Source organism: Neoarius graeffei, chromosome 11, assembly GCF_027579695.1.
Source record: "Neoarius graeffei isolate fNeoGra1 chromosome 11, fNeoGra1.pri, whole genome shotgun sequence".
NCBI classification, from domain to species: domain Eukaryota; kingdom Metazoa; phylum Chordata; class Actinopteri; order Siluriformes; family Ariidae; genus Neoarius; species Neoarius graeffei.
Genome location: NC_083579.1, coordinates 69,960,653 through 70,032,370, shown reverse-complemented (window position 1 = coordinate 70,032,370; position 71,718 = coordinate 69,960,653). Strand labels below are relative to the sequence as shown.

The 71,718-nt window shown below is 44.1% G+C and overlaps 1 pseudogene; it reads left to right on the top strand.

Annotated features, from left to right (window-relative positions):
• The first annotated feature begins 28,261 nt into the window (after nucleotides 1–28,261).
• Nucleotides 28,262–53,976, top strand: LOC132893677 (ornithine decarboxylase-like; annotated as a pseudogene).
• The last annotated feature ends 17,742 nt before the right edge of the window (nucleotides 53,977–71,718 follow it).

Sequence of the window (71,718 nt, the reverse complement as noted above, 5' to 3'; positions counted from 1 at the left end):
ATTGCCCCTGAATATGAATATTACAGCTGTTCTGAGAAAGTATTGTAGTAAAGGGTGTTAAATTTATATGTGCACAGGTGAACACAATACTTTACTACATTTGAAACAAAACTTTATTATATTGATGTTGACACGATCATATAACCCCATAACAATGAGAAATATGTCTAACTAGCCCTGATTGTGACTGAGCTCTTATTTTCTAGTGAAAGTCTGTCATATTATTCTATCCACATTCACCAAATATGAGCAATCACACGCTCTGATTGGCTACAGACTATCGGCTCATTTTGATGACTTGCAACCACGTGATCAAAATGTGCTACGTCATGAGCGTCCGCCATGATGGTGGATCTACAAAGCAACTAGGACGGCAGCCGCTGAAAGCGTGTCTGTAAACAATGCTGAATTTTCTCAGTATTACTACGATTTGAACGTTCGAGCGAAGATTCGATACAAAGAGAAGATCGATATGTGTGGTTCTGACCCATATTATTTAAAAAAAGTCAGACTTTTCTGAAGATAAGACGCTTTTACTGACCATCGAGTACCCAGATATCACGTTCTATTTGGTTTGGCTGCCGAAGAATCAAGTCCGACCTTGGACGAAACATGGCCCATTTTCTGAGTGGGTGCCCAGTCTGGATTGTTTCTATCGTATAATTTTGCTGGCGCTCCTAGAAACGAAATTGTAATGCACGTGTTATAATTTTAACAACGACCGAGTGAACCACGACAAGAGAGAACGCTCATAAAATTCTAGCAACACGAAATAAAATTCTTCCATTTTATTATCGAGAAAGCTTTTGAATCTCACCTAAGATATAATGATTGCTGCAAACACGAGCTGTTTTGGTTTGAGCCTCTGTTAGATCAGCCCTGCTGATGTTCAGCCGTGCTCGTCTCCTCTCCGTACTAAGCCTCAGAGTTTCCTCGCCCTCTTTCCGAATCACGGACGGAATTCTAAAAATTCATAACGTGCCACGGTCACGAGTACCGTTGTGACCACGACCATATACAGCACAAAGATATGGCAGAGCTAAAAGGACACTTAAAGCAGTGGAAAAACAAAGAGAGTTGCGCATGCGTTACTGTGATTTGTATGGAATGTTGCTTGACCCCGCATTTGTATATCCACCAACATGGCCGACATCCGGGTTTCTATTTTGCTTTGACGTCACTTGCAAGTCAAAGGTACCGTGAGTAGAGAAAAACAAAATGGCAGAGCATTTTGCTGAACCAACCGAGGACAAAATTAAAAACCTCTACTCGAAAACAGAACCCCCCAAAATAAAAAAAATAAAAAGCAACAAAATATGGAATGAAAGTACAGTATTTGATGGTAAGAACATGTATCTTTTTTTTAACTTTTCAAGAATTATTATTATAGCATTTTTCACAAATTGCTAGTCATTTTGCCAGTTTGTTTATATTCTAAGCGGAAATGATTTTGTTGAACGATTTATATAACGTTTTTTATCAAATTTGCAAAAAATAAAAATGCTCCTTTTCTCAAAATCCGGTGAATGTGGATAGAATAGAACAGTTATTCCACTCAGTCTCGTTGTACATGGCTTATAGCCAACTCTGTGCTGCACGTCTCGTGAGCTATCAGCTCATGTATGACTCAATTTCGTGGAATAACTCTTAAATATTAAGAAATCTAGTGTGGAAATGGTGGAGATGACAAACATTTGAGTCCAAAGTTCCATTACGCAGTGCAGCTATACAGCACATTTGTGCCGAGTTGTGGCACAGACTTGGTTTGGCAAGTTCAAGATCTATGAGAATGATGAGCACAGTGGTGTTGATGGTGGTATTAACATGAAAGTTGAAGCTTTGGAAGCTGATCTGTTTGAGAAGGTTGTACAAATGAAGTTAAAGCTGGACAAACTTTAGGACTAAAGCACTTCTACGTCACTCTTTTTAGGTAGAGATCAATTACGACTGGCAGCACTATCAGCAAGTCGCCAAATGGCATTGGGTCTAACCAGAGTGAAAATCGACTAACTTGTTCATGATTTAAGTCAGCTCATAAAATCTTTTCCACAATTCAAGCTCATGTATTGATCAGTATTCATGTGCAAGTCGTTCAAGAAGTCCATTCCTAATGGATAATAATAATAATAATAATAATAAGGGTTGCCAGGCAAAACAAACCTCGCCCGGTAGCACTTATGATGAATATGAAGGAAGATATCATGAAAAAAATAGGTACCCTATGGGCACATGTGGCTACTGCTTATAAATAAAATTGTTTTCGATCCCATGTCCATACAGTAAATAATCGCATATATATATTTACTCTATGAGGCAGTAGCCACAAAAATGAAGCGTAATCCAAAAATGAACAATTTAAAAATCACAGAAGTAAAATATGCCAAGTGTCTGTACTTTTATATTATTCTACTCTTACCTCTTACAGTTTTCGAAACTGAAACCTCCGAACCGAGGCTGACAGGCACACACTGTCACCATGACCCAAACTCTTATTTCCCGGAAATGGCCCGGTGCTAGAGCTCAGTGGAACACACTTTCCCGCTCTAATAAGCATAAACATGTCTGAAAGCGATCTCTTTAGTCGAGTCCATTTATTTCGAATAGTGAACCGAATTGTATTCACTCACCGGCCATTTTAATCGGAACAAGTGTATGCGCATGTGCAGTGCGTGATTGTTACACTCTTAGATTCTTACAGCACGATGACGTAGTGGCTAGCGCCTCAATATGAGGCAGTAGACACAAAAACGATTTTGACCTTTTTGGTGACCTTGACCGGATGACCCTCAAAATGTTGGAGGTCCTATTTGAGACCAATGCCCATCTATCCTGAAAGTTTCATGAAGATAGATCCAGCCGTTTTCCCGTAACATCGTTAACGAAGAAATCCGACTGAAAACAATACCTCACCCCCTGGTGGACTCCCGGGTGAGGTAATAATAAAAGTTTAAAAACTCAAGCCTACTTCTGTCTGCATATGCATGTGAACTCCTCAAAAGCAAATTTGTTTGGGAGGGTGACCATTATGTTCCCAGGCATGTTTGGTCACCCTCCCAAACAAATTTGCTTTTGAGAGTTCACATGCATGTACAGACGGAAGTAGGCTTGAGTTTTTTAAATTTTATTATTACCTCGCCCGTAACATAGTCCACCAGTGGGCGAGGTATTGTTTTCGATTGGGTTTCTTTGTTTTTTTGTGAACGATATTACGGGAAAACGGCTGGATCAGAATTACTTTATTAATCCCCGGAGGGAAATTCAAATTTGCTACCAAGCTCCTGAATCAGAGAAGTAAACATGTCTAAAAATAGAAGGTAAAATCATCTGAAAAAAGAATAAAATAAATTTAAATAAGTTCAATAACTTAAGTAAAATCAAAATTAAGTGATTTTTATATACAATGATTCCTATATACATATATTGCACCTGAGGATACAGTATACATGGTAAGACAGTGTACCACAGTTATACAGTAGCATTGTACAGCTTGACTGCAACAGGAAGGAATGATTTCCTGTGTCTCTCAGTTGTGCAGTGTGGAAGAATCAGACATTTACTGAACGTGCTCCTGTGGCTGATCAGCTCCTCATGTAGAGGGTGGGAAGGAGTGTTTGTTTGTTTGTATTTTGGACAGTGTCCTATTCTCCAACACCACTGTCAGAGAGTCCAGTTCCACGCCTACAACATGACCGGCCTTCCTGATGATCTTATTGAGTCTGTTAGTGTCCTTCACCTGCAAGCTGCTGCCCCAGCAGATGACAGCGTACAGGATGGCACTGGCTACCACAGACTCCTAGAACATCTGCAGGATCAATCTTCATGAACAAAGAAACCCAACCGAAAACCGTACCTCGCTCCCTGATGGACTCTGTCCTGGGCGAAATAATAATAAAAGCTTAAAACCCCTAGCCTACTTCCATCTGCATATGCATATGATCTCTCAAAAGCAAATTTGGTTGGGAGGGTGACCACTGTGATCCCAGACATGCTTTGGAATAAGTCACAAGCTGGATACAATGGTAGGGAGACGACAGAAAACAGGTGCCTGTTTCGTTGGCCAACGTACTCTATGCATTTTGTAAGACAGCATTCAAGATGGGTGGCACGGTGGCGTAGTGGTTAGCACTGTTGCCTCACAGCAAGAAGGTTCTGGGTTTGAGCTCAGTGGCCGACGAGGCCCTGGAGTTTGCACGTTCTCCCCATGTCTGCATGGGTTTCCTCCGGGTGCTCCGGTTTCCCCCACAGTCCAAAGACATGCAGGTTAGGTTAATGTGGGGATGGCCTTGGGCTGAAGTGCCCAAGAGTGGCGGTGTGCACTTATGCAGCGGCTTTGCTCTCCTATGATCAACTAAATTTCATTGTACACTTGTGCAGTGACAATAAAGGCATTCTATTCTATTCTATTCCAAGATCCTTAAAGATTCTATCAAAGCTCCAAGTTCATATTTCTAGTGATTATAATGAATAGTGAAATTACATATGGCTGGGATATTTTATGCACGTGTAATATCTCTAAAGTTCGACAGAATTCATAGGAATCAGTTAGATTAGAGGGTCAAGGATGCAGTCTATAGATGAACTGGCTTTGGTTGCTAATGACTAGTTCAACTGTTGCAAGAGCCTAATCACATTTTTGTGGTTTTCCACTCTAAAGCACCCAACTTAGCTCAAGAAGGGTCTGGTTACCTGATTTATTGTGAGATGCCAAATTCTTTATTTCCTTGGTGTGTAACTTCATTGTCTGGTCTTGTTGGTATTTGGCTCAATGGCCTGGCTATAGAGAGGTAAGGCATCTAGCCCCCCCCCCCCCCCCCCCCCTTTTTTTTTTTAATTAGCCTAACTTAGATTTCTGCATGTCCAGGGCACAAGACAAAAGGGCTCTGCTTTCACAGAGTAATACATCCTGACACTCACTTCAACACAACCATAAAACACACCCTTCCCACTCACTGCCTTGTCTGGGAGTGTGTGAGGTCCACTCGGGGATTTCAGAGCTGTGCTCAGTTTCTTTGAATACTCCAAAGCCATGTGGAATGGGGAGAGGGTGAGTGAGTTCTGGGAAAAGAGCAGCAGGCCTCTTTTATCATCACGTGACGGGAATGAGAGTGCAAGGTTAACGGTGTCACACTACATGGGAAAAGTGGGTCTCCCAGTCCCCATCACCTCTGATTTTAAAATGTTTCATTTCCATCCAACATACAAATTAGAGACTGAGTCAATCCACATTTACTGGGAACTCCTTCATAAATGTGATATTTTGAGCTTAAAAGTAGAGATGCTGTGTAGTATTATTTTAACTTTAACCGAAGCACAAGTTTTCTTGGGTAGTGCAGTTTTGTTCTGGAAAACACTGGTTTCAAAACTAACAGCTTTTTGGAGCCCCTGTTGGCGCTCAGAGCCTTTTTAAATAACGTGTAACAAAATCAGAGAACACATGGAAGGATTTCGGACCACTCCGTCATGTGCTTAATACTGCAAAGTACTTGACATTTTTCTGTCTGTACAGTACATGTCCTCTACTCAGTTCTGTTTAGAACACAGTCTTCCAACCCAAAGACTGACACTTTGGCATTGGGATAACATTTACATTTATTCTCAATATATAGTATGGATGTCAGTAATTTTGCCATATACAGTCTCTTGCAAAAGGGTTTTTCCTGTTTTGTCACATTACAAGCTGAAATTAAAACAGATTTTGGAGGGTTAGCACTATTTGATTTACACAACATGCATACCACTTTAAAGGTGCAAATTGTTTTTTCTTTAATTGTGACACAATAATTAAGATGAAAAAATCAGAAATCTGGAGCGTGCATAGGTTTTCACCCCCTTTCATATGAAACCCCTAAATAAGAGCTGGTCCAAACAATTCACTTCATAACTCACATAATTAGTTGATTTAAGATCCACCTGTGTGCAATCAAAGTGTCACATGATGTCTGTATTAATCAACCTGTTGTTTGGGGAGTCTGTCATATACTGTTGGGCAAACTCTAACACATTTGGAGTTTGCCAGACAGCATGTGGTAGACTCCCCAAACACATGAAAGAAGATTCTCTGGTCAAATGAGACTAAAATCGAACTTTTTAGCCGTCATATGTGGTGCAAACCCAACATCCTAAGAACACCATTCCTATAGTGAAGCATAGTGGTGGCAGCATCATGCTCTGGGGATGTTTTTTATCTGCAGGGATAGGAAAGCTGGTTGGGACTGAAGGAAAGATAGATGGCACTAAATCCAGGGCAGTTCTGGAGGAAAACCTGTTTGAGTCGGCCAGAGGTTTGAGACTGGGACAAAGGTTCACGTTCCAGCAGGACAATGACCCTAAACATACTGCTAAAGCTACACTGGAGTGGTTTAAAGGGAAACATTTAAATGTCTTGGAATGGCCTAGTCAAAGCCCAGACCTCAATCCAATTGAGAATCTGTGGCATAACTTGAAGATTTTTGTCCATCAACGCAACCCATCTCACTTGAAGGAGTTGGAGCAGTTTTGCCTTGAGGAATGGGCAAAAATCCCAGTGGCTAGATGTGCTAAGCTAATAGAGACATACCCCAAGAGACTCGCAGCTGTAATTGCAGCAAAAGGTGTCTCTACAAAGTATTGACCTTTTGGGGGGAGGAGATGAATACCTATTCACACTCCAGATTTCTGTTTTTTTCATCTTAATTACTGTTTGTGTCACAATAAAAAAAAAAAATAATAATAATAATCTCATCTCATCTCATTATCTCTAGCCGCTTTATCCTTCTACAGGGTCGCAGGCAAGCTGGAGCCTATCCCAGCTGACTACGGGCGAAAGGCGGGGTACACCCTGGACAAGTCGCCAGGTCATCACAGGGCTGACACATAGACACAGACAACCATTCACACTCACACCTACGGTCAATTTAGAGTCACCAGTTAACCTAACTTGCATGTCTTTGGACTGTGGGGGAAACCGGAGCACCCGGAGGAAACCCACGCGGACACGGGGAGAACATGCAAACTCCACACAGAAAGGCCCTCGCCGGCCACGGGGCTCGAACCCAGGACCTTCTTGCTGTGAGGCGACAGCGCTAACCACTACACCACCGTGCCGCCCAATAATAATAATAATAATAATAATAATTTCACCTTTAAAGTAGTAGGCATGTTGTGTAAATCAAATGGTGTTAACCCTCCAAAAATCCATTTTAATTCCAGTTTGTAATGTGACAAAATGGAACAAACACCAAGGGGGGTGAATACTTTTGCTGTATTGTCTCTGGGATGCGTCCTAAGTGTAGTTACAGTTACCAACCCAAAGTTGATTATTTTCCACTAGCTGCACATCATACAGCTTGCCAAAGAATACAATGTTAAATCTATTAATGAATGTCATGCTTTTGAATTATAAGCTGGTTTTCACTTGCATTATAAAAGCTATAAACCACCATTCCCTCACCAACCTCTCTTTTAGTCTTTCTAGAAGTTAATATTACTACCCCAAATCAGAAAAAGTTGGGATGGTATGTTGAAATTAAAACTGAAAACAATGATTTGTAAACAATCTTTGACCTACAGTTAGGTCCATAAATATTTGGACAGAGGCAACATTTTTCTAATTTTGGTTCTGTACATTACCACAATGAATTTTGAACAAAACAATTCAGATGCAGTTGAAGTTCAGACTTTCAGCTTTAATTCAGTGGGTTGAACAAAATGATTGCATAAAAATGTGAGGAACTAAAGCATTTTTTAAACACAATCCCTTCATTTCAGGGGCTCAAAAGTAATTGGACGAATTAAATAATTGTAAATAAAATGTTCATTTCTAATACTTGGTTGAAAACCCTTTGTTGGCAATGACTGCCTGAAGTCTTGAACTCATGGACATCACCAGACGCTGTGTTTCCTCTTTTTTAATACTCTGCCAGGCCTTTACTGCAGCGGTTTTCAGTTGCTGTTTGTTTGTGGGCCTTTCTGTCTGAAGTTTAGTCTTTAACAAGTGAAATGCATGCTCAATTGGGTTGAGATCAGGTGACTGACTTGGCCATTCAAGAATATTCCACTTCTTTGCTTTAATAAACTCCTGGGTTGCTTTGGCTTTATGTTTTGGGTCATTGTCCATCTGTATTATGAAACACCGACCAATCAGTTTGGCTGGACTTGAGCACACAGTACGTCTCTGAATACCTCAGAATTCATCCAGCTGCTTCTGTCCTGTGTCACTTCATCAATAAACACTAGTGACCCAGTGCCACTGGCAGCCATGCATGCCCAAGCCATCACACTGCCTCCACCGTGTTTTACAGATGATGTGGTATGCTTTGGATCATGAGCTGTACCATGCCTTCACCATACTTTTTTCTTTCCATCATTCTGGTAGAGGTTGATCTTGGTTTCATCTGTCCAAAGAATGTTCTTCCAGAACTGTGCTGGTTTTTTTAGATGTTTTTTTAGCAAAGTCCAATCTAGCCTTTTTATTCTTGAGGCTTATGAGTGGCTTGCATCGTGCAGTGAACCCTCTGTATTTACTTTCATGCAGTCTTCTCTTTATGGTAGATTTGGATATGGATACGCCTACCTCCTGGAGAGTGTTGTTCACTTGGTTGGCTGTTGTGAAGGGGTTTCTCTTCACCATGGAAATTATTCTGCGATCGTCCACCACTGTTGACTTCTGTTGGTGTCCAGGTCTTTTTGCATTGATGAGTTCACCAGTGCTTTCTTTCTTTCTCAGGATGTACCAAACTGTAGATTTTTGCCACTCCTAATATTGTAGCAATTTCTCGGATGTTTTTTTTTTCTGTTTTCGCAGCTTAAGGATGGCTTGTTTCACCTGCATGGAGAGCTCCTTTGACCGCATGTTTTCTTCACAGCAAAATCTTCCAAATGCAAGCACCACACCACAAATCAACTCCAGGCCTTTTATCTGCTTAATTGAGAATGACATAACGAAGGAATTGCCCACACCTGCCCATGAAATAGCCTTTGAGTCAATTGTCCAATTACTTTTGGTCCCTTTAAAAACAGGGTGGCACATGTTGAGGAGCTGAAACTCCTAAACCCTTCATCCAATTTTAATGTGGATACCCTCAAATGAAAGCTGAAAGTCTGGACTGTATGTCCATGTCCATTATATAACTATAACTTGAATATGTTTCAGTAAACAGGTAAAAAAAAAAAATTTGTATCAGTGTCCAAATATATATGGACCTAACTGTATATTGCACTCAAAGCAATACACTGGAACTCTGCTCTAACGAACTCCTTGGGGGACGTCCAAATAGTTCATTATGCCGAAAAGTTCATAATACTGAAATGGACCCACTTTTCACACCAAACACTCACTCTTTTACATAAAACAAGACCAACTTTGTTTAATTTACATTTATGCTTAATTCACTTATTTACGAAGTAAAGGAAGTAAAGCACACTCGCCATCATTTGCTTGCCACATCATCTTTCTTTTCAGTACATCATGTTGATTGCAGTTATGAACGAAGTCTCGCAGATCTTTTTCTTTAAAAGATGAAATAAAAATTTTCAGGGTCCAATATTCTTTAGAAATATTCATTGCTTTCTCACCACGCTTTAGACAGTCCAAGATATGAAGTTTGTCTTTGACAGTGTCACGTCCGCGTGCACATGCAGTGGCATGCCTCGAGCTGCTACTCATGTACACGCGCGCAGTGCCATTAGGACTAATTACAGTGCACCTGTTACGGATTAGAGCACAATCTCGCTACACACAGACTTTGCGTAGTATCCGCACTCTACCTTGTGTCTCATGTTACTAAGCATTTTGTAGCACTATTGATATTCTGGTCCCCAACTCTGTTTTGGATTTGGCTCTTTGTCTCTGCTTTTGATATCCTGTCTGTGCCTTACTTGATTTTTTATTTTTTAATTCACTAATTTGGATCTTTTTCTTAAATAAAACCGTTCCAGCAATTTCATCGATCTGCCGCCTGCGTTTTCTGACAGACAAAGAATATCTTACATTTATGAGTAGCCATGACAACAATGCTTATGGAGTAAAAACTTGAGTAAAACTGCTTTTAGCTTGTAAAATAAAGTCATTTTAAGGGATTTTTTAAAAGTCACTGATTACTGTTCTCAATAATTTATAGTGATTCACACTGAAGCGAAGCTAGTTAAAGCCTTTGTTTTATGGCGTTAACACGTATTGTTAACTTGATTGCAGGCTCGATTACTTATTGTTTGTGTCTGGAGGAAGAGGAGCACAAGGCTCAATGATGTTTTTCGAAGACTCCGACTCATCACTAAATGTGGAGGACATGAACTTTTGTGATGTGTGAAAGTTCATACTAAGAGTCTGTTATAGCGGGATTGAAGTGTACAACAGCACATTTGATATTTTATCTAAATTTTGTTTTGTTTTCAAAATAAACATTTCAATTTTGATTCTTGCAACACATTTCAAAAATGGTTGCGATGGTCAAGCATTTACCACTTTCTACAGTGGTGCTTGAAAGTTTGTGAACCCTTTAGAATTTTCTATATTTCTGCATAAATATGACCTAAAACATCATCAGATTTTCACACAAGTCCTAAAAGTAGATAAAGAGAACCCAGTTAAACAAATGAGACAAAAATATTACACTTGGTCATTTATTTATTGAGGAAAATGATCCAATATTACATATCTGTGAGTGGCAAAAGTATGTGAACCTCTAGGATTAGCAGTTCATTTGAAGGTGAAATTAGAGTCAGGTGTTTTCAATCAATGGGATGACAATCAGGTGTGAGTGGGCACCCTGTTTTATTTAAAGAACAGGGATCGATCAAAGTCTGATCTTCACAACATGTATTTGACAACGACCCGAAGCACACAAGTCATTCTACCAAAGAATGGTTAAAGAAGAATAAAGTTAATGTTTTGGAATGGCCAAGTCAAAGTCCTGACCTTAATTCAATGGAAATGTTGTGGAAGGACCTGAAGCGAGCAGTTAATGTGAGGAAACCCACCAACATCCCAGAGTTGAAGCTGTTCTGTATGGAGGAATGGGCTAAAATTCCTCCAGGCCGGTGTGCAGGACTGATCAACAGTTACCGGAAATGTTTAGTTGCAGTTATTGCTGCACAAGGGGATCACACTAGATACTGAAAGCAAAGGTTCACATACTTTTGCCACTCACAGATATGTAATACTGGATCATTTTCCTCAATAAATAAATGACCAAGTATAATATTTTTGTCTCATTTGTTTGACTGGGTTCTCTTTATCTACTTTTAGGACTTGTGTGAAAATCTGACGATGTTTTAGGTCATATTTATGCAGAAATATAGAAAATTCTAAAGGGTTCACAAACTTTCAAGCACCACTATAAATGTTGCCATTCCTTCTCACAACACTTAAAAGATGTTTACATTACATTGTGTGGCATTTAGCAGATGCTCTTATCCAGAGCAACATACAATGAGTGCAAAAGTCAGGTACAAGAAGTGCTGAACTTCTTGACAAGAAAGTTATAGTGCCAACTGAACAAGTGACAGCAATACCTACACTCAAAAAAATAACTTGCAAATAACTTGCTCAGTGAACATAATAAAATTATGGAAAGTATTTCCACCCAAGTAAAATGCGTTAACTTAGCCAGAAACAATTTTGTTGAGTGACCTAAATGTCAACCGTTACGTGTTAGACTTAGGTTCATGTAACAGACACCCATGTTGGTTTTTTTGAGTGTAGTGTAATATGCTGTTGAAATACCAGTACTCAAACAGCCAAGGAAACAAACCAACCATTTAAAGTACAGCGAGAGAACCCAAACAGTTTAACCCCAGGCTTGACAGGCATGGTGCGGAAAAACTAGTTCATGCTTTCATTACCTCCAGGTTGAATTATTGTAATGCCTTACTGTCTGGATGTTCCAATAAGTGCATAAACAAGCTTCAGTGAGTTCAAAATGCAGCAGCAAGAGTCCTTACTAGAACTAGAAAATATGACTACATCACCCCTGTCTTATCCACACTGCATTAGCTCCCAATCAAATTTCGTATTGATTTATAAAATACTACTATTGACCTTTTAAAGCACTAAATGGCCTCACACCACAGTACCTGAGTGAACTTCTGGTCCTCTATGACTCGCCACGCCTACTTAGATCAAAAGGTGCAGGCTATCTGCTGGCACCTTGTATAGTGAAGGCTACATCAGGGGGCTGAGCCTTTTCTTATAAAGCCCCACAGTTATGGAACAGCCTTCCAAGTAATGTTTGGGAATCAGACACAGTCTCAGCATTTAAGTCTAGGCTGAAAACATATTTGTTTAGTCAAGCCTTTTGTTAATGGTGTTTATGAGGTCAAGGTGTAGATCTGGAGGGTCCTCAGACAGAGTGTTTTGGTAAACTGAGATGTATGGATGCTGTCAGTCCCCCACTCACTTGCTCACTTGAGTTTGTTGATGGTGTAGTGGCTGGCTGCTTTATGTCCTGGGGCTCCCTCATGCCTGTGTTACCTTCTGGCTCTCCCCTTTTAGTTATGCTGTCATAGTTAGTTGCCGGAGTCCCTGCTTGTACTCAGTGCAATATGTATACTGTTCCTACTTATTCAGGTGACATTGGGCATACCTAACAACCTGTGCCCCCCCCCCAAATCTGTCCCTCTGAGTTACATGTTGGTCCTGGGATCGAGATGCTGACCTCTTCTGCTCCTCAGGCCTGCCTGATCCATCCTGGTGCCCTGTGTCTGGTTGGAGTCATGAACAGTTTAGCACTCAATTTTCCATCAATGAAGAGTTATAACATCAACGAAACTGACTTCATGTTAAAACTGTTAATGTTATAGTCATGTTGTCTGTTGTTGCCCAAATGAGGATGGGTTCCTTTTTGAGTCTGGTTCCTCTCGAGGTTTCTTCCTCATGTCATCTGAGGGAGTTTTTCCTTGCCACTGTCACCACAGGCTTGCTCATTGGGTATAGATTAGGGATAAAATTAGCTCGTGTTTTAAGTCATTCAAATTCTGTAAAGCTGCTTTGCGACAATGCTTATCGTTAAAAGCGCTATACAAATAAACTTGACTTGACAGTACACAGCCTGGGTTGGTCAGGACCAATACGCAGTTACACAATGGGCAGGGAGGCAGGGGAGAGGTGCAGCCTGAAGAGTTGAGTCTTCAGTCTGCATTTGAAGGTGGTCAGGGAGTCGGCAGTTCTGACCTCAATGGGAAGGTCATTCCACCAATGGGGAACTAGGACAGACAGCAGTTTTGAGCGGGCTGGGCAGGAGTGGAGAGGAGGAGGAGGCACCAGGTGACCAGTAGTAGTGGAGTGTAGGGATCTGGCTGGCATGTAGGGGCAGATCAGACCCTGGAGGAATGAAGGACCTAACCCCTTGACAGCCTGGTAAGCTAGCACCAATGTCTTAAATTTGATACAAGCTGCAACAGGTAGCCAGTGCAGTTTGGCAAGCAGAGGGAGCGACATGGGAAGAAAGAGGGAGGTTGTAGACCAGGCGAGCTGCAGAATTCTGGATGAACTGCAGGGGTCTGATGGCAGAAGCTGGAAGGCCAGTAAGGAGTGTTGAGGAAAATCTAATTTTTAGATTTATTCTTATGCTTTCAGTGATCTTTAGAAAACTAAGCCTTATAAGACACTGTGTAGGGGAAGAATATAATTTGTATTGTGTCTCTTAGACATGTAGAAGGTCAGACACCATGTCTCATGTCTATGTAAGATGAAGCATGCTCTTTATGTTCTATTTTCTAGGTTAGTAAAATGTGCGTACATGCAGAGACAGTGTTTTGTGATAGAAAGTTTGCCGAGGTGGGACATCCTGACACTCAGAAGATATCTTGTGTTATTGTTATTTTGACAAGTATATAAAAATGGGTGTGGGGAAGCAAGGGTACTCTCTGTGGGTGAAATTCTTTCATTCAAGAAAGCCGTGGGTGGTAGAAATGGGCAACTGGACTTGCTTGAAGATTCTTGAAAACGTTTCACCTCTCGTCCAAAAGGCTTCCTCAGTTCTGTCTGACTAATAGGGAGTATCAGACAGAACTGAGGAAGCCTTTTGGACGCGAGGTGAAACGTTTTCAAGAATCTTCAAGCAAGTCCAGTTGCCCATTTCTACCACCCACAGTTTACTATGACCTGGATGATTGAGAATCTTCACAGACATATTCAAGAAAGCCCCCTTGCAAGGTGTATACTTTTAATTCATCTCAATAAATTCATTTCTGTTTTTTCCTTCCTAACAGCCTGGAGGCTTTTATTAAACATTTCCATCACAGGAAAGAGTTGCAGTAGTCCAAGCAGGAGAGGATCAGATCTTGGACCAGGAGCTGAGGAGAGTAGGTGCTGAGAAAAGGGTGGATCCTTGGGATGTCGTAGAGGAGGAATCTACACATCCGGATCACTGCAGCAATGTTTGCTGAGGAGGAGAGTGTTAGGGTTTTGCTGGGATTCAAACCCAGGTTGCTGGTGTGATAATCCAGCAAACCCCCACTAGGCCACCAGGGGGATGACTCAAGTGCAGAGGCGTGAGGCGAAAGTAGATTATCAAAAACAGTTTATTTACAATATATACAATCCAAGGGAAAAACAAAAAGAATAATTCAAAAGCTCGGAAGATATTCAAAAATAAAAATATCCCAAGGTTAAATGTCCAAAATCCAACTCAGAAAAGAAGAGGCAAAAACTCAAATGCTCAGAAGATCCAAAGGTCAAAACAAAAATCCACAAAGTCCAAAAGAAAGCAACAAAAACCAAGAATATTAAGACACAGGCAAGGTACATGGGACAGAGGGAACTAGCACTAACAGCATAGCATAAAGACTCCATGACTAGGGACCAAACAGAGGGAGTATAAATACACAAAATAAATTGAACACAGGTGACACTAATGAAGACAAACAAGCAATCAACACAAACACAAAACACAGGAACAGTGGCGGACTCTAGAGGCCAAAACAAACATGACAAGATAAGGAAATAACAGTGGCCTCTAGAGGCCAAAACAGTCCCAGTCCTAACAGGACCCCCCCCCCCCCAGGAGCGTCTCCTGACGTTCCCAGGGCGATCCGGATGGGCCGAATGGAAGTCCCGACAAAGTTCCTTATCTAATATGTCCTGAGCTGGGACCCAGCAGCGCTCCTTAAGGCCATAGCCCTCCCAGTCCACCAAATATTGGAGCCCACCACGGACCCGGCGGGAGTCAAGCAGGCGATGCACAGTGAACACAGTCTGACCCTGGAAGATGCGGGGGGGGGGATTCCTAGGGGAAAGGGCATATGTGGACGACAATATGGGCCGCAACAGGGAAACATGGAATGTGGGGTTGATTCTTAGCGTTCGTGGTAACTGGAGCCGGTAGGAGACAGGGTTCACCCTGCCCACAACTTTGAAGGGGCCAATGTAGCGAGGAGCAAGCTTGCGGTTCTCCACCTGTAGCAGAACGTCCTTGGCGGACAGCCAAACCCGCTGCCCAGGGTGGAAAATGTGGGCAGGCCTTCTATGGCGGTTGGCCTGAGTCTGGTTTGTTCTGGAGGTCTGGATGAGGGTCCTCCTGACCTTGCTCCAGGTCTTGCGACACCGTCTCACATATTGGTTGACCGAGGGCTGAACTGAACTGCTGAACTGGACATGAAGGACCTTACATTTACATGGGTGAAGGACCATGTGGTTTTCCTGAGACCATGTATTCAAATCTGTCAAATCTTGTTGGATACTCGAAGGTTGTGATAAGGAGTTTCTGATTTCCAACAAGTTCAAATCATCAACAAACTTCCACCTCTCGGAAGAAGCTTGGCATGCCACACCATTTATATAAGCTATAAAGATGAGTGGACCAAGGAGTGTTCCCTGCGGAAGGCCACACATTACTGAAGCACTGTCAGAAAGGACTCCATGATAACGGATCACCTGTCGTTTGTTCTTGAAGAAATCAGAGATCCATCTGACTAAAGATGGCCGTAATCCAAATGTGATCAGTTGGCAAATAGCTATGCTGTGGCTCACACGGTCGAAGCCTTTACTGTAGTCTGTTGACACCAGAGAGCTCAGGGTACCAGGTTTATCAGAGGCCTTAAATAAATTGTTTGTTAGATCCAAAAGGCAGTGATTTGTGGATCGGCCCTTTAAAGAGCCAAATTGCTGGGGGTCAATTTCAGATTTAATGTCCGACACAACCCACTGAGTGATGAAACTTTTGGTGACTTTGCCTAACAAAGAAGTCAATGATATGGGGCGCAGCTCTTTGACCGAAGGTGGTTTCATTTTTGGCACAGATACCACAACAGCGCATTTCCACACTTTGGGTACAATACCCTGTTGAAGGGAAGCATTCAAGATATCAGCAAGGGGCATACTCAATTCACATGCAAATTCTTTTATCAATTGTGGCAGTTCGTAGGAGTGGGAGGAGCACAGAGAGACAGCAGGCCAGAATTAAGTTCAAAACTCTTTATTTTCAGCTTAAACACTCTCCCAGCCATACACGCACGCACGTGCACACACTAGTCTTCTGGTTGGGGAGAGAGCTCCCCTCTGCTCTCGCTCTCTCCTTAAATAGGGCGCGGTCACTGGGGAAGACACACAAACACACGTTAATAGACCTCAGGTGCAGTGATTCTGCCACTTACCTTCCCTGACTCCGCCCTCTGGTCACAGACCGACGCTTGACCACGCCCCCGCTGCCACATACCCCGTCCAGCCTGCAGCCGACTCCCCCCCGCCCCCCCCGGATGAGAGAGGAAGTCCGCCATGACCATCTGCGCCCCTGGCCTGTGGATCACCTTGAAGTTAAAGGGTTGGAGTGCCAGATACCAACGGGTGATCCGCGCATTGGCATCCTTCATGCGGTGGAGCCACTGGAGGGGTGAGTGGTCCGAACAGAGGGTGAAAGGGCATCCCAGCAGGTAGTAGCAGAGGGCGAGGGCCGCCCACTTGATCGCGAGGCACTCTTTTTCGATGGTGCTGTAGCGCCCCTCATGTACCGACAGCTTCCTGTTGATGTACAGCACTGGACGGTCCTCCACCTCCTGGGACAAAACAGTCCGATGCATCTGTCTCTAACATAAAGGGAAGAAAAAAGTCAGGGGAGTGTAACAGTGGCCCCCCACACAGTGCAGCCTTCACTTCAGAGAAAGCCCTCTGGCATTGCTCCGTCCACTGGACCGGATCTGGTGCCCCCTTTTTAGTGAGGTCAGCGGGCTGGTGACATCCGAATAATTAGGTATAAACCTATGATAGTAGCCAGCCAGCTCCAGGAACTGTCTCACCCCCTTTTTGGTCTTGGGCCTTGGGCAGGCCGCAATTGTCGCTGTCTTGTTAATTTGAGGACACACCTGCCCATTGCCCAAGTGGAAGCCCAGATACCGTACTTCCACCCACCCAATCGCACACTTCTTCGGGTTGGCTGTTAGACCAGCTCGCCTCAGCGACCTAAGGACGGCCCTCAGGTGTTGCAGGTGCCGCGGCCAGCAGAGGTGGAAAGAGTACTAAAATATTATACTCAAGTACAAGTACTGTTACTCTGATGAAATTTTACTTAAGTACAAGTAAAGTTACCAGACAAAAAATCTACTCAAGTAAAAGTAAAAAGTAGATCATTTAAAATGTACTTTGAGTAAAAGTAAAACGTTACTTTTAACAATGGGTGTTTTCTGCCTCCATTGTGTTGTGCAAAAATGAAAAAGAAGAGGAAACAAGGATGTATGTACATCTCAACCCAGATGTTTTATTTAAAGGAAGTGTATCAAATTGAATGCTTAGGATAATGCTGCATTAAAACTGAGACAAACAAAAAAGGTCAATACACACAGTCATGTCGTTTACATCGCCCTGACCACACACAAAGCATTGTACACGAAATATGAAAGTGAAATGTTGCACCGAAATCTCGTAGCTTGCCTGTGTGCACTGTGTGTTATTGAACAATTCAATTCAAACATTATTTGTTTTGCTTAGTATTCCTTTCTGGCCTGTTGGATGTAGAATGGTAGGAGGACTGATCACGTCAGGTTGGCGAGCTAACTTGCTTGCATGATTAGCCAACCGAATAACAGACTAGTTACCGTTATGTTACAGTACCAACAGGTTGCTACTTCAACATTAGCAATGCCATCCACTATTTTTGGAATATAACCAGCCTATTGTGGGTTTTACTATGGAAAGGAAACATTATGATCAGGGGCACAGATACGTTTTTTGAACTGGGGGGGACAAAAAACTGGGGGGGACAAAAAACTGGGGGGGACAAAGCTGCCAGCAAACCAACCCCAACCCCGATATGCCTGTCAAACTTGTTGTGGGTAACCATAGCAACCAAGCTCGAGCTTGCAACCTGTGCAGTCTGCGCAGCTCAACCAACCGAATATCAGTCTTTGTTTTGTTTTATGTGAGTTGTTGCAACTATGTATACACTGCTGTGCACCTTAATAAACCGAATGGTAATTAGTCTTTTGATTTTTCTGTGAGGTTTGCCTTATGCAAAGAAAGACAGCACAGACGTTTTTTCCTCCCTATAAGTGGGGGGGACCGAACGAGGTGAATTTAAATCTGGGTGGGATGAATCCTACCCGTCCCACCCTCTATCTGCACCCGTGATTATGATGCCAATGACAATACTTACCTCAACATGCTTGCGCAGATTAGACGTCGAATTTTTGTATGCCGCAATGGTTGTCTTCTTGGGCACACATAATCTGCATTGCATAATGAAACTGTCACCCCTTTTCTCTACGAAGCTGAAGTGATCACGTATGTAGGGCCAGGGGTGCACTTCATTACTGGAAGAAATTGCGTTTTCTGCAGGGTCGTCCACCACAGGTTCCTCGGTCTCCTCCATGTCCGCAGGGGTGCTTTATCAACACCCGTGGCCCAGGGGCTAGGCCCCTCATAGGCTACCTGTCAACCCTACCCTTACCATTGGCCAGGAAAACACTCTTATTTTATTTGCAATACGTGTCAAGCATTTACAGTGTAAGCGCGCAATTAGCCTAGAAGCCTATGATAGGTTACGTTTGGCTCAGCGTAGCTGCGCAAGGCCTACGTTCACATCGCTCAACACATCCGACCACAGAGGGAGAGAAGAATGCGCGCATTATCATCACAGAGCCGGTTCTGATTATTACCACAGACAGGACAGTGATACTGCGCAACTTTCACGCAGGGGCATGGCCAGAGATAACCACACAAGCGCGCGTGTGCTATAATGTAGACTTATGTGTTGTAAACATAAAACACACACACCTACAGACAAGTCCTTTTAAAAAATAAAATACATAAAAATAGCTCGGCGGCATGAAAACAAACATTCACTGCAAGTCAAGGTACTTGGCTCGGCGGCCGCATGAAACGTAAACACCATGGACAGCGGCCAAACTCATAACTCTACAGACCGAAATACACGAAACCGAGTCCTACTAGGGTCTATTTTACCGATCTATGTTCAAGCATCATGCAAGTCTTCCTTCTCCTTGAATAAGACCATGCATTCAACTGCCTTTTTGACATGACTGCATCGAAATACCACTTGCAACAATATTTCACGCACTCCATCAAGAAAAAAGTTAAACATGATGAACATGGGCATACTGTTTTGAGCATATGATTTTTTAAAAAGAAACTAGCTACATCAAAGTCCTTCAATAAACCCATCCTTTAGCGCAAATGAGCTTAACCTAGTTCAAAGCATGACGCTAGCAGTAGCTGCATAAGGCAAAATCATGTGGGCCTTTCGTCAACAACAAGCCACGGCGGGCAAACATTAATAATCAAGCGTCCTTACCTTAAAACATTGTCTTGACCACAGAACTTCTCAAGTATTTCACTTAAATCCACATGGGTTAACAACACACCCAACACAGCTAGCAAGAAATGTGGATCTGCGCTAGCTTTGTATTGCTATTCCCCTCAGTATGCTTACTCTGTCTGCTGCCCGAACTGTGAAAATTATAGGCTACAATCTTTTCATCAATTTCTTCAGTAGATGCCATTTTAGACATTTTATTATCCCCATCGAAATATGCTATTATACTAACAGGATTATAACTCAAATCACACAACACGTATTCAAATCACAACTGATTTATTTTACTGTTGGACAGATCATAGCATATCTAGCCTAGCTGCACATAGCCTAGCTGCTGGTAGGCTGATAACTGATAAGTAGCTGATATTCTGAACAGATTGGTGATCCTTACCTTAAAAAAGTCTGTGACTTTAGGCAATGATTCTATCATTACCTGCATCTCTCTCTTTTTTTTCCCTTTTATGCGCCCCGCTAACATGTGAACGCTTCATCTTTCAAAGCCTCTAAATTTGTGTCTCTGTAGTCTGCAGTCTTTGGCGCGCTTTCGTGCGTGACGTTACATTTTGTTACATTTTATTCTGGTACAGTTGTGGGTGTTCGTTTCGCAAACCACATCCACCATGTCTCTTACAGCAGGCTACTGTGCGCTCATTTATTTCTAACCTTATTTCTATCCGTACATTAATGTAGGCCCACGATTCCGACAGTTTATTATTTTATTAATATTACAAGGCCCCTGATTGGCTGTGGCCCAGGGGCTTGAGCCCCCCGAAGCCCCCCCCTTTAAAGCGCCGGTGCGTCCGCCATTGTCTGTGTGAGACTCGCGCGCGCGACAACTGTCCTTCCCGTGATTCATTTCCAGAACGCATTTCCCCTTCTCTGTTTTAGCCTTTTTTTATTTTTTATTTATTTATTTTTTTACTCAGTAACAGTTGTCATGTAAAATGTACCGAAGTACACTACTGAAAAGAAAACATACTTAAGTAAAAGTACACTCTTTAAAAATTACTTGAAAAAGTATAAGTACACAAAAAAGCTACTCAAGTACAGTAACGCGAGTAATGTAATTCATTACTTTCCACCTCTGGCGGCCACTCATTACTGTAAATAATGATATCGTCGAGGTACGCTGCTGCATAGGTGGCGTGGGGGTGGAGGACCCTATCCATCAGCCTCTGAAACGTAGCGGGTGCCCCAAACAGCCCAAAAGGAAGTGTGACAAACTGGTGTAAGCCAAACAGTGTGGAAAAGGCCGTTTTTTCTTGGGATAATGGAGTCAAGGGGATCTGCCAATAACCCTTTGTCAAATCCAGTGTCGAGTAAAAGTGAGCCATGCCTTGTCGATCGAGCAACTCATCAATACGAGGCATTGAGTACGCGTCAAATTTAGACACCGCGTTGACTTTTCTATAGTCTACACAGAACCGGACTGACCCGTCGGCCTTGGGTACCAAGACCACCGGGCTGCTCCAGTCACTGTGGGACTCCTCAACGATGCCCATTTCGAGCATGGCCTCAAGTTCTTCCCGAACCACTTTTTTCTTGTGTTCGGGTAGCCTGTAAGGGTGGCTGCACACTACCACCCCCGGGGGTGTCTCAATGTGGTGCTCTATGAGGTCGGTGCGGCCGGGCAGGGGCGAGAACACATCCGAAAACTTGGTCTGCAACTGGGCAACCTTCGCGAGTTGGGTCGGGGAGAGGTGGTCTCCACAGGGGACTGGAGAGGTACGTGATGCCAATGCTCCCTTCTGAACCTCCGGCCCCAGCTCCGCCTTCTCCGGAACCACTGACACCAATGCCACAGAGACCTCCTCATTCCAGATTTTGAGCAGATTGAGGTGGTAAATCTGTAGCGCCCCACCCCTGTCCGTTCGCCTCACCTCGTAGTTGACGTCCCCGACTCGCTGTGTGACCTCAAAGGGTCCTTGCCACTTGGCGATCAATTTGGAGCTCGATGTGGGCAACAGTATGAGTACTTTATCTCCCGGTGCAAACTCCCTAAGGCGCGTACCCCTGTCGTACAGGTGGGTTTGCTGTTCTTGGGCCTGCCGCAAATTCTCCTGGGTTAGGTGTGTGAGTGTGTGGAGTTTTGTGCACAGGTCAATAATGTATTGAATTTCATTTTTACTTGGTGAAGGTCCCTCCTCCCAATTTTCTCGCAGCACATCTAGAATGCCGCGCGGCTTACACCCATATAACAATTCGAACTGGGAGAACCCCGTGGAGGCTTGGGGGACCTCTCGCACTGCAAATAACAAGGGTTTGAGCCATTTATCCCAATTACGTGCGTCCTCGCTTACGAATTTTTTAATTATATTTTTGGGGGTGTGATTGAACCGTTCAACTAAACCGTCCATCTGTGGGTGATAAACGCTGGTGCAGATCAGCTTAATTCCTAATAACCTATACAGTTTGTTCAGTGTACGTGATATAAACGAGGTGCCTTGATCAGTCAGAATCTCTTTCGGGATTCCAACTCGGGAGATGACGCGGAAGAGCGCTTCCGCAATACTGTGCGCTGAGATATTGCGAAGAGGCACTGGTTCCGGGTATCGCGTTGCATAGTCCACCAGAACTAAAATAAAGCGGTACCCTCGTGTTGACCGATCTAATGGCCCGACGAGATCCATCCCAATTCTTTCGAACGGGGTCTCGATTAATGGGAGAGGGCGCAAAGACGCTTTTGGAATGGCCGCTGGATTTACTAACTGGCATTCGTGGCATGCCGTACACCACCTACGGACATCGCCGCGAATCCCTGGCCAATAGAACTGGGCCATTATTCGGGCTAGTGTCTTATCCTGCCCTAAGTGTCCAGCCATGGGATTAAAGTGAGCCGCCTGGAATACCAACTCCCGGCGGCTCTTTGGAATCAAAAGCTGCGTGACTTGCTCTTTAGTCTGAGTGTCCTGCGTCACTCAGTATAATCTATCCTTCATAATAGAAAACTAGGGGAAGGACGGGGTGGCATTTGGCTCTCACTTGCTCAAACGCATGCCGCAGAGTCTCGTCTCGCGACTGCTCTAATGGAAAATCCGTGAGGGATTCCCCGAGAGAGGGAGGAGGAGCCTGCTGCTCCTCACTCTGACGCAGAGATGACGTAGACGGCTCTGTTACAGCTGCTCCCACCAATGCGACACCGGGACCTCCCCCTGCTGAACTACGGCAGGACCCATTCTTCACTAAATGGCTCATTAACTCCCCGAATCATGGCCAATCAGTCCCCCAAATTATCAAGTGGGTGAGGCGAGGATTAACCGCCGCCTTTACTCTAAATTTTTTCCCTCGGAAAAGAATGTGGACCGACACTAAAGGGTAGCTGTGAACATCCCCGTGCACACACAACACCTTCACCCCCTGTGCTCCCCCCAGTGCCTCGTCTTGCACCAGGCTTTGGTGAATTGAGGTCTGATTACAGCCAGAGTCCACCAACGCCTGATATGTATCCCCTTGGATACTTACTGGTATGTGATACACTCCGGCCCGATCGAGGGCAGCTCCTGGTGCGTCGGGGATCCGAACCACCGCGCCCACTTTCATTGCCGAACACTGCTGTTGGAGGTGGCCCGGCTCCCTGCAGCGCCAGCAAACCAGCCCGGGCTTCCACTCTGCACTGGCGCTCTGGGGCTCACTCACCTGAGGGGGGGAAGAGACAGACACAGAAGGGAAAAAGGGGAGGGCACCGTGGGTGCGACGGGCCGGCTGGGGTGGGGCTGGCCCGTCGAGAGAGAGAGAGAGAGGAGAGAGAGGAGAGGGAAGAAGAGGATGTCCACTGTCCTGCCATCAGAACAGCCACCAAATGGTCCTCTGCCAACTCGATGGCCTGATCCAGCGACGCCGGGCGGTGGCACTGGACCCACTCCGCGGTCCCCTCTGGTAGGCAGGCGATGAACTGCTTTAGTACCACCTGATCGATGATTCCCTCGGCGTCACGGTTGTCGGCCCTCAACCACCACCAGCAGGCATCCCGGAGCTGCTGGCCAAACGCAAACGGCCGGCTAACTTCCTCCAGGCGCAGAGCGCGGAAGAACTGTCGCTGTTGTTCGGGGGGGTGCCCCACCCGCTGGAGGACAGCCCGGCGAAGGTCCGCGTAAACCAGCCGGCGGTCGGCGGGGAGCTGTAGCGCGGCCAGCTGCGCCTCGCCCGTTAGCAGGGGGAGGAGGCGTGCTGTGCGCTGTTCCACCGGCCAGCCTGAGGCCTCTGATGCCTGCTTGAAGAGCATGAGGAAGGCCTCGGGGTCGTCATGTGGGCCCATCTTAGTTAGGGTGAGGGGAGAAGGGCCCACGGTGGTGGAGGTGGTGGACCCTGCCGACGTGAGGAGGTGCCGGAACGCCTGTCAATCTTCCTGCTGCGCCAACACCAGGGCCTCGAACTGGTGCTCTTGCTCCTTCCGGAGGGTGACTAGCGCCTGGTCCTGGCTCTGCTGGGCTGTGGCGAGGGCGTGGACCAGGTCTGCGAAGGGGGAGGACTCCATGGGACTATTCTTTTCCTGTGCTCCGTCCCGGGTTTCGGCACCACTGTGGCAGTTCATAGGAGTGGGAGGAGCACAGAAAGACGGCAGGCCAGAATTAAGTTCAAAACTCTTTATTTTCAGCTTTTCAGCTTGAACACTCTCCCAGCCATGCACGCACGCACACACACTAGTCTTCTGGTTGGGGAGAGAGCTCCCCTCTGCTCTCGCTCTCTCCTTAAATAGGGCGCAGTCACTGGGGAAGACACACAAACACACGTTAATAGACCTCAGGTTCAGTGATTCTGCCACTTACCTTCCCTGACTCTGCCCTCCGGTCACAGACCGACGCTTGACCACGCCCCCGCTGCCACACAGTTTGCCTGATATCCTATCAGGCCCTGCGGCTTTCCTAGTTTTCACTCTCAGAAGTTTACTGTACACTTCCCACAGCTCTACCGATGGTGCTGGGAGTGAAGGCAGATAAGAAGGCAGCAGTGATGGATCAATCGGTGGCAAGGACTGGATTATGGTGGCTAGTGTTTTATTGATTTCATTGGCTATTCTTCGATAATCATTACTATTCAGTAGTGCTGTCAAAAATGTCGCGTTATTAATGCGCTAACTTGACTCAATTTTAACGGCGATAATTTTTTTATCGCAAGATTAACGCTCTGTGACGTGATGTAGGTTTTTCATAAGCTTTTGAAACTGCCAGGAACTTGGAACAGAGAGTTTGCTTAGAAAAACGATAGCAGCTAGACTGTAATGCCCCGCACCGCCAGAGTCCTCTGCCCTCCCCTCCCCCCCAAAGAATCAGTGCGGGCAGGGCGCGCTAGTAGAGATGGGATTTATGGCTCTTTGATGGGATCCGCATCTTTGTGATCCGTTCTTTGAAAAGAGCCGTTCAAAAGACTGGCTCATTTGCCTCTTTTTAAATATTTATTCAGTTTTAAGAAGACAGCGTCTAAAGAAGCCAGATCCCTCTGAACTGTAAACTCAATGCTATCCCAGAAATCCTTCCTGTAATATGCAAATTTGGCCGCCTCTGATTGGACAGCACGACGCATCAACAGGCAGAAAGTGTAAAAGTACAAAATGTGTTAAGTGAGCTGAAACAGTAAAGATCAGATTCAATGCAATATTTATCAACGAACAACTTTAAACTTAATATAATAGTGTACTTTATATTATAATCAAGCATGTCAAGCCTACCGTCACTGTGTAACCTGTCTCTCTGATTAGACTAACTCAAGCAGTAGATCACTTCACTCATGGTTCTTTTGCTAGCCCCGGTGCTCGGCTTAGGTTTCACTTTGCAGTGGCTGTGTCAAGACGTGTTATGCTTTGCAATAAAAAAAACATTGGTACAAAGCAAGCCCATTCACATTTTTATGCTGATAAGAGAATTACAATGTTTTTTCATGTGACAAAAATGTGCGATTAAATTGCGATTAATCGCGAGTTAACTATGACAGTCGCGACATTAATCGTGATTAAATATTTTAATCACTTGACAGCACTACTATTCAGACCTTCAATATGGATGACCGATTCAGAGCGATTCATATTGAACAAAGACTTGATTTCTCTGTGCCACTGGGCCACATTTTCCTTCTTCAGTGATTGTATTTTTTCGTTGTACTGAGCCTTTTTCAAATCCCTGATTTTTCGTTGCACCTTGTTTTTCAGACGCTTCCAGGTGACATCATTTCTCACAAAGGCCTGTTGCCATGCATATATTAGAGATTTGACAGCAGGTGTTATCCTTGGTTGATCTAAATGGTGCAAACGTATACATTTCATGGGGAAAAACTGGTTAATCTTGGCCTGTAGGATATTATGCATTGCCTCAGATTTTTCCTTTACAGAAATGGCTGTTAAAAATTCATACCACTGATGGGAGGTTATCCACTGACCTAATGAGCGCAGACTCGAATCACGAATGGGTCTGCAAACTCGTTTTACAATCTTGTTGGTCAGAGAACTCTCTTTCGGCTGCATCAACACGACGTTATGGTCGCTGTTGGCGAGTGGGTCCTCCACAGTAGGGGTTAAGTAGTACGGATATAAATTAGTAATGAGGAGATCAAGCATTGCCTGTCCCCTTGTAGGTTGATTGATGACTTCTTGTAAGTCATGACTCCTACACAGTCTATTTACTTTGACATGGTTAAAATCTCCCCCAACAAGCACACCTATATCTTGGTACTTCACTCGTAATGAGTCAACGGCTTTGACCAAGTGGTCAAGAAGTGGCTCAGCATGTTGAGAGTTCGGTGGGGAATAAAGAGCGCAAACTGCCAGACATGAGACACTTCGTGGGAGGCGATGTGGATGAATTTTCACCCACATACACTCAAGGTCGTCAGGCACGGGGATGTCAAGGGCGCTTGATAGAATATCATTTCTGACGTACATGGCTACGCCGCAGCCAGATCGTCCCACACGTGGACAGGAGAAAGTCGTATAACCCTGTACATCAGTAGCTTCTGCTGGTGAAGATTCACTGAACCAAGTCTCTGAAATGATGGCAACATCAGTTTGCGAATCGGATAGACGGCACTCAAACTCATCCAATTTATTGCCCAAAGATTGGGCATTACACAGAAATATTGATGGTAAATTAAATACTTTTGTGCCTTTCAACTTGGACTGTGAGAGTTGAGATGTTAATAGAGGGTAACCACAGCTGTGAGGCTCCTTGTTTACATTTTTGACAGTCACCAAATTTGTGCTTGGGGATCGTACAGACAACTCAGGTTTTGCATGAAGATTAATCAAGTTATTTGTCTTACCGATAACTGTCTGATTTGTTCAAAGATAGTTCCTGCCTGCTTTCCTTCCTCTTGGTCTGCAGTAACCTCTAAGAATGCTATTGTTATGTAGCAGATCCTTCAATTGCGGAATTGCTGGGGAACTATTTGAGGCTCTTCATAAAGTCCATGGAGTATGCAAGAATTGTTCTTGAAGCCATTGTTGTTCTCTGCCGAGGGACGCTGGAAAAAAATTCCTGTTTGTTACTCACACCTTCACATAAGGCAGAAAAAAGCCCTCTCAGTCTGGTCCAGATGACTTTACACACGGTTACACTTGCACATGCAGTCAATACACTCTAAAACAGACGTTAAAATCACAAAAAGTGAGGAAACAATCAGGAGCAATCACTGGGTGTGGCATCCCCTAAAAGCACCACCTAGGGATCGTAACAAGTTGGGGCTCGTCTGGGATCTATCTCTGTAATTGGAAAAGTTCCTGTAGAGGTGATTTATTTGCATTAGTGGATTTTATTGAGTAGCGTTGTCATTAGAATTGTTTGGTTGACAATGGGGACTTTTGACATTGAACGGTTTGTGGCTGATCCAACCTTGGAGGTTATAGATAAATGCAGGAAGGATGAGTTGTTGCAGATAGCTGCATATTATAAGATCCCAGTTACCAAACAAGACTATAAGAGGGATATCAAAGCTACGATTGTGGCTAAGTTGTTTGAGGTGGAGGAACTGGTGCTTCCTACTAGAGAGGAGGGTGCTATAGCAAACCTGACCTTGATCCCTGTCAGCTGTCCAATTATTGGCCAATATCAAACCTCCCCTTTATCCCCAAGATCCTTGAAAACACTGTGGCACAGCAGTTATGCTCATATTTACATAGGAATAACATCCATGAAATGTATCAGTCAGGATTTAGACCTCATCATAGCACAGAGACAGCTCTGGTTAAAGTAGTAAATGACCTAGTGTTGGCTTCTGATCAGGGCTGTGTCTCGCTGCTTGTGTTGCTTGACCTTAGTGCAGCATTTGATACCATTGATCATTCCATTCTTCTGGATAGACTAGATAGATTGGCAACCTTGCCCAGGATAGATGGATGGATGTTGACTCCAAGACATGCATTTTCAAGACATAATGTTTTTATATGATTCTGCTAAGGTTTTGTCAGGGTTCTGTTATATATCACTCTGGATAAGAGTGTCTGCTAAATTCCTGTAATGTAATGCTTGTCATGAACGCAAGGATAGTGTTAACACTCACCCTTCACTTTTACAGTTTCATCTGGAACTTAACTTATGACCATGACTTCATCTGACAACTTTGAAATCACCTTCTTGGAGGAAGAATTCAGTGGAAAGGACATTGTTAAGCAGATGATCAAGGAGTCCAATACATCAGTGAGTTTTCTGAATCACATTTTTATTTTTCGCTAGTTTGGGTGATGTGTACAGCATGTTACTGTCAAGCTTTTATTTTTCTTGACACTCTTCTTTTCCCTGTAGGATGACAAGGATGCTTTCTATGTGGTAGACCTGGGGGATGTCCTTAAGAAGCACCTTAGATGGGCCTGCGCCTTGCCTCGTGTCGCACCTTTCTATGCTGTGAAATGCAATGATAGCAGGGCTGTTGTAGAGACACTGGTAACATTGGGAGTGGGAGTTGATTGTGCAAGCAAGGTTTGTGAGTTATTGTCTGAAAGAATATTGTTATCTTTGAATAGAATTGCAAATTGTAGCAGTAGGTGTAATGGTAGTAGAAATTGTACTGACGTCGCTGTATCTTCCTTTAGACTGAGATCCAGCTTGTGCAGTCTCTGGGAGTGGAGCCCAGTAGGATCATTTATGCCAACCCATATAAGCAGCTGTCACAGATCAAGTATGCTTCTGCACACGGCGTGCAAATGATGACCTTTGATAGTGAACTGGAGTTGATGAAGGTTGCTCGTAGCCATGACAATGCCAAGTGAGTAGCTTTCAGTATTTGAAGTCATGTCCTTGTGTTTACACAAGTACAAAAACACAAGAATATTAAAGTCCGTCAAACCATTATGGATCACAATTTGCTTTCGAGCTATATAAAGAGAACAAAGGGGTCAAAATTAGAAAAACAAAACTGACAGACTTTGTTGTATATACAGTATTGTGCAAAAGTCTTAGGCACATGTAAAGAAATGGTGTAGACCAAAAATGGCTTAAAATAATGAAATGTTTCAACGTAAAAAATACAATTAACAGTAATCAGTAAGCCATAAATGAAACAAAGTCAATATTTGGTCTCGTCTCGTCTTCTTCTGCTTATCCGGGACTGGGTCGCGGAGGCAGCAGTCTAAGCATGGAAGCCCAAACTTCCCTTTCCCCAGACACCTCGGCCAGCTCCTCGGGAAGAACACCGAGGCGTTCCCAGGCCAGCCGAGAGACATAGTCCCTCCAGCGTGTCCTGGGTCTTCCCCGGGGCCTCCTCCCAGGGGGACATGCCTGGAACACTTCCCCAGGGAGGCGTCCAGGAGGCATCCGAAAAAGATGCCCAAGCCACCTCAGCTGGTTCCTCTCGATGTGGAGGAGCAGCGGCTCTACTCCGAGCTCCTCCCGAGTGACTGTGCTTCTCACCCTATCTCTAAGGGAGCCCCCAGCCACCCTGCGAAGGAAACTAATTTCGGCCGCTTGTATCCGCGATCTTGTTCTTTCGGTCATTACCCAAAGCTCATGACCATAGGTGAGAGTCGGAACGTAGATCGACCGGTAAATTGAGAGCTTTGCCTTTTGGCTCAGCTCCTTCTTCACCACGACGGACTGGTAAAGCGACCGCATCACTGTGGAGGCTGCACCGATCCGCCTGTCGATCTCACGCTCCATCCTTCCCTCACTCATGAACAAGATCCCGAGATACTTAAACTCCTCCACTTGAGGCAGGACTTCTCCACCAACCTGGAGAGGGCAAGCCACCCTTTTCCGGTTGAGAACCATGGCCTCTGACTTGGAGGTGCTGATTCTCATCCCAGCCGCTTCACACTCGACTGCAAACCGCCCCAGTGCATGCTGAAGGTCCTGGTTTGAAGAAGCCAACAGGACAACATCATCTGCAAAAAGCAGAGATGAAATCCTGTGGTTCCCAAACAGGATTCCTTCCAGCCCCTGGCTGCACCTAGAAATTCTGTCAATAAAAATTATGAACGGAACCGGTGACAAAGGGCAGCCCTGCCGGAGTCCAACATGCACTGGGAACAGGTCTGACTTACTGCCGGCAATGCGAACCAGACTCCTGCTCCGTTCGTACAGGGACCGGACAGCCCTTAGCAAAGAGCCCCAAACCCCATACTCCCGAAGCACCCCCCACAGAATACCATGGGGGACACGGTCGAATGCCTTCTCCAGATCCACAAAGCACATGTGGACTGGTTGGGCAAACTCCCTTGAACCCTCGAGCACCCTATGAAGGGTATAGAGCTGGTCCAGTGTTCCACGACCAGGAGGAAAACTGGATTGTTCCTCCTGGATCCGAGGTTCGACTATTGGTCGAATTCTCCTCTCCAGTACCCTGGAGTAAACCTTCCCTGGGAGGCTGAGAAGTGTGATTCCCCTATAATTAGAGCACACTCTCCGGTCCCCTTTCTTAAAAAGAGGGACCACCACCCCAGTCTGCCACTCCAGAGGCACTGTCCCTGACCGCCACGCGATGTTGCAGAGGCATTTCAACCAAGACAGCCCCACAACATCCAGAGACTTGAAATACTCAGGGCGGATCTCATCCACCCCCAGTGCCTTGCCACCGAGGAGCTTGCAAACCACGTCAGTGACTTCGGCTTGGGTAATGGATGAGTCCACCTCTGAGTCATCAGCCTCAGTCTCCTCAGTGGAAGACATGATGGTAGGATTGAGGAGATCCTCAAAGTATTCCTTCCACTGCCCGACAATGTCCCCAGTCAAGGTCAACAGCTCCCCACCCGCACTGTAAACAGTGTTGGCAGAGTACTGCTTCCCCCTCCTGAGGCGCCGGACGGTTTGCCAGAATTTCTTCGAGGCCGACCGATAGTCCTTCTCCATGGCCTCCCCGAACTCCTCCCAGTTCCGAGTTTTTGCCTCCGCAACTGCCCGAGCTGCAGCATGCCTGGCCTGCCGATACCCGTCAGCTGCCTCAGGAGTCCCGGAGGTCAACATGGCCCGATAGGACTCCTTCAGCTTGATGGCATCCCTTACTTCTGGTGTCCACCACCGGGTTCAGGGATTGCCGCCACGACAGGCACCGGAGACCTTGCGGCCACAGCTCCAAACAGCTGCGTCCACAATGGAGGTAGAGAACATGGTCCACTCAGACTCAATGTCCCCCGCCTCCCTTGGAAGCTGGAAAAAGCTCTCCCGGAGGTGGGAGTTAAAGACCTCCCCAACAGAGTGCTCGGCCAGACATTCCCAGCAGACCCTCACCATACGTTTGGGCCTGCCAGGTCTGTCCAGCTTCCTCCTCCGCCAGCGGATCCAACTCACCACCAGGTGGTGATCAGTTGACAGCTCAGCCCCTCTCTTCGCCCGAGTGTCCAAGACATAGGGCCGGAGATCAGATGAAATGACTACAAAGTCGATCATCGACCTCTGACCTAAGGTGTCCTGGTGCCACGTGCACTTATGGACACCCCTATGCTCGAACATGGTGTTCATTATGGACAAACCGTGACTAGCACAGAAGTCCAATAACAAAACACCACTCGGGTTCAGATCGGGGAGGCCGTTCCTCCCAATCACGCCCCTCCAGGTGTCACTGTCATCACCCACGTGAGCATTGAAGTCCCCCAGTAGCACAATGGAGTCCCCAGTCTGAGCACCCCTCAGTACCTCTCCCAGGGACTCCAAGAAGGCTGGATACTCTATACTGCTATTTGGCCCGTAGGCACAAACAACAGCAAGAGCCCTCTCCCCAATCCGAAGGCGCAGAGAGGCGACCCTCTCGTTCACTGTGGTAAACTCCAACACATGGCGGCTGAGCTGGGGAGCTATAAGCAAGCCCACACCAGCCCGCCGCTGCTCACCACGGGCAACTCCAGAGAAGTGGAGAGTCCAGCCCCTCTCGAGGAGCTGGGTTCCAGAGCCTGAGCTGTGCGTGGAGGTGAGCCCGACTATCTCTAGCCGGTACCTCTCAACCTCCCGCACAAGCTCAGGCTCTTCCCCCCCAGCGAAGTGACATTCCATGTCCCAACAGCCAGCCGCTGTGTCCGGGGATCAGGTCGTCGAGGCCCCTGCCTTCGACTGCCACCCAATCCACACTGCACCAATCCCCTACTGCTACCTCTGTGGGTGGTGAACCCACAGGAGGTCGGGCCCACGTCACCTCTTCGGGCTGAGCCCGGCCGGGCCCCATGGGCAAAGGCCCGGCCACCAAGCGCTCGCATACGAGCCCCAACCCCGGGCCTGGCTCCAGGGTGGGGCCCCGGCTGCGTCATACCGGGCGACGTCACGGTCCTTGATTTTTTCTCCATAGGGGTTTTGGTGAACTGCTCTTGGTCTGGCCTGTCACCTAGGACCTGTCTGCCTTGGGAAACCCTGACAGGGGCATAATGCCCCCGACAACATAGCTCCTAGGATCATTCAAGCACACAAACCCCTCCACCACAATAAGGTGGCAGTTCTAGGAGGGGGTCAATATTTGGTGTGAGATGAAATTTCCTTTGCTAAATAAAAATAGTAGTCGCAGGTACAATGAGTGCAGTTTTATAAGGAAATGAGCTGTAGGTTTTATTGAGCATCTTACAGAACCAGCCACAGTGACACAGTTCTTCTGGACATGCTGAGTGTCACACTCTCAGCAAAACCCAGTCACCTTCATTATGTTTTCTTTTTTAATCTGAAAAGTGGTCTCTTATGTAACATGCTGCTCAGATACAAACTTTATTTCTCTGTAACATTTACTTTTGTGCTGGAAAATGAACTAATGTTTGGAACTCTAAAATCTTTTTGTACTGACTCGATAATATAGAAGTCATAAAATAGAAATCTATAAAAAGAATTTGTATGAAAAAAAACAGGGGGCCTAAGACTTTTGCATAGTACTGTATGTTAATGTTACACACCAAATGCAGTAATATTGATATCGGAGTTCATAGACATAATAGGCAACTACCAAACTTAGCCTTACAGAAGCAAAACTCCCACCAGATCCTACCTAGCCCACACTATACCTACCTATCTTCTGGAGCGTGCTGGGCTTGAGGCAACTTGAAAGGCTTAACATCAGCGGCCGAAGCCCTGAAATGCCTACCCCTGCTGGAGAACTTTATCCCCGCCCAGGATTTACCCCGAAAATAAGAAAGGCAAAATAATAAACAAGTGCCTGATGGAGAGGCTGGTACAGCCCAGCTGGACACTCACCTACCTAATCCGAGGGAGCTGCTTAAATGTCTAACACAGGCTAGTCAATGCGATAGAATAATAAAATAACAAAAAACACTCATTTAAAAACTCCGCTTACCAACCACTTTCAGTCTCCCGGATGAGCCCCCGAATATGTTACGTCCCAGAGGATTAAGTCCAGGGAATGGGGGAGGTAAGAAAGTACATCAACCGAGAGAAAAAAAAAATAGAGGGGAAATGGAAATACGTGAGTGAGTTTATTTATAAAACAAAAAAGTTAAGAGCACAACAAAACGGAAAGCAAAACCCAAAACCACTCCCTATGAAGTCAAGGTTGCGCACCTAGGCGCACCGTGTCACCCCTATTAACACACACCGTAATTGTTGTTATCAGAAATCAGACTTCAGTTATCCACACAGCATAACTTCTGTAATCCGACAACACCAAAAAACACCAAAATCTCTGTAATACAGGGTTAAATTGCGTGTGCGCACGCACACACACACACACACACACACACACACACACACACACACACACACACACACACAGAGCATACACAATCGGCCTGACGACCAGCTGTGTACTCCTTGGGCGTGGCCAATGACCCTGTCCATAGGTTTCCCCAGGTCTTTTAAAACAGCCGCTTCAGGTGAACAATTAAGCGCTGGCACAGCTAACCACTCACACCAGCGGTGGAGGGTGGTACCTGGAGAGAGACAAAAAAAAGACACACCCCAACACCACAACTGTAACAGACACATAGTACCACTTCGACGCAGACGCCAGCAAGATGGAAGAGGGGTACTGGTATGGCTGCTATTATTAAGGATGAGCTAGTTGGACCATTTCGGGTTGAAGATGGACTTAAAGTCAACTCCCAAACCTACTGCCAGTTTCTAGAAGATACATTCTTCATATAGTGGTACAGGAAGAAGTCTGTATCATTCAAGAAGGCCATGATTTTTATGCAGGACAATGCACCATCACATGCATCCAAGTATTCCACTGCTTGGCAAGCCAGCAAAGGCCTTAAAGATGACAGAGTAATGACATGGCCCCCATCCTCACCTGACTTAAACCCGATTGAGAACTTGTGAGCCCTTCTTAAATGTGAGGTTTATAGTGAGGGAAGACAATACACCACTCTGAACAGCATTTGGGAGGCCGTGGCTGCTGCTGCACAAAAAGTTGATCGCCAACAAATTAAAAAAAAAACACCCTCCATGGATGGAAGGCTCATTGCAGTTATTGAAAAGAAGGATGGCTATAGTGGTCAGTGAATATTTTTGAAATGCCACAAGTGTTTATTTGTTAATTCTGAGTTGTTTGTTACACTTACTCTAAAAATTCTTATTTTTGTAAACAATCCATTTATTGAATATGCCCCAGATCACTGTTTTAGTCTCTGTAACATATATACTTGAGTAATTGTTAAATAATTTTATACAAAAGATAGATGTCTGTCCTGTTATGTTAGTGATGACAGGTGTATTTTTGTTCATGAAATTAATAAGAACAAGTTTAGTTATCTTCAGTGTATGTTTTATTTACACTATGCACACACGAGGGTCATTGCGCTGAGTGGGATTAACCACAAACTCCTCCAAATTAAATGTTGCCCTACTCACCAAAAAGAAGTAAATTAACTGTACACGTAGACCAAACCTAACAAAACTAACAATGTAGCTTCTAACAACACCTTATTGATATAGAGGCTTTCACTGTCGCCTATTGAGACTCACTACCTGGATGAACAGGTGAAGTCCATTAAGGAGCTTGCTGATTGGGTCACTAACTTGTGCCGTATGGGAGTGCCTCAGAACAGCATGGCTGAATATCTCTTTGATAAACACACATAGGGCAGTGAGAGCAGCTAAATGCCCTCCTTCACTTGTATGCCATCCTGTATGCTACTTCTCAGTCAAGTTCAAATGTCATCAGCTGAACTACTCCACTATTGAAAAAGAAACCTTAGCCATGCTACTAGCCCTTCAACACTTCGAAGGATATGTTGGCTCCAGTTCTTCTCCAGTAATTGCATATACTGATCATAACCCCCTTGTCTTCTTGGCCCAGATGTACAACCATAACCAGTGGTTAATGCATTGGGCTCTGCTGGCACAAGGCTACAACATTGAGATCAGGCATAAAAAAGGGATAGGCAATGTTGTGGCTGATGCACTGTCCCGTGGGTAAGAGGGTCCAATTGAAAAAAAAAAATGGAATGATGTACACATTGTCATTATGTAATGTTATTAGGATGCAGTGCTGCAGCACAGCAACTATTGTTCTTCTACGTATATCTTCTTCTTCTTCTTCTTCTTCTTATTCCTACGCAAATTTTGATTTCGAATAACTCAATAAGCGTACGTCGCACACAGACAAACAATATATCAAAACGTGCGGCTCGATCGGACTCGCTATGCTATTACTTTTCTCTACAGAATACGATTTTTTCGCGACTACGTCGCGAAAAAATCGTCAAAAAAACCCCCATTCATTTCTATGGAATTAATTGAAAAAAAAGCACTTTTTCAACATTTTTCAAACGTCCGCTGCTCTGGCATGCTTTCACCTAGAGACGTGATTCAAACTCTAAAACGTAGGAAAACTTCTCCTCTGTGGATCTGACATTCAACTTTTCTGCTAGGTTCTACACTTTCGGATCAGTCCCGGCTCAAACGCCATGTGGGTTCCGGGAGAAAATCCGGCTTTTGAATGGGTGTCTATTGCGTTACACACCAGTGAAGCTCGTTACCTTAGAGTGGAGAGAGGTTGAAAAAAAAGCTCAAACTTTCTCGCTTAAACTGTGTTTTCAGCCACAAATTTCACTCTACAGACATGATTTTCTCAAAAGTAGTAGGAAAACTTGTCCTGATTCACACAATGTGTCTACCTAAACGATAGGATTTACAGTTTTTGAATGAGAAGCCTCAAACTAAGAAGAGGGCAGCCGAGAGGCCTAATTGACACCCATTATAAACGTGACAGAAAAGTCACTCATTTTTAACTCGCTCTAGTGTCCTCATTTTTAACACTACAGACAAAAAATTGCATCAGTTTATTCAGGAGACCCTTCTAGCGCTCACTGTGAAAGAATTTTGTGAATAGCTGCTTTCGTTGTCAAGTTATTTGTCATTGTTCGAGGCCTTCTCCTTCGCAAAAAACAGGAGACACCTGACAAAATCTTGTGTGTGTGTCTTAACTTTCCTGTTCAGGCCCGTCGCCATGCCGACTGGGGCTACTGTCTCAAGCACACACACACAAATCATGCTCAAAATTTCAAACTTAAACTGTGTTTTCAGCCACAAATTTCACACTACAGACATAATTTTCTCAAAAGTAGTAGTCACACTTGTCCCAAAAAAACCCCATTCATTTCTATGGAATTAATTGAAAAAAAGCACTTTTTCAAACATCCGCTGCTCTGGCATGCTTTCGCCTAGAGACGTGATTCAAACTCTAAAACATAGGAAAACTTCTCCTCTGTGGATCTGGCATTCAACTTTTCTGCTAGGTTCTACACTTTCGGATCAGTCCCGGCTCAAACGCCATGTGGGTTCCAGGAGAAAATCCGGCTTTTGAATGGGTGTCTATTGCGTTACACACCAGTGAAGCTCGTTACCTTAGAGTGGAGAGAGGTTGAAAAAAAAGCTCAAACTTTCTCGCTTAAACTGTGTTTTCAGCCACAAATTTCACTCTACAGACATGATTTTCTCAAAAGTAGGAGTAAAACTTGTCCTGATTCACACAATGTGTCTACCTAAAAAATAGGATTTACAGTTTTTGAATGAGAAGCCTCAAACTAAGAAGAGGGCAGCTGAGAGGCCTAATTGACACCCATTATAAACGTGACAGAAAAGTCACTCATTTTTAACTTGCTCTAGTGTCCTCATTTTTAACACTACAGACAAAAAATTACATCAGTTTATTCAGGAGACCCTTCTAGCGCTCACTGTGAAAGAATTTTGTGAATAGCTGCTTTTGTTGTCAAGTTATTTGTCATTGTTCGAGGCCTTCTCCTTCGCAAAAAACAGGAGACACCTGACAAAATCTTGTGTGTGTGTCTTAACTTTCCTGTTCAGGCCCGTCGCCATGCCGACTGGGGCTACTGTCTCAAGCACACACACACAAATCATGCTCAAAATTTCAAACTTAAACTGTGTTTTCAGCCACAAATTTCACACTACAGACATAATTTTCTCAAAAGTAGTAGTCACACTTGTCCCAAAAAAACCCCCATTCATTTCTATGGAATTAATTGAAAAAAAAAGCACTTTTTCAAACATCCGCTGCTCTGGCATGCTTTCGCCTAGAGACGTGATTCAAACTCTAAAACGTAGGAAAACTTCTCCTCTGTGGATCTGGCATTCAACTTTTCTGCTAGGTTCTACACTTTCGGATCAGTCCCGGCTCAAATGCCATGTGGGTTCCGGGAGAAAATCCGGCTTTTGAATGGGTGTCTATTGCGTTACACACCAGTGAAGCTCGTTACCTTAGAGTGGAGAGAGGTTGAAAAAAAAGCTCAAACTTTCTCGCTTAAACTGTGTTTTCAGCCACAAATTTCACTCTACAGACATGATTTTCTCAAAAGTAGTAGGAAAACTTGTCCTGATTCACACAATGTGTCTACCTAAACGATAGGATTTACAGTTTTTGAATGAGAAGCCTCAAACTGAGGACAGGGCAGCTGAGAGGCCTCACTGACACCCATTATAAACGTGACAGAAAAGTCACTCATTTTTAACTCGCTCTAGTTTCCTCATTTTTAACACTACAGACAAAAAATTACATCAGTTTATTCAAGAGACCCTTCTAGCGCTCACTGTGAGAGAATTTTGTAAATTTCTTTTTTTTTTTGTGAAAAAAAAAACAGCCTCGGTCGGCATGACACTTCACTTTAGCCGCCCACTTTATTAGGAACACTTCTGTTCGTACATACAAACTACAAACACTCTTCTTAGAATTTAGAGTTTATTTTATTTTTAAAAGGGACAGTGCGGCATTGTAGCTTCATAGCAGGTCACACATTCACGGCCAGCGAACATGCGTGACCGAATTGCTTCGTGCACTGCATCCTCTCACAATTTCCCCCGGGGAATTGTCCGGTCTAGTTAGTGATGCAGTGCCTAGGCACGCATAACTATTGTTCTTCTGTGTGTTTCTTCTTATTATTAGAGAAGGAGTACCTAGGAATTTTTCATCTTCCGTACAAATTTTGATTTTGAATAACCCAATAACCGTACATCGCACACAGACAAGCAATATATCAAAACGTGCGGCTCGATCGGACTCGCTATGCTATTACTTTGTTCATCAAAATGTGATTTTTTTCGCGATGTAGTCGCGAAAAAATCACCCAAATTTTCCCATTCATTTCTATGGAATTAATTGAAAAACAACGCAAATTTTCAATGTTTTTCAAACCTCCGCTGCTCTGGCATGCTTTCACCTAGAGACATGATTCAAACTTTAAAACATAGAGAAACTTCTCCTGTGTGGATCTGGCATTCAACTTTTTTGCTAGGTTCTATACTTTTGGCTCAGTCCCAGCTCAAACACCATGAGCAAATCTGGAGAAATTCAGACTTTATAATGGTTGTCTATTGCGTTACACACCAGTGGGGCTCAAGAATTTAGAATGTATAGGCAGCTTGAAAAAAAGCTCAAACTTTCTAATTTAAACTGTGTTTTCAGCCACAATTTTCACTCTACACACAAGTTTCTCAAAAGTAGTAGTCACACTTGTCCTGATTCACACAATGTGTCTACCTTAATGATAGGATTTACAGTTTTTGAATGAGAAGCCTGAAAGTAAGGAGAGGACAGGCGCGCAGCCCCATAGACTCCCATTATAAACGTGGCAGCGCTTGTACTGCAAAATCAGAAAAGTCACTTGTTTTTAACTCACTCTATAGTCCTCATTTTTTACACTACAGACAAAAAAAAGTTACATCAATGTGTTCAGGAGACCCTTGTGGCGCTCAATGTGAAAGAATTTTGTGAATATCTCCTTCCGTTTTTGTGTAAATCCCCGTTGTTTGGAGGGTGCCCTCTGAGGAAAAACTGCACTTTCTGTGTGCCTCTCTCACTATGTTCACACTGCAGGCTGAAGTGACTCAAATCCGATTTTTTCGCCCATATGTGACCTGTATCCAATCTTTTATTGACAATATGAATGACACAGATCCGATTTTTTCAAATCCAACCCAGGCCGTTTGGATATGTGGTCCTAATTCCGATTCCTATCCGATCTTTTCATATGCGACTTGAGTCTGAACCGCCAGGTCGCATTCATCCGACTTACACGTCATCAACAAGCCACAAACGTCACTATTCTGCGCTGAAGTAGGTGGCGGGTCTCTCAAAAAAAGTTACAACAACATGGCTTTGATGTTCCTTTGAACGGAGGTTGCAGTCACTACCCCGCAGAACGCCTGAGCCAAAACCCTTGCCCTCTTCCTTCTCAACTTCCTCCTTAACATCAGGCTATTGTGCATGTTCTGGCTCTGTCGCAACAACAACTGCATCATCGCCAGGTACTCCATGCTGGGTACTGTCATACACAGGAAACTTTAGGTTACTTCCATAAACACTGGCCATGCTCACTGCGTGTGACGTCGTCGTATCCTGCAATGCGCATGCGGAACACTTTTAGGTCGCTTTTCGTTCATACTGAGGATCATATACAAGTCGCATATATTTGTTAATGTGAACGACCTCACAAAAAAATCGGATTTCACAAAAAAATCGGAATTGAGCATTAAGCCTTGCAGTGTGAATGTAGTCTCTGTGTCTCTGCTCTCAGCACGCGGGTGGGGGAGGGGCTGCTCGCTCTCACACGCGCACACACACACACACACACACACACACACACACACACACACACACACACACACACACACAGGAGGGAGGGGCTGCTCCCTCTCAGACAGAGACATGCCTGTAGCCATAGACATATAAACATAGACGCTGCCTTCCGCGTAGACTCATACGTCATCCTCGCCGCCATATTGGATGGGGCAAAGTGGAGATTCTTCAGCTGTCTCTGGTATAGCGTCTAGACCAGGGGTGCCCAAACTGATCCATAAAGAGCCGTGTGGCTGCAGGTTTTCATTCCAGCCATGCAGCAGCACACCTGACTTAGCTCATTCAATCAACTGAACTGTCTTCACACAGTCAAATACTTGCAGCCACACCCACCCTTGATTAAAGGGTGGGTGTGTCAGTTGATTGAATAAGCCAAATCAGGTGTGCTGCTGCATGGCTGGAATGAAAACCTGCAGCCACACGGCCCTTTATGGATCAGTTTGGACACCCCTGGTCTAGACAGTAGCCGAGAATAAAGATGCCTCATTCATGTGCTGCGTTTAACTGTACCAACAGGTTTACCGTCCAAACGAGATCACATGGGATTACCTTTCACAGGTGAGACTGGAAAAATACTTTTCATTGTATTTGGTCATTATAACGTAATTTTATGAACAGATTTTTCTGACTTTGTGGCTAATATGAAGTCTCGTGCATAATAGCCGCTCGGTGAAACCTGTCTCCAAACAATGAATATAATATAATTTATTTCATAGCCCACCCAACCAATTTCACTACCAGCTTTCAGATGGTGATGGCACACTCAAAAATAGAAGAGACTGGAAGCATGTCAGACTGTGAAGCAATCACAGGAGACATTTTATAGCCTATCTGCATGGCATTTAATGAAAGTGATGCAGAGACGGCACGGCACGGCTTCAGCAGCGTAAGCACAGCACATTATTCTACACGATCCCCGCTGAGCTCCAAAACATGCCTTGATGTGTAGATATCGTTAGTAGCCTACGATAGTAGCAGCGGAATAAAAAAAACAAGTTTCCGATAGCTTGTTTCCGGTATAGGCCTGCTGCATGTTGAGGAAATTTAGGTCACACCTCCCACGGAATATTGACGGGTATTTCGCACACTATTTATAACCATCACATTAAAAGTTATACATGTTGTTTTGATGCCTGTTTGTTTCCCAAATATATACGTGTGTGTTTTAATGGGTGAATAAAAGGCATCGAGTTAAATATTATTGTAGAAAGGGGCTTTATGAAGTTCAGTCCATTTACTTGCATTGGTTTACGGGGAAGATTTGCCACATCAAATATGGTGGACACTCTGACGTATCCCAGCAACGGGGTCACCAGCTCAATGCGGCCTCTATGTTTATATGTCTATGGCCTGTAGCCTCATGGCAAGTCACACATTCACACAGTTCAGTGCAGCTCCTGCAATAGCGCCTGCCATGCACACTGCATCACTCTCACAATTTCCCACAGGGGAATTGTCTCTAGTTTGTATTTGTATGCCATGTGTATTTTAGCAAACTACCCGTTCGCTCTTATGGGGGGGTGGGGGGGTGTTATGGCTGTGGTGTTGGGGGGGTGTCTTTTTTTTGTCTCTCTCCAGGTACCACCCTCCACTGTTGCTGTGAGTAGTTAGCTGCGCCGGCGCTTAATTGTTCACTGGAAGCGGCTGTTTTAAAAGACCTGGGGAAACCTACAGACAGGGACGTTGGCCATGCCCAAGGAGTACATAGCTGGTCGTCAGGCCGATTGTGGATGCTGTGTGCATGTGCAATTTAACCCTGTATTACAGAGATCACTCTGTGTTTTTTGGTGTTGTCGGATTACAGCATTTATGCTGTGTGGATAACTGAAGTCTGATTTCTGATACAGCGTAATTGCTGGTGTGTGTGTGTGTTAATAGTAGTGACATGATGCGCCTAGGTGCGCAACCTTGACTTCATAGGGAGTGGTTTTGGGTTTTGCATTCCGTTTTGTTGTGCTCTTTTTTATCTTTTTTGTTTTATAAATAAACTCACTTACGTATTTCCATTTCCCCTCTATTTTGTTTTTTTTTTCTTCTCTCGGTTGACGTACTTTGTTACCTCCCCCATTCCCTGGACTCAATCCTTGGGGACGTAACAGTGTCCATTAGTTATCCAGCCACGGGCCCATCCATCTAGTCCATCAAGAGTCACTCTCATTTCATCCGTCCATAAAACCTTTGAGAAATCTGTCTTCGGATATTTCTTGGCCCAATCTTGACGTTTCAACTTGTGAGTCTTATTTAGTGGTGGTCATGTTTCAGCCTTCCTTACCTCGGCCATGTCTCTGAGCACCGAACACCTTGTCCTTTTGGACACTCCAGGTAGGTTGCAGTTCTGGAATATGGTGCCACTGGAGGATAATGCGTTCCTGGTAGCTAAATGTTTAATCCTTCTCAAGTCTTAGGCAGTTAATTTGCGTCTTTTCTTCTCCACACATTTATTTTTGCGACCCTGTTGACTATTTGCAACCAAACATTTGATTGTTCTGTGGTCATGTTTCTATAGCTTAGCTATTTCAAGAGTGCTGCATCCTTCTGATCAGCATTTTACAATTTTTTATCTTTTCAGGCTCATCGCCTGTCGGCTGCATGAGATGATGATAATACAGATTCATTATTATTATTAGCTCATCCGGCCAACAGGTGATGAGCTCATGCCATCATGTGTTGTCTGGCGTTGTCCACATTTCACGAAAATCGCTTATTCTCTCTCAATTCTTCACAGATTTTTATTCTTTTTGGCAGGAAGGTAGGTCTGCCTGGGCTGCTTATGGCTTCTACCCAAATTTACATAATTGCAATTAATAATGAAGATATGGAGTAATTAACCCCTAACAAGCAGTTTCCACACACATCGCTTCTTCTCCCTCAATTCTTGACCCCTTTTCCCTCTATCTTCAGTCAATATTTATTAATGGCTTTGCCCTTCTACATGCATGTTATTTTACTTTTTTGTTTATTTTGTTTGCCATGACCCAGATACTATTTGACTGGGCTGGGCTATTGCTGGACTACATTACTCCTTCACTAATCATTTGACACATGTATCACTTACTAATTGTTTGCACAATGTTTCTCAATGTGTGGTTTTAAAGCCTTACTTAGTTGGTTGGGGGTGTGTGTGGAGAATGTGTGTCAGCGGGGGAATGGATTTAGATCTATCTTCTGCTGTCTGGTTCTCTCTAAATGATAGAGGGACACCGCTTTGCGTCACTTATCCTAAGTCCATGACTGCCATGCGATGGCAGTTTTTTTTGTTTTTGTGTGGGGTGAGGGTTGTTCTTTATTGGGATGTGCTCCATCGTTTGGGGATGGACCTCTACAGGCAATTTTTCATTTTTTATTTCTCTTTTGTTTTTTATATTGGCTTTTGTATGGGTTATTGTGCTCCTATCTTTAGGCTTAACTTGACACTGTCTTCAGTCTACAATTACTGTACCGCCCACATGCTGTTTTGTACATTTTTCAATTTAGACTATTATGAGTAACATCAAAATTATTTCTCTCAACGTTAAGGGCATTAACCATGTGATTAAATGCCAGAAAATTTTCTCCTTCTTGAAGAAGGAAAAATGCCAGGTAGCATTTCTTCAGGAGACTCATCTTTCTGACTTAGAACATGTAAAATTAAGGAGTTGGGTGGGACAAGTGTTTTACTCTTCATATAATTCCAGAAGCAGAGGGGCTGCCATTCTTTTACATCGCAGCCTGCCTTTTACCCTTGAAAAAACAGTACATGACAAAGAAGGCCGCTATGTTTTACTTTCAGGGTATTTATTTGGGGAGCATGTTAGTTTTGGCTGTGTATATGCCCCTACCATTTATGAAGCTTCCTTTTTTTCACAACTGTTCTCAGATTTGGCTTCACTTTCCTCCTCATACTTGGTTGTGGGAGGCGATTTCAATTGTGTGCTGAACCCTAGCATTGATGTTTCACCGCCTCGTCCAGCGTTATCTAAGAAAAGTACCGATTTGCTTGATTTAATGAAAGACGCAGACTTATATGATGTATGGAGGACACTACACCCCTTAGACAAAGACTATACTTTTTTCTCGATTCCTCACCAAGTCTTTTCTAGAATAGACTATTTTCTCTCATCAAGGTCTGTTTTGAGTAGGATAGTGAATTGTTCAATAGGCATCCAGTCTATTTCTGATCATTCTCCTGTTGCCATAACTATCTCACCTCCTTATAGGGATCCATCTTTTAGGCATTGGCGACTGAACCCTGTTTTACTTCAAAAACAGTGCTTCATTGATCATATAACTGCGGAAATTGGTCACTTCTTTGCTGAGAATAATACATCTGGAATCAGCCCCACTATTTTGTGGGAATCTGCCAAGGCATATTTACGCGGGTCGATTATTTCTTACTCCTCAGCTCAAAAAAAGGATGCCATTAAAAAACAATTAGAATTGGAGGAAACTGTATGCGACCTTCAGGCTCAGCTTAAGCGCTCTTACAGCACCTCTTTGGCAAAACGGTTAGAGGCTGCCCAGTCAGCTCTAAATCAGTTGTTAACCCAAAATGCAGAAGCACAAATATTCTTTGCAAAACACAGGCTATTTGAGGCAGGCAATAAGCCTGGCCGGTTGCTTGCTTGTCTTGCGCCTGGCATTAATGAACCAAATTTGATTCCCTCTCTAATAGATAAACATGGGTGCAGGCACTTCAAATCGGCTGATTTAAATAAAGTTATGAGGTCTTTCTATGAGGAACTTTATAGTTCAGACTATATATCCTCTGCAGAAGCACGCTCAAAATTTTTAGACTGTTTAGACCTGCCATATCTGTCTGATGATCAAAAAGAAGCATTAAATAGGCCTATTAGTAAAGAAGAAGTTCTTGATGTCATTAAAAACCTCAAAGGAGGCAAGGCCCCTGGCCCAGATGGATTTGGCGCTGATTTTTATAAGGCTTTTGGCAGGCTTGTGGTTGACCATCTAATGAATATGTATTTGGATTCTTTTGACAAAGGCTGTATGCCCCCTACTTTAAACCTTGCCCATATTTCAGTCATTCTGAAGAAAGGAAAACCACTGGAACAATGCAGGTCCTACAGACCTATTAGTTTAATATCAGTTGACAATAAAATACTTTCCAAACTTCTGGCCAAACGTCTGGAGAATCTGCTCCCAGTGCTTATAAATTCGGATCAGACCGGTTTTATCTGTGGGCGTCATTCCCTCAGTAATGTAAGAAGGTTGTTGAATATTGTTCAGTACACAACTCACAGGAAGAAGAAAGCTCTATCTATCTCTCTTGATGCCGAGAAGGCCTTTGATAGAGTAGAAATGTGCTATTTATTTGACATAATGCAGAAATTTGGTTTGGATGGGGACTTTCTTAAATGGACAAGAACAATATACCACTCTCCTACAGCTGCTGTCATAACCAATGGCTTACGGTCTGCACCCTTTTCAGTGGCTAGAGGTGTACGCCAAGGCTGTCCACTTAGCCCACTACTTTTTGCTCTGGCCTTAGAACCATTAGCAGAGCGTATAAGGTGCGATGCTGATGTGAGGGGAATAGAGCTGGGTGCCAGGGAGCATAAAATTGCGCTATATGCTGATGACATCCTTTTATTTATAACATCTCCTGAATCGTCCATTCCCACTATTATGAATATATTAAACGAGTTCAGTACTATATCAGGATATAAGATAAATTATGATAAATCTGAAGCTATGCCACTTGGACCTTTGACTAATGCAGATGTTTTGGATGATTTTCCTTTCAGGTGGTCAGCTTCTGGTTTCAAATACTTAGGTGTTAAGATCTGCCCAGATTTGAGGGAACTATGGAAACTTAATTTTGTCCCAGTGTATATAGTGGTCAAGAGAGATCTTAAACGATGGCATAACTTGCCTTTATCCTTATTTGGTAGAGTGAGTCTAGTGAAAATGAATCTGCTTCCCCGACTGTTATATCCCCTACAGATGCTTCCTATATATCTCACAAAAAAAGTCAACAGGGATCTTGAAAGGGTTGTTTCAAAGTTCATTTGGCAGGGTAAGAAGCCCAGACAAAGGCTCAAGCTATTGCAACTCCCTACAAACATGGGTGGTCTATCTGTGCCAAATCTTATTTTCTACAACTGGGCCTGCCATGCCCAACATCTCTGGGTTTGGCTACATACATACATTAAGAATGAGGCGTGTGTTGACTCATGGGCATGCTCTCCTTATAGTCCTTGGAGCCTAACAACCTGTGATGTATCAAATGTTAAACCGGAGATTAAATACAATCCCATTATTTACAATAGTGTCAGAGTTTGGCGCGATATAACGAAGTTTTTAGGAAGAAAGCATTTGAAATCTTCATTATCTCCCATTACTCAAAACCCTGATTTCCCAGCTGGCGTGGGGTCTTCTGTGTTCTGTGCTTGGCGAGACAAGGGAATTCATGTACTGGCAGACTTATTCAGAGATAATACACTAATGCCCTTCCAGCAGTTGCAAGAATTATACAACATCCCTAAGACACATTTTTTTGGCTATTTACAAATCAGACACTTTGCTTCTTCACTATCAAATGCTCCCCTTACTAGTTTACCTCTCAATGACCCAGAAAGGTTCCTTTTTACATGTAAGAATTCTGAACATTTTGTTTCAGCCTTTTACTCCACTCTTACCTCCTCTGATGTGTATGAGCTCCCCAATATTGCTCGCAAATGGGAGAATGATTTAGGCAGTGAATATATTCTCCATATAGAGGTTGCGCGGGAGCGAAGCTGCGCGAGAGCGGGCCGAGAGGTTGCGCGGGAGCGAAGCTGCGCGAGAGCGGGCCGAGAGGTTGCGCGGGAGCGAAGCTGCGCGAGAGCGGGCCGAGAGGTTGCGCGGGAGCGAAGCTGCGCGAGAGCGGGCCGAGAGGTTGCGCGGGAGCGAAGCTGCGCGAGAGCGGGCCGAGAGGTAGCGCGGGAGCGAGGCTGCGCGAGAGCGGGCCGAGAGGTAGCGCGGGAGCGAGGCTGCGCGAGAGCGGGCCGAGAGGTAGCGCGGGAGCGAGGCTGCGCGAGAGCGGGCCGAGAGGTAGCGCGGGAGCGAGGCTGCGCGAGAGCGGGCCGAGAGGTAGCGCGAGAGCGAGGCTGCGCGAGAGCGGGCCGAGAGGTAGCGCGGGAGCGAGGCTGCGCGAGAGCGGGCCGAGAGGTAGCGCGAGAGCGAGGCTGCGCGAGAGCGGGCCGAGAGGTAGCGCGGGAGCGAGGCTGCGCGAGAGCGGGCCGAGAGGTAGCGCGGGAGCGAGGCTGCGCGAGAGCGGGCCGAGAGGTAGCGCGGGAACGGGCCGCGTAATAACAACAAACGCAATGCCCCCGAAGAAAGCTCCTACGGTCGAGGAGATAGATGATATTAAAAAATCCCTCGACTTTCTGGGGGAAGAAATCTCTGCTGTCAGGGTGCAGCAGAAGACCATCCTGGACCTGGTAGAAGAGGTCAAAGCTCTGAGGCTGCAGAATTCAGAGAAGGCAAAGAGTATCGCCATTCTCGAGAACCGAGTGGAGGAGCTGGAGCAGTACACCCGGATGAATGACATCATTGTGACCGGACTGCAAATTCAACCCCGCTCATATGCTGGAGCAGTGGCGAGAAGAGACGGAGAGGAACTGAACGAGGAGGATGCTAACTCTGTGGAGCAACAGGTGTTAGCATTCCTGCACTCCAAGGGGATTGAGGTAAAAAGCAATAACATTGAAGCATGTCACCCTCTCCCACGGAGAAGCAACACAGGCAAACCAGCTGTAATAATGAGATTTGCCAACAGAAAGCATAAGATGCAATTGTTAAAACAAGGAAAGAAACTGAAAGGCTCAGATGTGTTTTTAAATGAGCACTTAACAAAAAATGCAGACATTGCAAAAAAGGCGAGAATACTAAGGAAACAGGGGAAAATCCAAAACACTTGGACACAAAACTGCAAGATTTTCATCAAGTTGAGGGGATCTCCAGAAGAGGCCAAGATCTTGGTCATCCGAGATATTGGGGAACTGGACAAATTCTGAGGGAGCCAAATAAAGCAATTTACAATCATGACACAAGGACGGGACACTGGACACAAGAACTGGACACTTTCCTTTATACTGAGCACAAAATACAAGATATGGAAAATAATATTGATCCGGAAAATAATCTTTTCAGCAACATCAATATCAGCTGCCGGTATTACACTGAATATCAATACAATGCAAAGATCAGAGACGGAAATAAGATATCAATTATTCATTTCAATATCAGAAGTATGTATGCCAATTTCCATAAAATGAAGGAATATCTCAGTCAGTTCAATACTCCATTCAATATAATAGCCATATCAGAAACTTGGATCAACGATGAGATGGGAGTAGATTTTGAGCTGAACGGGTATGAATTAAATTATATCAATAGAAAGAACAAAAGAGGAGGGGGAGTGGCAATATATGTTGATAATAGTTTGGAATATAAAATTAATAATAAAATGACGGTAGCTGTTGATGATTGGATGGAGTGTATTACAATAGAAATATGCTGTGAAAAAATGAAAAATATAATGGTGAGCTGTATATACAGATGTCCTGGATCAAGCATAGAAGTTTTTATAGATTGGATGGAAAGTATGTTTATAAAATCAACACAGAAGGTCATGTACATCTGTGGTGATTTTAACATCGACCTCTTAAATCATAAGAAACACAAAATGACAGAAGAGTTCATTAACTCAATGTTCAGTATGGGACTGTATCCAACTATTACCAGACCAAGCAGGATCACTTCTCACAGCACCACTTTAATAGATAATATATTTACTAATATCCTGGAAAATAATATAGAGAGCGGTCTACTATTAACAGACATCAGTGACCACCTACCTATTTTTAATGTATATTACTGTAATTATAGCAAGAAAAAGGATACTAAAAATTATAAATATATAAGAATGAAAACTGAAGAAACCATGATTGCACTAAAAAATGACTTAATAATACAGGACTGGAATGTAGTTTATAAAGAAAAAGATGTTGATAAAGCATATGAGGAATTTTTAATAATATTCAATGAACTATATAATAAAAATTGTCCTATAAAGAAATACAGTAATATACATAAATATACAAATAGTCCGTGGGTCACCAAGGGGCTACAAAATGCCTGCAAAAAGAAAAATATATTATACAGACAATTCTTAAAGCATCGAACTATAGAGGCAGAGGAAAAATATAAAAAATATAAAAATAAATTAACTAATATTATGAGGATATGTAAGAAAGACTATTATAATAAATTAGTGGAGAAAAATAAAAACAATATTAAAGGTATATGGACTGTATTAAATGGTATTGTGAGAAATGGATCCAAAACTACAAATTACCCGGAGTACTACACTGTAAATGATAAGACCATAAATAATATGGAGGATGTGGTGAATGGTTTTAATCAATTCTTTGTAAATGTGGGACCAGATTTAGCAGCAAAAATAAAGGAACCTGAGACAACACAATGTGGGAACATAGAAGATATGGGGGACAGAAATCCAAGTACAATTTTTCTAACTGCAACTGATGAGGAAGAAATTATCCAAATTGTAAGAAAATGTAAAAACAAAACTTCTGCAGACTGGAATGATATAGACATGTCAACAGTAAAGACAGTTATTGAGGGAATTGTGAAACCACTCACCCACATCTGCAATTTATCTTTTCAATCAGGTACATTTCCAGACAAAATGAAAATTGCAAAAGTGATACCATTGTTTAAAACTGGAGATAGACACCATTTCACAAACTGCAGGCCTGTTTCTTTACTCCCCCAATTCTCCAAAATACTCGAAAAACTTTTTTCAGATAGACTGGACAAATTCATTGAAAAACACAACCTCCTTACAGACAGTCAATATGGATTCAGAACGGACAGATCAACATCGATGGCACTAATGGAACTAATAGAGGAAATCACAAAATGTATAGACAATAAAAAAATAGCAATTGGAGTATTTGTGGACCTAAAAAAAGCATTCGATACTATTGATCATAGTATATTATTAAGTAAACTAGAAAAGTGTGGTGTTAGGGGAGTTGGGTGGAGTTGGCTGTCGAGCTATCTAAGAAACAGGCAACAGTTTGTGCAGATAGGTGACCATAAATCTGATTTCATGAACATTACATGCGGGGTACCACAGGGGTCAATATTAGGTCCGAAATTATTCATAATATACATCAATGACATATGTACAATTTCGCAAGAACTGAAATTTGTTTTGTTTGCAGATGACACCAATATTTTTTGTTCCGGTGAGAATTTGCAGCAGACTTTAGAGATAATCACAACTGAAATAAATAAACTAAAACTATGGTTTGACAAAAATAAATTATCATTAAATCTAAGCAAAACAAAGATTATGTTGTTTGGGAGACATAAAATAGATTGTAATGTAGAATTGATAATAGACAATACTAAGATAGAAATGGTACAGGAAATTACATTTCTTGGTGTGATTTTGGATCCTAAAGTCTGCTGGAAACCTCATGTAGGATACGTACAAGCAAAACTGGCAAAGTGCTTGGCAATTCTGTGGAAAACAAAATATATTCTTGATTGTAAATCTTTGCATTCTCTATATTACTCATTATTTTTGCCATATCTGACTTACTGTGTCGAAGTCTGGGGAAACACCTACAAAACCACTCTGCAGCCGATATGTACAATACAGAAAAGAGCAATAAGGACAATAAACAAAACAGGATACAGAGATCACACAAACCCACTATTCATAAAATCACACATGTTGAAATTTATGGATCTGGTCAAATTCAGAACAGCACAAATAATGTACAAAGTAAGAAATAATCTATTGCCAAAAAATATACAAGGAATGTTTAGTGAGAGAGAAGGGGGATATAATCTAAGGGGAGACCTAAATTTTAAAAAACCAAAGGTTCGAACAAATATGAAAAGCATGTGCGTATCGAGCTGTGGGGTGACTTTATGGAACAGACTGGAGACAGAAATAAAACAAAGTGCAAATATAAATCTGTTTAAAAAAAGGTACAAAAAAAATATTTTTAAACAAGTATATTGCAGAGGAAATATGTTAATGGAGGATGATGAGGGATAAATAGAATAGGGTTGATTGTTATATTAGAACTAGCTTAGTATATGGTATATATTTATTTATGGGGATAGATATCTTCATATTTACAGGGATAAGTATGTAGTAGATAATTTTTTTTGTAATTATATATTTATATAGATATTTATGTGTATATGTATATATATGGATATGGATATGGTATGTAGTATATATTTATTTTTGTAATTATATATTTATATGGATAATCATGAAGTGTATATATGGTATATATTTTTATAGGTGTATTAATGTAGTTTGGATTTCGGGGTAGTTAAAAAGGGGTGGGAAATTAAAAAAAGTATTGTACTTCTTCCCACTCCTTTTTCGAACAATGTGCGGTGTATTGTAATGTATTAGCTCTTTATGTTATTTTATTTATTCTTTTTTTGTCATTTTTTTCATTTTCTTTCTTTTGTATGTACAAATAGTTACATACATTTTTATACATGTTTGAAATAAATAAATTCATTCATTCAAAAAAAATATAGAAGATGATTGGAAGGTGGCTATAGAGTTAGTTAGATCTATATCTACATGTAACAGGTATAAGGAGACTCAATATAAAATACTTCATAGGCTTCACATCACCCCTGTTATCTTGCATAAAATGGATAAATCATTCTCTCCTCTCTGTATAAAATGTCACTCTCAAAGGGCAACTTATTTTCACTGTTTCTGGGAATGCAAGTTTATCTCCCGATTTTGGACTCGTATTGCTAAAATAATTTCTGAGATACTCCATTTTGAGATCAAGAAAGACCCTTGTCTTTTCTTGGTAGGTCTCCCCTCCAGAGTATTCCAACTTTCTGCCTCAAGGTATACACTTACTTATACAAGGTATAGTGGTTGGGAAATTTTGACCGCAGTTCTTTAGATACCTACCGATACGTAGCCTCGTTAGATCCTTATATCCCCATTTTCCTAACGCACCACCTGCCAGCCCTACTGACTCCCTCTTTATGCCTCTCCCAAATATTAGAGGAATGATATCTTATATTTATAATCATATGTATACCTTACGACCAGTAAGTCTAAACTCAATTAAAACTCAATGGGAGGAGGACCTAGGGGATGAGATCTCAGACGAACTATGGAACTCAATCTTGCACCACGTACAGTCCTCATCAATATGTGCTAAACATGGTTTGATTCAGTGCAAGATTGTCCACCTTATTCATTGGACTAAGGTCAAATTAAGCCAGTTTTTCCCAGATGTTGACCCCACATGTTAGCGGTGTCACTCATCACCTGCATCCTTGGCACATACACTCTGGTTTTGTCCAAATCTATATGAATACTGGTCCAAGGTCTTTGATATCCTATCAGATGTCTTGGAACTGACAATTTCTCCCTCTCCTTTTACTGCTTTGTTTGGTGTTCTTCCTACAGTACCCCTCTCTTCATATAAGGCTGACTTTGTTGCATTTATCACACTTGTGGCAAGACATTTAATTTTGCTGAGGTGGAAGTCTTCAAATGCCCTCTCATTCAGTTCCCTGATTAAAGATATCCTTTCTTTTATGAAGATAGAAAAAATAAGACACACCATCAAGGGCTGTACCTGCAGGTTCTATAAAACATGGGGATGTCTTTCTAATTACATAGACAATTTGAACCTTCCCTCTGTGACAGACTCGAGCTGGGTACACACTGTTTAATTAAGTAGACAACAGACAAACCACTGTAGTTACATTTCTCTGTAGAATGCAGGCTTTGTGTGTGTTTTGTTTTGATTATTATTATTTTAATTGTTTTTTTTCTTTTATATGGTAAATGTCCGCAGACATAGCATATGTCATGCACACTATATGTATGGGTGGGTGGGTGGGTGGGTGGGGGTTCTGTGTGTCGTTGTTTTCATATAACAATGTGTGGTATAATTTTCCTGAGGTATTTAAATTTTTTGAATTATTTTTTCCTGTTGTGCCTTAGACATATACCACATATCAATACCCTATGTGTTTGTATTTGTACTTGGAAAAACAATAAACAAACTAAAGAAAAATGACGGAGCAGTTTCACCGTGGTTGTAAGATCCTGCTTTCTGCAATATTGTATCCCTGAAACAACAGAACCTTTTTTTTTCTCTTAATGCAATATAGATCAAGGTGCTGGGACCAGTGAAAGAACTCTCATGTACTACGTCAATGATGGCATTTTTGGATCTTTTAGATGTGTATTTGTTTTTTGTGACCATGTAACACCCATTCTGCACAAGGTATGGAGATAAATTTGTCTTATTAATATGCCCTATGTCAGTATAAATTGATATTTTCATATCATTGCACAGATTAGTAAATTTTACTAATTGTTTTTTTTCTCCACAGAAACCCAAGCCTGATGAACACATGTACCCATGCAGTATTTGGGGTCCCACCTGCTGTAGCCTGGACCGCATTGTGGAGCTGTGTACTCTACCTGACCTGCAGATCGGAGACTGGGTCCTGTTTGAAAACATGGGTGCTTACACCGTGACCGCCTCGTCCACCTTTAATGGCTTCCAAAAACCAAACATCCATTACGTCATGTCCAGATCAGCTTAGTGAGTTCACATTTTCTGTTTCCCTCTGGTACTTCTGGTTGAACAGAATTTGTTTGTCTATATCCTGTGTTAGGCAATGCATGCAGCAGATCCATGCCCAGGGGATGCCATCTCTGGTAGAGGAACAGAACCCTGGGAACATGCCAGGCCTCTGTCAACATTAAGGGACCCTGGAGCTGCCTGCTTAGCCCTGTGCCACCCTTAGAGCACAAGTCAACTAAACATCCAATGAATTGCACCATTAATGAAATGCAATATAAATGCAAGTTTAATCACTACTAGGTTTGGGATAACCAATGATATCGGAAATTGCTGATTAGATTCTCACTACTGCTATGGTTATCAAATTGGATGATTTAAATGTCGGTTAGAAAACATGGTGTCTACAGCTGTAAGGTAGGCAGCTTACACTAAGAGTCACAGAGATCACATATTCCCCCATTCTGATGTTTGATGTAAAAAATAATGAAGCTTGTGACCTGTATCTGCATGATTTTATGCACTGTGCTGCTGCCAAATGATTGGCTCATTGGATAACTCTATAAATGGACAGGTATTCCTATTAAAATTGTGTGTATGTGTGTGTGTGTGTGTGTGTGTGTACACGTATTACCCTGATTCCAAAAAAAGTTGGGACACTGTGTAAAATGTAAATAAAAACAGAATGCAATTATCTGGTACACCCTGGACAAGTCGCCAGGTCATCGCAGGGCTGACACATAGACACAGACAACCATTCACACTCACATTCACACCTACGGTCAATTTAGAGTCACCAGTTAACCTAACCTGCATGTCTTTGGACTGTGGGTGAAACCGGTGCACCTGGAGGAAACCCATGCGGACATGGGGAGAACATGCAAACTCTGCACAGAAAGGCCCTCGCCGGCCACGGGGCTCGAACCCAGACCTTGCTGTGAGGCGACAGCGCTAACCACTACACCACCATGCCACCCACATTTAATATATTTATATTTAAATATTTTTGATGTGTTTTCGGGGCGGCACGGTGGTGTAGTAGTTAGCGCTGTCGCCTCACAGGAAGAAAGTCCGGGTTCGAGCCCCATGGCTGGCGAGGGCCTTTCTGTGAGGAGTTTGCATGTTCTCCCCATGTCCACGTGGGATTCCTCTGGGTGCTCCGGTTTCCCCCACAGTCCAAAGGCATGCAGGTTAGGTTAACTGGTGACTCTAAATTGACCGTAGGTGTGAATGTGAGTGTGAATGGTTGTCTGTGTCTATGTGTCAGCCCTGTGATGACCTGGCGACTTGTCCAGGGTGGACCCCGCCTTTCGCCCGTAGTCAGCTGGGATAGGCTCCAGCTTGCCTGCGAACCTGTAGAACAGGATAAAGCAGCTAGAGATGATGAGATGATGTGTTTTCAAATTCTGGAGATAATTTGTTGGTTGATGGTGTAATGTCATTATTTCTATGAGAAGCGAGTGGCTGCCTGTAACTTTAACATCACAAGGAGACATTGCTAGAACAGAAAGAGTATCTGAATGATCACAAATGTAAGGGATAATGATCAGATTTTGCTGTTCGCACCTAAAAACAAAAGAGTAAGAGGTCATCATTTTGCATCAACATTAATTAATGTGATATCCTGTGTAGAACGTTGACAGTAGAATTGGCATTTTCAAGATTACTGTTCAAGATTAGTGCTTTGGATTATTATACAGTGCTCATTCAAAGGTTTTTCTGTATTTAGAATGCTTTTCAATTAAATGTAGACCGCCTTTCAGATTTTTCAAGTGTAGGTCATAAAAATAATTTTCCCTGACACCTAATTATTTTTGTTTAGTGGACCAAAAGCTACTGAATTCGAATCACAAACTTCCAGTTTTATGAGTTTTTTTTTTTAATAGCACAATTAGTGAATTTAGGGCCATGTGGCCCTAAATTCTCTGCTATTTTTTCCTGCTTCACCATGACCCAATTCAAGATATTACGTCGTGCATCACGTGGTGGGCTTTCCCCATTTGCGCAAGGAATTGTGGGATACAAATTTGAAACAGGAGAGAAAAATGAAGGATGTGAATGAAATGTGAAAGACCGACTACAGTAACGGAAAGCGAGAAGAAAAGACGTTATATGTGAAGGAAAGGAAATGCAGGACCAAACTAATAAATATCGGCGGTCAGCGAGCGCCTCGGTGTGATCAACTGTTCGTTGAATGACAGAATGATGGAACTGTCAGTGCACAGTCAAAGGTAAACCTGTAGATGGCAGCAATGCAACACTGTGGATGACAGCTGCTGTAAAACCCAAAAGAAGAAGAAAGTAAACCTGTGCATGCGCACATGGATTTCCTCTGTCTGCTTGACTGCGTGAAGCGAGCGATTTCTTGCACATTATTTGCTCAGGAATCCCCTCAAATTATATAACTTCCCAGCCACAGAATGGCCTGATATTTTGTGAGATATAACAAAAATAAACATATACAACAATGACCAAATTTCAGTGGGAACTAAATTTCACCGATTTTATGAAATCGAAAGGCAGTCTAGCTTTAACTGGTGTGCCTCGTCAAAAGTTAATCAGTGGAATTTCTTGCCTTTTTAATGCATCTGAGATCAAACAGTAAATAATAAAAATACAGTAAATAGCCCTATTCCACAACTGTAGTACGTTACAGACATTTAGCAAACACTAATCTAGAGTGACATACAACATACCCAGAGCAGCCTGGGGAGCAGTTGGGGGTTCGGTGCCTTGCTCAAGTGTAGGCACTTCAGCCATTCCTGTTCCTCCTGGGAATCAAACCGGCGACCTCTTGGTCCCAAAGCTGCTTCCTAGTAATCTATATTATGTCAAAAACCGCTCAACTAAGTAAAGAGAAATGATTATCATTACTTTAAGACTTGAAGTGTCTTTTAATTAATAAAAAAAATGGATTAAAGGTGTGTCCAAACTTTTGGTTGGTACTGTATGTGTGAAAATAGGTAGATTTGTAGATGTAGATATGTAGAGTGTAGATCACAGCAGAATTTATAATTCAGGCAATTGTTTTGTAGTTTGTAAAATTGTGTCTTGCTCTATCTCTAGTGATGAAAAACTTTTTTTAACCCAACATACACAGGTTTGTTTCCAACCAGTTAAATCTAGTGTAGTGCTACGTTTTCTACAGTTCCATGTGTTGCAACACCCATGTTTTCTGTTACAAAAGGTGTGTGTGGGAGGAACACAAGAACATTGCCACATCAACAGTCTGTGTTAATAAGAATGGCTCACATTCTCTTGTAACCGGATGTCAGATAATGTGGTGCTGAGTATCTCTGAATGTGTGTGAGTACATGAGAGAGAGAATACAGAAGGGGAGGGCACTATGTTGTCTGTCTCCTCCACTTGTCCTGATGCAAAGAAACTCCTCTGACGTGGATTCCAGGAAGTTTTCTTTGTGTAAACGCTTCTTACAATATGTGTGTCACAACGATAATGTCTATACAGATAGTATCTGTCTGAATGTGGGGATTATTGATACTACATTCATACAAAGTGTTTGACATGGTCTCAGGAGAAAAAAAATCACTCATTTCCACCCTTTTTTTTAAAAATACCTTTTTATTGAAGTTAAAATTAGGTAACACTTCAACCTGCAACCATCAGACTGTGCTCACCCAGGAAAGTACATTTTCTACCGGATATTTTGTTTTGAAATAAGGAAATCTGATCATTTCTGCAATCCATGTTTACAAGGGATGTAAAGTAATATTTCTGGGTTCCACTGTGTCGCTTGTGACAGGATTAGACAAAGAGGATATGGTTATGGTTTAGTCTATGCACATTAATGTTTAAATTAATGTTTAAACAAATCACTATAATTAAATATGATATATGTTTAGGTGGGGGTGGCTCGGTGGTGTAGTGGTTAGCATTGTCGCCTCACAGCAAGAAGGTCCTGGATTCGAGCCCAGCGGCCGGCAAAGGCCTTTCTGTGTGGAGTTTGCATGTTCTCCCCGTGTCTGCATGGGTTTCTTCCGGGTGCTCTGGTTTCCCCCACAGTCCAAAGACATGCAGGTTAGGTTAATTGGTGGCTCGAAACTGACTGTAGGTGTGAATGTGAGTGTGAATGGTTGTTTGTCTCTATGTCAGCCCTGCGATAACCTGGTGACTCGTCCAGGGTGTACCCCGCCTTTTGCCCATAGTTAATAAGGATAAGCGGCTACAGATAATGGATGGATATGTTTAGGTGTGGGTGGCACGGTGGTGTCGTGGTTAGCGCTGTCGCCTCACAGCAAGAAGGTCCGGGTTCGAGCCCCGTGGCCGGCGAGGACCTTTCTGTGCGGAGTTTGCATGTTCTCCCCGTGTCCGCGTGGGTTTCCTCCGGGTGCTCCGGTTTCCCCCACAGTCCAAAGACATGCAGGTTAGGTTAACTGGTGACTCTAAATTGACCGTAGGTGTGAATGGTTGTCTGTGTCTATGTGTCAGCCCTGTGATGACCTGGCGATTTATCCAGGGTGTACCCCGCCTTTCGCCCGTAGTCAGCTGGGATAGGCTCCAGCTTGCCTGCGACCCTGTAGAACAGGATAAACCAGCTAGAGATGATGAGATGTTTAGGTGTGTGTGTGTGGGTTGTTGCTAAAACCTGTGTCACAGAACGGGACGTGACATATTATCGCTCGGGCAATGACCGCCTTGCGATACAGGATGGGACAGGACGGACCCATGACATACGGGACGGGACATAGGGGATGGGATAGGGCACCTACCTTATTGTCTGTGATGGGATATAATTTGTTAATTCATAAATAATTTGTTGAAAAATTCTTGTGTTGACTTGTCATTTCTTCTTCTCATATCATACTCATGTAATCTAGGAGTCATCCTGCCATTGTAATACCGGGACATGAAGACCAAAGAAGAAATAAATATTAACACACACAAATTTGTTTGTTATTTCTTTCTTTTGGCGGCACGGTGGTGTAGTGATTAGCGCTGTCGCCTCACAGCAAGAAGGTCCGGGTTCGAGCCCTGTGGCCGGCGAGGGCCTTTCTGTGCAGAGTTCGCATGTTCTCCGCATGGGTTTCCTCCACAGTCCAAAGACATGCAGGTTAGGTTAACTGGTGACTCTAAATTGACCATAGGTGTGAATGTTTGTCTGTGTCTATGTGTCAGCCCTGTGATGACCTGGTGACTTGTCCAGGGTGTACCCCACCTTTCACCCGTAGTCAGCTGGGATAGGCTCCAGCTTGCCTGTGACCCTGTAGAACAGGATTAAGTGGCTAGAGATAATGAGATTTCTTTCTTTTCTTTTGATTATTCTTAACTAACTAGAGTATGTTTGTGGCAGTGGAGGCGTGGTCAAGCGTCGGTTTGTGACCGGAGGGCGGAGTCAGGGAAGGTAAGTGGCAGAATCACTACACCTGATGTGAATTAACCTGTGTTTGTGTGTCTTCCCAGCAACCATGCGCTATATAAGGAGAGAGAGAGAGCAGAGGAAGAAAGCTCTCTCCCGAACCAAATGTCTTATGTGTGTATGTATGCGAGTGGCTGGGAGAGTGTACGTGTGTCACTGAAAAGTGTAAAAATAAAGAGTTTTGGAAACTCAGTTCTGGCCTGCCGTACTTCTGTGCTCCACCCACCCGTTCAAAGTTCTACAGTGGTGCCGAAACCTGGGACCTGAGCACAGAAGAGAAACATCCTCATGGAGTCCTCCCCCTTCACAGACCTGATCCATGCCCTCACCACGGCCCAACAGAGCCAGCACCAGGCGCTGCTCACCCTCTGAAAGGAGCAAGAACAATGGTTCAAGGCCCTGGTGCTGGCGCAACAGGAAGATCGTCAGGCGTTCGGGCACCTCCTCGCGTCGGCGGGGTCCACCATCTCCACCACTGCGGGCCCACTCCACCTCACCCCAATGAAGATGGGCCCGCACGACATCCCCGAGGCCTTCCTCACGCTATTTGTACAAGCAGCAGAAGCCTCGGGGTGGCCAGTGGAACAGCGCGCGGCGCGCCTCCTCCCCTTGCTAACGGGCGAGGCGCAGCTGGCCGTGCTACTGCTCCCTGCCGACAGCTGGCTGGTCTATGCGGACCTGCGCCGGGCCGTCCTCCAGCGTGTGGGGCGCACCCCCAAACAACATCGTCAGCACTTCCGCACTCTGCGCCTACAGGAGGTCGGGCGCCCGTTTGTGATTGGCCAGCAACTCCGGGATGCCTGCGGGCGGTGGCTGAGGGCTGACAACCGCGACGCCGAGGGAGTCGTCGACCTGGTGGCACTGGAGTAGTTCATCGCGCAACTTCCCAAAGGAACGGCGGAGTGGGTCCAGTTCCATCGCCCGGCGTCGCTGGATCAGGCCATCGAGTTGGCGGAGGATCATTTGGCGGCTGTTCTTGCGGCAAGATCACAGATCCCCTCTTCACTTCTCTCCTCTCTCTCTCTCCCCCTCCCCTTCTGTGTCTCGTCCTTGCCCCATTCCCCCACCATGGAGGCGGGGGCCGGCTCCCTCACAGCCGGTCCACCGCACCCGTGGTGTCCTCCCGTTTCCCACTTCCATGTCTGTCTCTCCCGCCCCTCAGGTGAGTGAGCCCCAGAGTACCGGTGCAGAGAGAAAGCCCAGGCCGGTTTGCTGGCGCTGCGGGGAGCCGGGCCACCTCCAACAGCAGTGCTCGGTGATGGAAGTGGGCGTGGTGGTTCAGATCCCCGACGCACCAGGAGCCACCCTCGATCGGGCCAGAGCGTATCGCATACCGGTGAGTATCCAAGGGGATACTTATCAGGCTTTGGTGGACTCTGGCTGTAATCAGACCTCAATCCACCAAAGCCTGGTGCAAGACGAGGCATTGGGGGGAGCACAGGGGGTGAAGGTGTTGTGTGTGCACAGGGATGTTCACAGCTACCCTTTAGTGTCAGTCCACATTTTTTTCAGAGGGGAAAAATTTAGAGTAAAGGCGGTGGTTAATCCTCGCCTCACCCACTCAATAATTTTGGGGACTGACTGGCCGGGATTCGGTGAGTTAATGAGTCATTTAGTAAAGAGTGGGTCCTGCCGTATTTCAGCAAGGGGAGGTCCCGGTGTCGCATTTTTGGGAGCAGCTGTCACAGAGCCATCTACGTCATCTCCTCCTCCCTCTCTCGGGGAATCCCTCGCAGATTTCCTGTTAGAGCAGTCGCGAGACGAGACTCTGTGGCATGCATTTGACCAAGTGAGAGTAATCGATGATCAAACGCTGCAGCCAAACGCCACCCCGTCCTTCCCCTATTTTTCTATTATGAAGGATAGATTATACCGAGTGACGCAGGACACTCAGACTAAAGAACAAATCACGCAGCTCTTGATTCCAAAAAGCCGCCGGGAATTGGTATTCCAGGCGGCTCACTTTAATCCCATGGCTGGACACTTAGGGCAGGATAAGACACTGCCTGAATAATGGCCTGGTTCTATTGGCCAGGGATTCGCGGCAATGTCCGTAGGTGGTGTACGGCGTGCTGCGAATGCCAGTTAGTAAATCCAGCGGCCATTCCAAAAGCGCCTTTGCGCCCTCTCCCATTAATCGAGACCCCATTCGAAAGAATTGCGATGGATCTCATCGGGCCATTAGATCAGTCAACACGAGGGTACCGCTTTATATTAGTTCTGGTGGACTATGCAACGCGATACCCGGAAGCAGTGCCTCTGCGCAATATCTCAGCACGCAGTATTGCGGAAGCGCTCTTCCGCATTATCTCCCGAGTTGGAATCCCGAAAGAGATTCTGACTGATCAAGGCACCTCGTTTATGTCATGAACACTGAACGAACTTTATGGGTTATTAGGTATTAAGCCGATCTGCACCAGCGTTTATCACCCACAAATGGACGGTTTAGTCGAACGATTGAATCGCACCCTCAAAAATATAATTAAGAAATTCGTAAGCGAGGACGCACGTAATTGGGATAAATGGCTCGAACCCTTGTTGTTTGCAGTGCGAGAGGTCCAACAAGCCTCCACGGGGTTCTCCCCGTTCGAATTGTTATATGGGCGTAAGCCACGTGGCATTTTAGACGTGCTGCAAGAAAATTGGGAGGAGGGACCTTCACCAAGTAAAAATGAAATTCAATACGTTATTGACCTGTGCGCAAAACTCCACACACTCACGCACCTAACCCAGGAGAATTTGCGGCAGGCCCAAGAATGGCAAACCCGCCTGTACAACAAGGGTACACTCCTTAGGGAGCGTACACCAGGAGATAAAGTACTCGTACTGTTGCCCACATCGAGCTCCAAATTAATCACCAAGTGGCAAGGACCCTTTGAGGTCACACGGCGAGTCGCGGACGTCGACTACGAGGTGAGGTGAACGGGCAGGGGTGGGGCGCTACAGATTTACCACCTCAATCTACTCAAACTCTGGAATGAGGAGGTCCCCGTGGCGTTGGTGTCGGTGGTTCTGGAGAAGGTGGAGCTGGGGCCAGAGGTTCAAAAGGGAGCATTGGCATCGCATACCTCTCCGGTCCCCTGTGGAGACCACCTCTCCCTGACACAACTCGCGGCGGTTGCCCAGTTGCAGACCGAATTTTCGGACGGGTTCTTGCCCCTGCCCGGCCGCACCGACCTCATAGAGCACCACATTGAGACGCCCCCGGGGGTGGTAGTGCGTAGCCGCCCTTACAGGCTACCCGAACACAAGAAAAAAGTGGTTCGGGAAGAACTCGAGGCCATGCTCGAAATGGGCGTCATCGAGGAGTCCTACAGCAACTGGAGCAGCCCAGTGGTCTTGGTACCCAAGGCTGACGGGTCGGTCCAGTTCTGTGTTGACTACTGTATAGAAAAGTCAACGCGGTGTCTAAATTCAAGGCGTACCCAATGCCTTGTATTGATGAGTTGCTCAATCGACTAGGCACGGCTCGCTTTTACTCGACACTGGATTTGACAAAGGGTTATTGGCAGATCCCCTTGACTCCGTTATCCCGAGAAAAAACGGCCTTTTCCACACCATTCGGCTTACACCAGTTTGTCACACTTCCTTTTGGGCTGTTTGGGGTGCCCGCTACATTTCAGCGGCTGATGGATAGGGTCCTCCACCCCCACGCCACCTATGCGGCGGCGTACCTTGATAACATCATTTTTTATAGTAATGACTGGCCGCGGCACCTGCAACACCTGAGGGCCGTCCTTAGGTCGTTGTGGCGAGCGGGTCTCACAGCCAACCCGAAGAAGTGTGCAATTGGGCGGGTGGAAGTACGGTATCTGGGCTTCCACTTGGGCAATGGGCAGGTGCATCCCCAAATTAACAAGACGGCAGCGATTGCGGCCTGCCCGAGGCCCAAGACCAAAAAGGGGGTGAGACAGTTCCTGGGGCTTGCTGGCTATAATCGTAGGTTTATACCTAATTATTCAGACGTCACCAGCCCGCTGACTGATCTCACTAAAGAGGGGGCACCAGATACGGTCCAGCGGACAGAGCAATGCCAGCGGGCTTTTTCTGAGGTAAAGGCTGCACTGTGTGGGGGGGCCACTGTTACACTCCCCTGACTTTTCTCTCCCTTTTATATTGCAGACGGATGCGTCAGACAGAGGGCTGGGGGCTGTTTTGTCCCAGGAGGTGGAGGGGGAGGATTGCCCAGTGCTATACATAAGCAGGAAGCTGTCAGTGCGTGAGGAGCACTACAGCACCATAGAGAAGGAGTGCCTGGCCATCAAGTGGGCAGTCCTCGCTCTCCGTTACTACCTGCTGGGATGCCCTTTCACCCTCTGTTCGGACCACGCACCCCTCCGGTGGCTCCACTGCATGAACGATGCCAACGCGCGGATCACCCGTTGGTATCTGGCACTCCAACTCTTTAACTTCATGGTGGTCCACAGGCCAGGGGCGCAGATGGTCGTGGCGGACTTCGTCTCCCGTCAAGGGGGGGAGTCAGTTGCAGGCCGGATGGCTGCCTGGCCTGAGTCGGGAGGTGGGGGTATGTGGCAGTGGGGGTGTGGTCAAGCATCGGTTTGTGACCGGAGGGCGGAGTCAGGGAAGGTAAGTGGCAGAATCACTACACCTGATGTGAATTAACCTGTGTTTGTGTGTCTTCCCAGCAACCACGCCCTATATAAGGAGAGAGAGAGAGCAGAGGAAGAAAGCTCTCTCCCGAACCAGATGTCTTATGTGTGTGTGTATGCGTGTGGCTGGGAGAGTGTACGTGTGTCACTGAAAAGTGCAAAAATAAAGAGTTTTGGAAACTCAGTTCTGGCTTGCCGTACGTCTGTGCTCCACCCACCCATTCAAAGTTCTACAATGTTATCCAAACTATACCATGACACATGACAGGACAGCTAAGGTAAGAGCTCCCAGGACAGAACAGGACAAAAGTTCAATGTCCGTGAGTGATAATATGTCTGTGACAGGACAGGGAGATCCCTGACTGTGAATGATGAGTCATGTCCCACCCTATCCCGGGTTTTCGTTATAGTCAAATACAACCCCGATTCCAAAAAAGTTGGGACAAAGTACAAATTGTAAACAAAAACAGAATGCAATGATGTGGAAGTTTCAAAATTCCATATTTTATTCAGAATAGAACATAGATGACATATCAAATGTTTAAACTGAGAAAATGTATCATTTAAAGAGAAAAATTAGGTGATTTTAAATTTCATGACAACAACACATCTCAAAAAAGTTGGAACAAGGCCATGTTTACCACTGTGAGACATCCCCTTTTCTCTTTACAACAGTCTGTAAATGTCTGGGGACTGAGGAGACAAGTTGCTCAAGTTTAGGGATAGGACTGTTAACCCATTCTTGTCTAATGTAGGATTCTATTTGCTCAACTGTCTTAGGTCTTTTTTTCGTATCTTCCGTTTTATGATGCGCCAAATGTTTTCTATGGGTGAAAGATCTGGACTGCAGGCTGGCCAGTTCAGTACCTGGACCCTTCTTCTACGCAGCCATGATGCTGTAATTGATGCAGTATGTGGTTTGGCATTGTCATGTTGGAAAATGCAAGGTCTTCCCTGAAAGAGATGTCATCTGGACGGGAGCATATGTTGCTCTAGAACCTGGATATACCTTTCAGCATTCAAATCAAATCAAGTTTATTTGTACAGCGCTTTTAACAATAAACATTGTCACAAAGCAGCTTTACAGAATTTGAATGACTTAAAACATGAGCTAATTTTATCCCTAATCTATCCCCAATGAGCAAGCCTGTGGCGACGGTGGCAAGGAAAAACTCCCTCAGACGACATGAGGAAGAAACCTCGAGAGGAACCAGACTCAAAAGGGAACCCATCCTCATTTGGGCAACAACAGACAGCCTGACTATAATATTAACAGTTTTAACAGGTATAACCCTCAACTTGGGGCCGTCCTTCACAGGAGTGGGGCGATAAAACTCGGACCAGACACAGGGCACCAGGATGGATCAAGCAGGTCCGAGGGGCAGAAGAGGCCAGCATCTCAATCCCAGGATCAACATGTAACTCAGAGGGACAGATGGGGGGGAAGAGAGAGAGAGAAAGAAAACACTTTGTTAGGTATGCCCTAAAAATGACAAGTATTAAATCTGTGTGGTAGGCTCGCAGAGACGAGAGTCTTTACATCAGGCATAACACACAATGGCATGTTAATATGGTAAAAAATATATCATGACCTGCTCTGGCTGGATGCTTGATTGGGTGATGGGAGCACACTCCTCAGCAATGATGAGATGCAGATGGGACCCTTAGGCCTGGCCAAGACAATTCAGTTACATTTCACCGGGTCTGGGACATGCGACAGAATGTCTGACGGCCGATTCCCTGCAGGCTACGATAGCCAGTCGAGGTCCCCACCATCTCCACCAAAAGATTTCCTGTTGACTCCATGTAACTCAGAGGGACAGATTTGGGGTGGGGGGAGAGAAAGAAAACACAGGTTGTTAGGTATGCCCAATGTCACCTGAATAAGTAGGAACAGTATACATATTGCACCGAGTACAAGCAGGGACTCCGGCAACTAACTATGACAGCATAACTAAAAGGAGAGAGCCAGAAGGTAACACAGGCATGAGGGAGCCCCGGGACATAAAGCAGCCAGCCACTACACCGTTAACAAACTCGAGTGAGCAAGCGAGTGGGGACTGACAGCATCCGTACATCCCAGTTTACCAAAACACTCTATGTCTGAGGACCCTCCAGATCTACTTCTTTACCTCATAAACACCATTAACAAAAGGCTTGACTAAACAGATATGTTTTCAGCCTAGACTTAAATGCTGAGACTGTGTCTGATTCCCGAACATTACTTGGAAGGCTGTTCCATAACAGTGGGGCTTTGTAAGAAAAGGCTCTGCCCCCTGATGTAGCCTTCACTATACGAGGTACCAGCAGATAGCCTGCACCTTTTGATCTAAGTAGGCGTGGCGGGTCATAGAGGAGCAGAAGTTCACTCAGGTACTGTGGTGCGAGACCATTTAGTGCTTTAAAGGTCAATAGTAGTATTTTATAATCAATACGAAATTTGATTGGGAGCCAATGCAGTGTGGATAAGACAGGCGTGATGTGGTCATATTTTCTAGTTCTAGTAAGGACTCTTGCTGCGGCATTTTGAACTAACTGGAGCTTGTTTATGCACTTATTGGAACATCCAGACAGTAAGGCATTACAATAATCCAACCTGGAGGTAACGAAAGCATGGACTAGTTTTTCTGCATCATGCAATGACATTAAATTTCTTATCTTAGCAATATTTCTGAGATGAAAGAAAGCTATCCGGGTGATGTTATCAGTGTGAGTTTCGAATGAAAGACTGGGGTCAATAATCACTCCGAGGTCTTTTACTGCTGCACGTGAAGAAACAGAAAGGCCATCCAGAGTTACTGTGTAATCAGAAAACTTACTTCTAGCTGTATGTGGTCCTAGCACAAGTACTTCAGTCTTGTCAGAGTTAAGCAGAAGGAAATTTATAAGCATCCAGTGTCTAATGTCCTTAACACATTCCACAATTCTATTAAGCTGGTGTCTCTCATCAGGTTTTGCAGAGACATACAACTGTGTGTCATCAGCATAACAGTGGAAACTAATACAATGTTTACGAATAATATCGCCCAGAGGTAACATATATAGAGAAAAAAGCAGTGGACCCAAGACAGAACCTTGTGGAACACCAAACTTTACCTCGGTACGTCTAGAAATATCACCATTTATATCAACATACTGATAACGATCAGTTAGATAAGACCTGAGCCAGGAGAGGGCCATTCCCTTAACTCCCACAACATTTTCTAGTCTATCCAGAAGAATGGAATGATCAATGGTATCAAATGCTGCACTAAGGTCAAGCAACACAAGTAGCGAGATACAGCCCTGATCAGATGCCAACAGTAGGTCGTTTACTACTTTAACCAGTGCTGTCTCTGTGCTATGATGAGGTCTAAATCCTGACTGATACATTTCATGGATGTTATTCCTATGTAAATATGAGCATAACTGCTGTGCCACAGCTTTTTCAAGGATCTTGGAGATAAAGGGGAGGTTTGATATTGGCCGATAATTGGACAGCTGACAGGGATCAAGGTCAGGTTTTTTAATCAGGGGTTTGATAACTGCTAGTTTAAAGGATTTGGGTACATAGCCAATCATAAGAGAAGAATTTATTATTTTTAGAAGCGGTTCAATTACTCCAGGCATTATCTGTTTGAATAGATGTGTCGGTAAGGGATCTAGTACGCAAGTTGAGGCTTTTGATGTAGAGATTAATGAAAGTAATTCAGTTTCTTTTAGGGGAGTAAAACATTCTAACTGATGATCTGATACAGTTATATTGTTAACTACAAGGTCACTTTCATTGTCTAACCTTAAATTAGTAGTTTGAATTTTTTGTCGGATATTCTCAATTTTGTCATTAAAAAAATTCATGAAGTCGTTGCTACTACATACTGCAGGTGTGCATGTGTTGATAGTGGACTTATTCCTGGTTAATTTTGCTACAGTATTAAATAGGAATCTAGGATTATTTTTGTTATCTTCTATTAGGGAGGAGAAATGTGTTGATCTCGCAGCACTAAGAGCTTTTCTATACTTCAGGAAGCTCTCCTTCCAAGCTAATTTGAACACTACCAATTTTGTTTGACGCCATTTACGTTCCAATTTTTGAGTGGTCTGTTTTAATGTGCGAGTGTCATCATTATACCAGGGTGCTAATTTTTTGTCTCTGACCATTTTCCTTTTTAGAGGAGCTACATTATCTAAAGTATGGCGGAATGTTGACTCTAAGCATTCAGTTGCCTGATCAAGTTCTGCAGGGGCTGACAGTGACCCAATCAAAGTTGACAGCTCCGGGAGATCATTTATAAAGCTCTGTGCAGTAGTTGACGTGAAAGTATGTTTAATACAGTAGTGTGGTGAGGTGCATATATTATTACTCAGACATATTTTGAATGAGATGAGACAATGATCTGAGATAACTTCAGACTGTGGAAGTATGACTATATTGTCTACGTTTAATCTGAATGTTAGTATTAGATCAAGGGTGTGACCACCATTATGGGTCGGTCCTATGACATTCTGCTTAATCCCGACTGAATCTAAGATGGACACAAACGCTGTTTTTAAAGGGTCTTCTGGGTTATCGAAGTGAATATTAAAATCTCCGACAACTAAAGCTTTGTCTAAGGAAATAACCAAATCTGAGATAAAATCTGCAAATTCAGAAAGAAACTCAGAATATGGCCCTGGGGGCCTGTAAATAATAAGCAATGGAATTAACTGGGTAGACTTATTTTTCGAGGCTACATACATTATATGAGTATGAAGAACTTCAAATGTATTAAATTTATAACCAGGTTTGTGTGTTACACCTAGATAATCGTTATAAATAACTGCGACGCCTCCTCCTCTGCCAGTTAGACGAGGCTGGTGTATATAACTGTATCCAGGAGGACTCGCTTCATTTAATGCTATATATTCATTTGGCTTAATCCATGTTTCTGTTAAACACAGTACATTAAACTCCTGATCAGTAATGAGTTCATTAACCATTAGCGCTTTAGATGTAAGAGATCTAATATTTAATAGCCCCACCTTTAGATCAAAGGTGCTGGCAGCAGCTGTACAGTCAGTCTGATCTAATTTTATATTGATTAGGTTACTGGAACAAACTCTCTGAAAATTTCTACCTTTTTGTTGAGCTCGGGGAACAGACACAGTCTTGATGTAGTGGGCCCTGAATGACGACTCTGTGCAGCTAGCAGACAGTCGGTTTAGCCTGTTCGTCTGCTCCCTGGCCTTGGCTCTGGATTGTCAGAAATTAACTAGGCCTGTTCTGAGACTATGACCTATGCTGCAGGAAATGAGAGCAGCACCTTCCCGAGTGGGATGGATACCGTCCCGCCCTAACAGGCCAGCAGTGCCCTCAAAATTAGCCCAATTATCTATAAAGCCCACACTGTTTTCAGAGCACCACCTGGACAGCCAGCAGTTCAGCGACCATAACCTGCTGTAAGCTACATCGCCACGCCGCATTGGGATGGGGCCAGAGCATACTACAGCATCGGACATCGCCTTCGCTAATTTAAACACCTCTACAAAGTTACTCTTAGTAACCTCAGACTGACGAAGGCGTATATCATTAGCTCCTGCATGGATAACTATCTTTGAGAACCTGTGCTTGCCTAGGACCCTAAGATTACCTGCTATGTCCGGCGCCCTGGCTCCCGGTATACACCTGACTAAAGCTGCTGGTGCCCCTAAAGGCTGAGCTAATTTCACGTGCCGTATGATAGTCCCCTATAACCAGAGCTCTTTCAGGTTTCTCAGTGGGTGCATCACTAAGGAGAGCAAACCTGTTCGACACGTGACGCGGAGAGGAGTGGTGCTCCTGTGGGCGAGCCTCAGCGGTAGCTTTGGCTCTACGCTTATGCCGCCGAGCCGTCACCCATTCGCCCCGCTGTAAGGGCTCTAATGCCGGAGTTGGGGGATTGCTAACTCCACCTAGGGCGTCCAGACTTTCCCTAACAGAAACTACACTGTTCTCACGCTCACTAACCTGCTCTAAAGCCTGGACACGCGCTTCTAGCACTGTAATCTTCTCCGTCAGAGAGCTAACTAATCTGCACTTATCACAAGTAAAGCTAATAGAGCTATCGCTAGTGACGGAGGAAGAATGACTAAACATCCTGCACTCAGCACACTGAACAGGCTGAAGGTGTGCCATGATGAAAAGATTCACGTACCTTAAATGAAGATCTGTTGATATTAAAGCAGATCAGATGGCCTCCGCTTGTGGACTTTACACAGGAGGAGAGAAAAAGAAAGCTTCCGGTCTCGGCGTTCTTCCGAAAAAAGAAAGAGAAAAAAACGGGAAAAAAACGGAAAAAGGAAAGCGAAAGTGAAAAGTACAAAAATGAAAGCGACAGTATAATAAAAATGAAGAGGATACTGGAAATTTATTTATAGAAAAAAAGTTAAAAAAGGATTAGTAATTAACGCCGGCACTCGCGGGAAAAAGGACTCGGCGCGAACAACTCAGGAAACAGGAAGTGCGTAAAGCATTGATAGTGTCTTTCCAGATGTGTAAGCTGCCCATGCCACATGCACTAATGCAACCCCGTACCATCAGAGATGCAGGCTTCTGAACTGAGCGCTGATGACAACTTGGGTCATCCTTCTCCTCTTTAGTCCGAATGACACGGCGTCCCCTGATTTCCATAAAGGACTTCAAATTTTGATTCGTCTGACCACAGAACAGTTTTCCACTTTGCCACAGTCCATTTTAAATGAGCCTTGGCCCAGAGAAGACGTCTGCGCTTCTGGATCATGTTTAGATACGGCTTCTTCTTTGAACTATAGAGTTTTAGCTGGCAACGGCGGATGGCACGGTGAGTTGTGTTCACAGATAATGTTCTCTGGAAATATTCCTGAGCCCATTTTGTGATTTCCAATACAGAAGCATGCCTGTATGTGATGCAGTGCCATCTAAGGGCCCGAAGATCACGGGCACCCAGTATGGTTTTCCGGCCTTGACCCTTACGCACAGAGATTCTTCCAGATTCTCTGAATCTTTTGATGATATTATGCACTGTAGATGATTGTTACATTATGTTCTGTCTGCGACTGTACTAATGGAAGGTTAAAGCAGTACATATTGCTTACTTGAACTTTATTTTGTACTCAACATGTTACAGGTTACATGCGCGGTGACTTTCTAACAGAGGTGCATCTCCTAAAGCGGTCCCCGTACTTTCTAACAGAGGTGCATCTCCTAAAGCGGTCCCCGTGGAGCATAGTATTCGTTAATAAACAATCCTATTGTTACATCTTTTCTTTTTCTTTTTTCAAGTTAAAACTCTTTCCTTGAACATAGGTCCTTAAGTGCAGCAACAAATCTAAAAGAACACATCTAAAAAACATAAGCAATTCTAGCCTCAAAGTTCAAAACATCAGACTCTTTTCCTGAGCGTAGGTTTTGTAGTGCAACAAGCTTGTGATTACAATCCACTCATTTATAACAGAACAGCGTTAACAATTCTAATGTCCTTGTTTAACCATCAGTTTGTTTGCTTTTCACAAATGTTCCCAGTTTAATAACATTTTCTTTAACTTTTAACTTTTCTTTTGAATGCAAAAGTATAAAACACATTTCCCCTTTTCTCTTTTTTTTTCATTCACTCAGTGTAGTCTTTCAGGTGCGTCTTGTGTTGGAGTGCGCTCTGTGAGACTGTGTCTGAGGTGGCGACGATTCCGTCTCAGAACTCCTCCTGACTCTAACTCCACCTCATAAGATCTGTGGCTCACTTGTTGAACCACCTTTCCTGGTCTCCAGTCCTTTTGTGTGTCACAAGGCTGTACTCTCACACTGTCGCCACTTGTAAGAGTGTCCATGTCTTTTGCTGTGCGGATGTAGTATTTTTCTTGTCTCTCTCTGTTGTTTTTCAGTCCCTGGTCATTGTGTGTTACCTCAGGTTCCAGTAGTGTGTCCTTTGTGGGAAGCAGGGTCCTGGTCCTCCTGCTCAGCAGTCTCT